Source organism: Nicotiana tomentosiformis, chromosome 1, assembly GCF_000390325.3.
Source record: "Nicotiana tomentosiformis chromosome 1, ASM39032v3, whole genome shotgun sequence".
NCBI lineage: Eukaryota > Viridiplantae > Streptophyta > Magnoliopsida > Solanales > Solanaceae > Nicotiana > Nicotiana tomentosiformis.
The window spans coordinates 133,428,412-133,500,500 of NC_090812.1; the positions used below are offsets into that span (position 1 = coordinate 133,428,412).

At 38.0% G+C, this 72,089-nt stretch overlaps 1 protein-coding gene and 1 long non-coding RNA gene across 8 annotated transcripts; one reads left to right on the forward strand and one right to left on the reverse strand.

Annotated features, from left to right (window-relative positions):
• Positions 1 to 5,995: 5,995 nt before the first annotated feature.
• On the reverse strand, positions 5,996 to 7,600 carry LOC138893304 (uncharacterized). Its single transcript, XR_011408490.1, has 2 exons — positions 6,980 to 7,600; positions 5,996 to 6,264 (listed from the first exon to the last, which is right to left on the reverse strand). It is a non-coding gene; the product is annotated as an uncharacterized lncRNA (long non-coding RNA).
• A 4,136-nt stretch (positions 7,601 to 11,736) lies between these two features.
• LOC104097170 (aladin) lies at positions 11,737 to 59,221 on the forward strand. Of its 7 annotated transcripts, none has more exons than XM_009603696.4 (15): positions 11,737 to 11,886; positions 12,026 to 12,081; positions 12,541 to 12,702; positions 35,120 to 35,234; positions 35,432 to 35,531; positions 35,654 to 35,827; positions 36,796 to 36,854; positions 38,670 to 38,757; positions 38,865 to 38,940; positions 39,486 to 39,585; positions 43,774 to 43,825; positions 57,901 to 58,038; positions 58,225 to 58,312; positions 58,564 to 58,631; positions 58,793 to 59,221. In XM_009603696.4, exons 1-14 carry the CDS (start codon positions 11,829 to 11,831, stop codon positions 58,624 to 58,626), a joined length of 1,329 nt encoding a protein of 442 aa, XP_009601991.1. In that variant the 5' UTR covers positions 11,737 to 11,828; the 3' UTR covers positions 58,627 to 58,631; positions 58,793 to 59,221. The 7 variants fall into 7 exon arrangements, 6 of the variants coding, with proteins under 6 accessions (XP_009601991.1, XP_070047747.1, XP_070047762.1 ...); XM_070191646.1 differs by having other exon boundaries at positions 35,435 to 35,531; XR_011412617.1 differs by lacking the exons at positions 58,564 to 58,631; positions 58,793 to 59,221 and adding an exon at positions 46,231 to 46,276.
• Positions 59,222 to 72,089: the final 12,868 nt, after the last annotated feature.

Below are 72,089 nucleotides of genomic sequence, written 5' to 3' on the forward strand. Positions count from 1 at the left end.
CGGTTCTCTTCTTTGAGACATTTTTCATATTTTGGTACACAGATTGTGCAGTTGTGGCCTAAGTTATATTGATGTGGCGTGTCTGTGGGATAGTTATGTTTAATAATATAAGGTCATTGGACCTAGAATGGGTACTATCATGCTTGATTATGGTATATTCGAGAGGATAATATTGAAAGCCGACTTAGGAGAGGATTATGGTCCTGGTTGGGATGAGAGAGCTCCATGGCTAGTTGATCTCATGAGTGGTTATGAGTTTTTGATTGTTTCTTTCATCATTGGCGGTGTACGAAGGTTTTGGAATGAGGTTCTATTGAATGCGGAGTTTTATACTAGTACTTGGTTGGTTTTGAGTAGTTACTGTGATCAGAAATGGTGCTACTAGTATGCGCGTTGTGTAGTATGTTATGTGATTATATTTGGGATTATGGTTATGGTTGGATACAGCTTGTTAAGACTCATACAGGTGTGTAGATGTGAGACTCGGGTCTTGTAAGAAATTCTGGATGTTGAAAATTGGGTTCTAAGTTTTATGGACTAAGATTAACGTAATGATCTTCAATTGTGTTGTATTGTCAGGTCAATGGAATGGGTTGGTGTGGGATCACCCCCGGGTATGTGCGTGGTAAGATGGAATAGTGATATGATGGCTTGGAAACAATACTTGGCACGTTCGAGGACGAACGTATGTTTAAGTGGGAGAGAATGTAACGACCCGACCGGTCGTTTTGAGTATTACAGCCTTGTTCCCCCATTTACTGCTCAATTTATGCTTTATAGTTATTTTATGACTTACTTGGTTAGTTATTTCGGGTCCGGAAGGAATTCGGAGTAAAACAAAACGCTTAGTCTCATAATTAAAATTTTAAGTTAGAAAAGTTGACCGGTGTGGACTTATATGTAAATGACCTCGGATCTGAATTTTGATGATTCCAATAGCTCTGTATAGTGTTTTTGGACTTAATGGAGCATGTCTGGAAAATAATTTGGAGGTCGGTAGAGGAATTAGGCTTGAAATGACGAAAGTTGAATTTTGGAGAAGTTTGACCGGGGAGTTGACTTTTTGATATCGGAGTCGAAATTCAGTTCTGAAAATTTTTATAGATCCGTTATATCATTTATGAATTGTGTGAAAAATTTGAGGTCAATCGGAATTGATTTGATACGTTTCGGCGCAAAATATAAAAGTTGGAAGATTTGGAAACTCAAAATTCGATTCGATGCGTGATTCGTAATTTCAGCGTTGTTTGGCATGGTTTGAAGCCTCAACTAAGTTCGTATTGTGTTTTGGGACATGTTGGTATATTTGGTTAAGGTCCCTAGGGCCTCGGGTAGATTTCGGAAGGTTAACGGAATGGATTTCGGACAAAAGGAGCTGCTGGAATTTTTCTGCTGCAGAAGTTGTTTTTGGACAGCAACTGGTACAATCGCACAGCTAACTTTGTAAGCTTATATCTCGAAATGTATAAGGAATCTGAAACTTTTCAAAACATGAAAGTTGTAGTACAGATTATAGTTTCCAGAATGATAAACCATTTATCATTCGGACATCTGTGCATAAAGTTATGATCGATTGACTGAAGCTAGTACTGCAGATTTTGGCTACAGCAGTGTGCATCGCCAGAAATTTCTGCTGCATATGGCTCATTTTGGGAGCTTATATCTTGCAATCTATAAGGAGTTGACCGATGAGCAAAACTTGAAAGTTGTAGTCCTTTGTATCTAGTTTGCAGAAATTTAAACCGTTTCGCAGTTGGAGTTGAGTACAAGAAGTTATGATTGACATACTACAGGCTGTCGGGGAAGAGTTTTGGAAGAGTTTGATGTTTTCAGCATAAGCGTGTAATGATCCAAAGATCTATTTTTAGTTCTAGAGATCGAAATTTGATTTCGAGACTTCCTAAATTTTGATACTGAATTATAGGAGTGATATGGAAAGTTTGGTCTAATTTCATCATGTCTTGGGTTTTTAGCGCGAAACATGAGTTAATTGTTTAACGAGCGAAATTTTTATCATATTGAGCAAATGAGCTTTGAATTGAGTTTCTATTGAACGAGTAGGTTCGTATTATTATTTGTGACTCAAAGGAACAAGAATCGTCGAATTTTAAGTTCGTATGATGGAGTTAGAGCTTTTTTAGTGAAAACAAAACTGCTGGTGTAAACAGTTCTGGTGCGCACCTTTAGCGACCAGATTTGACACTTTTAGCGATGGGATTGAACTTTTAGCGACCCGAATAGTGTTTTTTGGGTAGAAACTTACGGACAAAAAAAGGTCATTTCCTTCATTTCGTTTTGGATTTTTGGAGCACGTTTCTTGGACGATTTTGAGGATTTCTTCAAGACTTCAATTTGGGTAAGTGTCCTATATCCAAAAGTGATTATATTTCATAAATTCATGATTATATTCATCATTTAATTCGGATTTAAATGGAAGAAATTGAAATTTTTGCAAAATCTTTCAAAAATAAAAATTTTAGATTTGGAGGCCGAGTTTTATCGGAATTTGATAAAATTGGTATGGTTGAACTCGTAATTGAATGGGTTGTCGAATTTTGTAAGTTTCATTGGATTCCGAGATGTGGGCCCCACGGGTGATTTTTGAGTGCAATTTTGGATTTTGTTGGAAAATTAGTATTTTCTTATAGAATTAATTGCAATAAATTTTATTGACTGAATCGAATAATTTGTGGCTAGATTCGAGGCGTTTGGAGACAAATTCAAGAGGCAAGGGCATAGCGGAATAAAGAATTACACGGGTTGAGGTAAGTAACAGTTATAAATCTGGTCCTGAGGGAATGAAACCCCTGATTTTTGTGTCATGTGATTATTTTGGAGGTGACGCACATGCTAGGTGACGGGCGAGTGGGCGTGCACCGAGAGAATTGTGACTTGGTTTGTCCCGTGGAAACTGTAAAGTTAAATAACTTGTTATTAACTATATGCTCTCTATGTGTTGTAGAAATTTGACTGTAAATCATATTAGAAACCATGTTTAGGCTATATGTTGGTACTGTTGGGACCCACAGAGGCTGCGTTACTTGTTGAATTGCGTGCTAAATGCTATTTATACTTAGTCTCAGTTTTTACTCGCATATTTTATCTCAGTCTCTGTTATTATTATTGATACATCATATCATTATTGTTTGGGCTGATTTCATAATTATTGAGAGCCCAAGAGACTGAAGAGATTTATGACTGAGTGAGGCCGAGGGCCTGATTGTGAGATATTGATATTATAGCACGTGAGTTGTGCAGCACGTGAGTTGTACGTGCGGATCCATATATTTGTACTATAGCACGTGAGTTGTCCGTGCGGATCCTCATATTATACTATAACACGTGAGTTGTCCGTGCGGATCCAGATATTGATATTATAGCACGTGAGTTACCCGTGCAGCATGTGAGTTGTTTGTGCGGATCCAGATATTTGTACTATAGCACGTGAGTTGTCCGTGCAGCACGTGAGTTATCCGTGCAGCACGTGAATTGTCCGTGTAGATTATAGCGCTTGGGCTGTAGGAGCCCCTCCGGAGTCTGTACACCCCTCCCAGTGAGCGCGGGTACCCATTGAGTGTGAGTGCTGAGGGCTGAAAGTCGAGTGGTTGAGTTGTTAATAACGAGTTGAGTAACGGTTGCCCTGAGAGGCTGTACTTGCTTTTCATTTGTTGTTGCACTTAGTTGCTATCTGTCATTGTTGTGAAATTCTCTAAAAGATTTTTTTATCCGAATTACATGAACTTGAATTGTATAAAACTGAATTGACTTAAACTGCTGGAATTGGAAGCATGTCTACTCTCTGCTGGAATTACTGAAAATGAACTGTAACTGTGTAGATCGTCACTATCTTCAGTTCCTTATTTATTATTATTACTTGCCGAGTTGGTTGTACTCATACTACATCCTGCACTTCGTGTGTAGATCCAGGTGTTCCCGGACATAGCGGGTGTTGATTCTTTCGCACAGTTGATTTTTCGGAGATTCTGAGGTAACTGCCGTGTTTCGCAGACCTTGCCTCTCCTTCCCTATCTCCTTATTTACTGTATTTGGTCTTAGACTATTATAGACCGTATTTTCTAGACTTGTATTCATATTAGATGCTCATGTACTCAGTGACACCGGGTTTTGAGAGTAATTATATTTGTACTTGTGAGATTTCTTTCGCTAAATTAAATTATTATATTTTCAAATTTAAAAGACATATGGTTTATTGAGATTGTCGGCTTGCCTAGTATCTAGATAGGCGCCATCACGACGGGTGAGATGTTGGGTCCTGACAGCTGGTCACCCCTAGCTTATGAATTTTTAGCTTATAATCACTTTAAGTTTGACCAAGATTTTTATTATTTTATTCTTAAAATACTCTTTTTCAAAACAAAACTCCTACATCGATACTCACTGCCTCACGTATTTTTTCAACCTTAACCCCCCGCTTCTTCAAGTCTGCAAATCTCATTGACTATTTGAGGTAAGTAAATTCTCTATTCCTTTACATATTTATATCTATATGATCGTTTATTAATCTTTGAACTGTATGTAATAAACGAGGACATATCAAATTCTTGGTGTATTTGTTTTAAAGTGTTGTGGTGATGAATACAGTGTTTCTCTTCAAATATTCTATCCTATTTAGGTTTATTTTTTCACTCAAAAACTTTTATCAATTTATTAATTATTATAACTTATGATTATATGCTTATCATAAAATAAATTATATTTATCATAAAAATTATCTTATCTAATCACAATTTTATTTAAAATAAAATGACAAATAGAATATTTTGTATTTGAATCGATCTGCAATCTAAAATTTTGAAGAAATTATGCCATTATAAGTGTAAATAGTTATGGTTATTCAAGTTATTTTAACAGAAAAAGAGTTTATCGGCACTTTTTTATCAAATACTGCAGCAGTTTATTATCAATTTTAGCACTTGTATCCAAACGCGTAACTGCTTATTTGTTAAATCAGTTTCAGCACTTAAAAGTGCTTTTCAGCACCTAATGCTTATCGGCTACTTCAAATCAGCTGATCCAAACATGCTCATATACGCGTTTAGTAAACACCCAAAGTGCTTATAAGCTAAAAACAGCCATAAGTCATAAGTTGGTCACCCCCAACTTATGGTTTTTCAGCTTATAAGCACTTTTAGTTTGACCAAGGCTTTTATTAGTTTATCATTACTAATATTTTTTAATTCACAATTTTTTTTCCAAAATAAATTTACTAACTTTCTCTCCATTCCATATTCGTTGTTCATCCTTTTCATTACAAAGAAACTTTTTAATTCATGATCTTTTGTAAAGTTTTTAAGGACATTTTAGTTATTTTAATAAAAGAACAGCTTATTAGCTCGTTTCTACCAAACACATCAACTAAATGCGAACTCTGGGTTGCGAGACCTGAAGCACCTGTGCAAAACCAGCAGAACTTAAACTCTATCAAACACTCTGAAACGCGTGGGAAACTCACCCGAGCCCTCGGGGCTCCAAACCAAACATAGACTCAGGTCTAAAAATATAACACGAACTCGCCCGCACGATCAAATCATCAAAATAACATCTGAAATCATGAATAAGACCTCCAAAATATATGAAATCAACATGAAACTCAAGAACTTCTAAAAGCGCAACCGCGCGTCCGATTCCTATCAAATCAACTCGGAATGACGCCAAACTTTGCAAAAAAGTTTCAAATAACAAAATGGACATATTCTAAGTCCCGAAATAGAAATTCAACTACGATAGCTATGAAGTTAACCTATAGTCAAACTTCTAAACCTCAAGTTGTTAATTTTCGGCAAAACAACACAAATCAACCTACGGACCTCCGAATTTGATTCTGTCACGCCCCAAACCTGGGGAGGCGTGGCTGGAACCCGGTGCTAAACTGGCCTGAGCGAACCACTCTATAACTCATTTTTTTTCTTTTAACTATCATGGGCTAACATGGACATAACTCATAATGTATAACTATAAGTGGGAACACACTGTATCAATGAACCATCTTTCCTAAAACATAAATACATATGGGCCGTCAAGGCCTCTGACATACTGTACAAAACGAACCTCTGTCTACAAAGCCTATAAGATTATTTGCCATCAAATGGGACAGGGTACTGGCCTACCCATAAGTCTGTAGCAAAATTCTGACACGATGACTTATAGACTCGGCTGCACTCCGAATGAGGTAGAGTCTTACCGATCCTTCGCTGAATGCCAATCTTGTCTACTTTGAGGACTCGTCAAATTGATTATCTATACCTGCATGCATGAATGCAGCGTCCCCAACAAAAGGACGTCAGTACGAATAATGTACCAAGTATATAAGGCGGAACTGAAACATAACAATAAGTCAACATTAATTAAAGACATATTAGAATCCACTTGAATCTCTGAAGTGCCACCGTATATGCATACTTATTATACTCATATATATATATATATATATATAATGCTGCTCTTTGAGACTATTATCCATATCGTATGATGCATGACTGCCCAACTGATCAGTGGTAACTGCTCGACCGGCCGTAGCGCGGTGGTAAATGCATGACTGCCCGACCGGCCGTAGCTCAGTGGTAAATGTATAACTGCCCAACCGGCCGTAGCTCGGTGGTAAATGCATGACTGTCCGACCGGCCGTAGCTCGGTAGTAAATGTGTAACTGCCCAACCGGTGGTAAATAATGACACATAACTGCCCAACCGGTGATAACTGCGTGACCGACCGTAGCACGATGGTAAAGGCATGAAAATGCATGTACATATATCACTATATTATAAACATTAACATCTCTATCATATACCTCATTAGGGACTTAGGAACATATTTAGACATGCTTGAATATCATTTTACAGGAATAACTAACATAGACATCCTTAACTGCTAAGAGTAGAAACACTTATGAAATAGCATTATGTTTACGTATCGTTACTTGGATCATGCCAAAAGGAAATAAGAGATAGCCTTAACATACTTGAGCCGATTCTCTTAACAATCCCTCTAACACCCGTCTTTTGTGATAAAACACGTGACGGCGGATCGAAGTAGGAAAAAATTCGTATGATATTCTTGAGAAAGATTGTACTGTATTTCTTTAGAATCGCAAATCCCATATTGCTGCAATATTAAAAAATTTCATGTGAATTGTTGAAGCAAATCACGTTTCTATTGCAAAATTAAGCTCTTTATTGGTGATCTTTGAGACCTGTGTAAACTTTATGATGATAGTATCAAATACAACTGGATATAAAGCTTCCAAATAGAACTCTCACGGATCCTCCTTTGTAATATATCCTAAGAATCATGACTGGCTAATAGGCTTTTAGGAATCATTTTCTTTTGAAATAATCATGCAACATACCTCCTCCACTTTTCCAGTAAATTCTTAAAAGGTAAAACCACTAGAAATTATTGCATGCTCATATACCAGAAATAAACAGATCTTTATTTGCTCTACATAACTCAAATTTTCTTACATCAGAAAAGGAACAGATGTTTCTTTTCCCAATTAGAATTCAAGATGCTTCAGAGCAATACAACCTCTAATGCTAAATTATCTAGCCGTACATATATAAAGAAGCAATAGATAACAGATAAACTCCATCTCCATTTTTTTTTAAATAAAGAGATTTTCTTAATAACGTCTTTTAACAAAAAAGAGATAAGGTGTATATATCCTTAAAAGGGTGCCACCTCTCAATCATAACTTAAGAGTCACAATCTTGAAATGGGGGGAGCTGCCACGTTTGGGAAGTTTTAGGCTTATCCAAAGTCTTTATTTAATCACCCAACAATTCTTTAATTAATTAGTTAATCTCCTACTAATCAATAATTAGCTAATTATTTACATAATTAAGAATTACCTCAAATTACTTAAAATGCTACTCACTTTTAACACACTTTATACATCTTAATATCATGGTCATGCGGTACCATATAAAATCAATACATACACTATTATTTCATTAAAATATTCATGTAAAAATACATATATTTTCTCAACTTCTAATTTTCCTAATCTCATATAAAGAGTACAAATTTTCATACGTTTAATTCTTAAAATGGTAAAAAGATAACCTTATTTTCTTGTGAGAAAATAATTTCTATCTTTACAATAAAGAAAATCTCATAAACTTTCTCATATTATTTGTATAAGTTAAAGCATATTCGAAAGTAGTAATATTAATAACTATATAAAATCGTATTTTTCAAATTTTTTACAAAAATGTTCCACTCAAAATACCATATCAAATGTATATAACGGTATCAATGTTGTTAAACTTACGGGGTCTTATAATAACATAGTCACAAATCCTTTATAACCTCATGAATGGTCTTAATCCCCTTCAAGCTCATATGGATTACTACGATTTATCCTAATATTAAATTACAGGATGTAACAGATTCATGGCATACTCTCAAGTCCAAAATCATGATGCGAACCCATTGGAGCCATCAAAATACCGTTTCGGGGTTTGTCAACAAAGTCAAACCTCGGTCAACATTTTCAACTTAAACTTCTAAAGTGAGAACCACTCACCCGAATTCATCCCAAAACATCCGAAAATTAAATCCGACCATGCACGCATGTCATAATACACAAAATGATGCTACTCAAGCCCTCGAACCACTAAACGGAACCTTGAAGCTCAAACCGGTCGGGTCGTGCATGTTCTACTATTACATTTCAACTTCAGTCAAATATTGTTCAAACACTTAAGCTTGTCTCAATATTAAGGGTGTTTGGTATGAAGGAAAATATTTTCCTTGAAAATATTTTTTTTTTTTGAAAAATAGGTGTTCTCACTTATTTTTTAGTGTTTGGTTAAGTAGTAGATTTTTTTTTTTTGAAAAATATATAAGTTAGGCAAATACTATATGAGATATTGGTAAGGGGCAGGAAGGATGGAGGTCCGGGTCAAAGGATCGGAGTGGTGGTGGCGATGTTTTGTATAAGGGGTGGGGGCGTGGGGGTATGGGGTAGCGTGGTGGGGGTTGGGGTGGAGGTGGGGTGTTGGGATTGGGGTGGGTTGGGTGGAGTTAGGAGTGGGGTGGGTAGGGAGTGGGTAGCAAGTGAGGGTAAAGGATGGAGGTGAGGAATAGGGTGGAGAAGGTTGAGAAATATTTATGTAAAATATTTTTCTTCCTTTTGATAAGAAAGTCATTTTCCTCCAATTGAAAAAAATAAGTTTATGAGAAAAATATTTTTTAAAATATTTAAGTCAACCAAATGTGAAAAAATTTAAAAATATTTCCGAGGAAATATTTTCCTTCATATACCAATCACACCCTAAAACTCTCTTTTTTTAAAAATAAATGGTCCGTTTGGCCATAGATTTTGTCAAAATAAACTTGAATTTTATTTGGTAAACACATATTTGGCCAAATCTCAAATCCCAAATGGGCCAAAATATCACTATTATATTTTTTAAAAATTGCCCCAAACTTTTGTATTTTATAAAAGAGCTCACAATTTATTATTTTGTAATGATGTTGCTTCGTCTTCTCGCTCATCTGATTGTGTATCATGTACTTCGTTATAAAAATGATAATTTTGTATCAAATTTATTTATGTTCAGGACTATGATTTGCGATAATATAATGAATGTTATTGATAATGATACTGTTGGTTATTTGTGATAGTTTATAGAACTTATGGGTATAAGTCATATTTCATATTTTTCCAAACCAAATTTCGCCTAAAACAAATGTTCAAACATATTTTTATATCAAATAAAATTGTACCCAAATCATTTTTTTCAGAATAAATTTGGGAATGGTCACACGCACCAAAAAACCAATCACTTTTGCTTTCGAAAATCTTCGGCCAAAAGGCACTAATTAGAGGATGTTCCCACGCCCAAAACGTGCCCCACACCTAAGGCTGTCCAACGGGACGGGACGTTCCGTCCCGTCCCGATCCCGTCCCGCGTCCCATCCCGCTTAATTCTAAACGGGATGGGCCCATGTTAAACGGGACACGGGATGGGACAGGATGGCCATTTTGTCCCGTTTGTCCCGTCCCATTTTGTCCCGTCTCGTCCCGTCCCGTCCCGCCTGTCCCGTCCCATCTCGTCCCATCCTGTCCCGTCCCGTCCCGTCCCGCATCCTATTTTTTGTGCATTATATACAAAAAACTTATAATCCTGCTTTTGAGGGTTTTCCTAAGACCACTGTTAGAAATGATGTTTTTAAATTTCAAACCGAATATCTTCAGTATATTCGTTGTGTATTGTTTCACTTAGATTGTAAAGTGCCTATCACATCTGATATGTTTTTAAATTTCAAACCGAATATCTTCAGTATATTCGTTGTGTATTGTTTCACTTAGATTGTAAAGTGCCTATCACATCTGATATAGGTCATAGTCATAATGGTTGTGATTATTTAACTGTTACATGTCATTGGGTTGATCATCACTAGAACATACAAAAACGTATTATTGGTTATAAATTTATTGATTCAAGATACAATGGAGCATATATTGCAACTACTGTTCTATAAATTGTTTATTTTTATTGACTCATTGATAAAGTTTTAACTATCACCTTAGATAATGCTTCTGCTAAGTGCTAACACAACTACAACAACTAGCTTAATGAAATTATTGCAAAATTAATCCAACTTATGCACCGACCATTAATGAAATGATTGCAAAATTTAAAAAGTATTTTTTCCCTATTCCCCAAGTTTATTTAATTTCTACTATACTTAACCCATCTTTAAAATTAAGAGGTGCAAATGGACTTGTTCGTAAAATTTATGAGAATTTAACATTTCAACAAAATGAACAACCATCTCTCGAAGACTGTCAAGCTAACATATATTCTTATGTTAGATCAATGTTTGATAAATATAAATCTATGGAAACACCAAGTGGTGAAACTAGGGAAGAAGAAGAATACAATGAGATACTTAGCACCGGGAGCTATGACGGCATGGAACTCATGGAACATCAATCAACATTGCCAATTCAAGAACAATGTCCGAGAGAAATTATAGATAAGTTACAACTTACAACGAAGTTATATAGGAGCTTACAAATATTAGTATGATAATTTGTAATTGGCTACTAAGAGGCCTAGTTCAAATAGAACCCTTCCTAGAAGGTGGCTGCGTAGAGCCGTAGATTAGGTGCTTTTCAAAAGAATTATATTTGTATGTGAGATTTGAAAGTTCTATTAATAAAATAAAAGGCTCTAAGCGTTGAATTATTTTTATGAATTGTCTTACACTCTTACTTAGTTACTTAGTGGCTTGAAATTATATTAAATAAATTATAACTCTATTATAAATTTATAATTACTAGAATATTTCATTACAAGTCTTTTGTTTTAATATTTTATAATTCTCTACTAAGTTTCCTAATTTCTCACTTATTTTTTAAGTTTATTAAATAACTCAAAAAAATAGTTGTTGCAAACTTTAAAAACTTAGTAATTGTCAAAAGAATAACGATTTCCAAACTCAATGCTTAAATAATTTTTTTTTTAAAACAACACTTAAGGCCCGCGAACCCGTCCCGTCCCGTTCCTTCCCGTCTCGTCCCGTTTATTAGCGGGATGGGATGAGCTTACCGTCCGTCCCGTCTGTTAGCGGGATGGAATGGGACTACCGTTTCGTCCCGTTTGTCCCGTTCCATTTCGTCCCGTTCCGCCACCGTCCGGCTAAATGTCGTCCCGTCCCATCCGGTCCCTTTGGACAGCCATACGGCCACACCTGCGTCTTCCTCTTCCCAAAACCGCTTCCGCTTCGCATATAAAGTTGAAACGCTCGATAGGGAATATAAACCCTCTCTCTTTCTCTCTCTCTCCCTGGGAAAAATGCCGTCATTTCCTCGACCAGGCTCAGTCACCGTCTGCGAAATCAACCGAGACCTCAGTATGGAACCGCTTTCCGCTTCGGTTATTACCGTTTTTCCTTTTTATTTCAAAGAATACATGGTCCATTAGCTATGTTTTCTTTCTAAATTCAATGGTGTTCAGCTTGGCATTTGAGTTTTCTTTTGATAAAATTTCAGTTACTGCGGAAGAACTCTCTGATGATGGAGCTAAGGAAACCTACGGCAAGGTTCTGGTAAGTTCCTGAGCTTTTAAAAAAGGTCTGAAAGATGAATGGCTTACTGCAATCCAATCCCTAATTGGTTGAAGTGGAGGCGAGTTAGAATATTGTTAAAAATGCATCCAACTTATGGTGGTTCTTAGTTCATTTATTTATTTATTTATTTGGTTTCCGTAGAATTTGTATTGGATTGATTTCCTGCTACTGTGTGCCAGTGTATTGTACACAATGCTTATTTTCGCTATTTGTTGGTGCTCATATTACGAATATATTCCTATAGTGCGTACAAGAAATAGTTGTGAAAATTGTCTGCGGTATTCTCTAGGTTTGTTGTGTATGATTATTGACTGTTGGTATTAGAGGTTCTTACTTGAAATTACAGTGTTGTCTTTTAATTATAGCTTATAGGCTGACTGTAGAAATTTTTTGGTGGGCATGGTCCTATATTGACTGTGGTTCTGATAGTAATTGCAGGGAATTGTGTTCAGTCCGGTTCCTTTTCAATCAGAAAATTTGTCGAGTGCGCTGAGCCCTGAACAAGGTGCCATTGATGGTTTAAACCAGAGGAAGAGTGGTTTACTTTGGGCAGCATTGCAGACCGTCTCTACTGGTTCACACTTTTTTCGCCCAATTGATGTAAACATCCATTTCTTGATCCCTTGTCAAATAAAAAAAGAAATAATTCATTTCTTAATCACTATGAAGCAGTTTCCCGTTGCATTTACGACTCATTCATACAAAAGCTTTTCAATGTCGTGAACATCTTTTTCTCCATTACAACTTGGTAAAGAATTTACAGTTTTAATTTTCTTAGGAAACTTACAGGTAAATAAGATTAAGCTTGAGATGCTAGATGGAGGATGTGATGTCTAGAGTGTTATATTAAGAAGTCATTTTGACTGAGAGGCCTATGGTTGATGAATGATATCAACAAGATTGGATTAATTATGTGATCACGCCCAACTTTAGTCCTAAAAAGGATAAGCGGTCGCTGTAAATATAATCCGGTCTAAAAGTCCAGAGTTGAATCCCAATAGAACTAAAGTTTCACTATAACTGTTCAATATCACTAAAAAGACAAGTTCGAACAATTTCTAAGTTATAAATTTTAAGATTCTTATGTCTAACTAATTAACTAACAAATTAAAGTAGTATATTAATAACTAGGGATATTAAGGGTTGGAGACAAAATTAGAAAAACCTAGAGTTATGATTTCCCCAATTGTCGGAATCCTTCCCGCTACATCTCCTACAATTTCGCCTAAATTTCTCTTCTGATCATGAGCACTCGACTTATCGTAATTCTCTCTCGAGCAACTACAATAATGTACTAGTCATATTCTCCGAATTATGCTAGCTAGCACTTTTTTACCGCTCACTATGATCACTTCAAAACTTCGTTATCTCTAATCCCGCTTTTAAACTCGCCGTATTGATCTCTCATATACCTTAGGAGTGACATTGTTCGATAACAACCTAAATATGCACTCTTTCTCAAGCAATACATAATAAATAGGCACAATCAATTGATGACCATTCAACCAACAACAATAAACACGTAGTTGAACAAGTAGAGATATTCAAAGGCAAAATTATATTAAAACGTAACAAGAATTCATCGTCCAATAGGTTCCATCAAACCCTAGATGAGAAAGTTTATCTACTCATAACCATACTAACAATCATGATAATAATTGAAAGCATTAAAATACAAATTTAGGAAGAACGTAAGAGAAAGCTCTTGTGATTCGTTGCTTCCAAGTGTCTCGTAGCCTTCTTGCCTCTCAAATAGTGTCCTCTAATCTAAAAATTAGCTTTAAGAGGTATTTATAAGGTAGTGTTAACGTGTCCATGTACAAAACTAAGGAGGAAATAAAAGTGGCTCGGATACGCATCGTCGGCGCGGGGCATTGCCAGAGGCACCAACATTACTCCGCGAGGCACTGTCAGAGGCGCTAACATTTCCCCGCGAGGCACTATCAGAGGCGCTAATGACAGTGCCCTGGACAAAGCCTTGCACTGTCTATGGACATGACTTTTCATTGCCTTGCATGTCTTCTTTTATTGCTCCATTTTCTGGCTTTGAGGTACCATTTTGTGCAACTTTTCTCCACTTCATGTCCAAGCATTCCTACACGTAAAATAAACTCTATTAAGCTCAATTGTCGCACAAATTAGTATCCAAACAACAAGCAAGTAGGGTAAATAACGTCAAAATATATGGAATTATAGCACGACATCAACGCCCCACACTTAAATGTTGCTCGCCCTCGAGTCAACGAACTAAACTCTTCCTCTTCAAGTACCCAACAAGCCACTCATTCAAAACACATTGCACCCATGACTATGGTTGATAGTAACAATTAAGCTCTGGCATATGCGGTCAAAACACACTTCCCGTACTTATGGCCAGTGTCACAATATCCAACACTTGAACAACATGATTATAACAATTCTAGCCTCGAAAACTAACTCATGTCACAATGCACCCGGGGTTTGAATACTTAATCTAATAGAGAAGTCTAATAATGTTACTTATCCTTTTTGAAACTATGTGCCCTCACAATAAAACAAAAGAGCAAGCAGTCCGCACATCCAAATCACATGATCAGATATATTTTAAGGACTCACACATATGAAGAAAATCACTCACTCTCTCAAAGAAGTCACATGCACGCAAAAGGTATCATACGCTTGCCTATTATGTAAATCTCTACTAATGTAGGCCCACTCGGTCCGAAATCAACTAGGACTTTATTATGGTTGTAATGTAGGCTAAGGGACGGGGAGGATATATTTAGGATATAGTGGCTAACCCTTCTAAGTACTTTAACACATCGATGTATTCAACTTTAAGCGCAAAATTCCTTCAATCCACTTCAATCATCACGAGATAGTTCACCCCAGAATATTTTTCCTTCTTCTTTACGCACTGCTTCAGATCACATCCACTAGCAAAAATAAGAAACCTTTATTAATTCAATTATTCTTTTTTTTGCTATTTTTTTCTCTTTTTTTTTTCTTTTGTATTTTTGCCTTGTCGCTAGTGGAGTTTTATTAAAATACAAGTGCACATTTCTTCCTTCTATTGGTTCCACTCAAAAGCTATCTCAAGTTTCCTCATTACTTCTTTCTAGCACTCTCTTTACAATTCAAGTGATTTAAGAGGTATAAGGATTAAAATGATTCAATTAAGAACAAAATGGGATATGCTTGCAATGCGGGTACCAAAAGAAAAGCTTATAGGCTCAAAAGGGTAACTAAGGATGATTTTATTTGTGATAAGCAACAAAACTCAAAAAGATCAAATAAAGCCTAACATCACTTTTCAAACCGAGCAAGATTTCGCTTCAATTCACATTCCGGGCAAGTTTTAGACTCAAATGCAATAACATGGACTATACAAAGAATTCACTTCACACATGGCACATGACTCACTAAGGACGGTCCCATTCCGACTCTCAATCAAACAAGTATTCACAAAGCCCAGAGATATATTAAGCATGAAGCACAAAGTGAACACAAGTCAAGCAACCGAGACATAGGAGTAATACCACATGCTATTCATTTTTTATCAAGGCATCATCATATATTTAAAGCTAAGGGAAGATGAAACACATGCCAGAACCTAAGTATACAATCATCAAACAAGTCAAAAGGTGCGAATCACATCATTTCTTCTCCTTTATTTCCTAAGTACTACTCTACTCTAAGAGAAAAAAATACTATTACCTGGTTCAAAGTACATCTCATGGAAAAGAACTTAAGTATGAAGAAAAACCACGGGGATTATTACTACCTAAGAAAAATAAAAAGACATGTTTTTGTATTTTTCTATTTTTCAATTTTTTTGTACTTTTGTTTAGACTTTAATCCCTCAAGAAAATCGTCTAGGAGATCCATCGTTGGGAGAAGTTCAATTTTTATTTTTAAAAAAAAGCATCAATTAAACTAACACAATTAAAATAGCATAGAAAGTCACCTAGACAATCTCCTCACCCCACACTTAAAATTGTGCATTGTGCCCAATGCACAACATAAATAATAAAGGGGTACAAGAAACTCCCTGGTAGGCCAAATGCCGAAGCACTAGCAGCTCATGGGGTACTCAGACTTCTCCCCGGATATTTTTCTTTGTGCGGGCACCCCACACTTAGTTCTAACCATCTGGCTTGCTGTTGCATCCTTTGCATTCCATGCTCGTACAAAATAAAAACGACACTACAGAAATAGTACAGTAAAAAAAATAATTAAAAAAATTAAAAATAAAAGAAAGAAGTAAAGTTGGGTTGCCTCCCAGCAAACGCCTGATTTAACGTCGCGGCACGGCGTGAACCACTTTCTGCCTCCACCTCGAGCTTATGAATTGAACCCCAAGTTTTGATTCAAGCTTATGATTATGCTCCTGAGGCGGTACAAATTCTTGTGAGCAAAAAATTAAGTAAACTCTCATGCACCTTTTGGCTCTCGACCGAGGGGTGTCACCTTGCCTAGACGGCCTTGAAAATTTCAAAATATAAGGCTCATCTACCTTTTCCGTTGACTTATTTTTATGCTCATAAGGATCAATTCTCATTTTACTATCCGAACATAATGTAGAGAAGTATTTGGAATGAGGCTCGACATGCTCAAATACCTGAACTTCAAGATTTTCAGCCTCCCCGACACAAATTATACTAGAGTCAACTAAATTTGTATCCTCAATGTCCTTGCCTGACTCTAGTATCATTTCTTCAACATTGACATCATCAAATTCTAGCTGGTTAGAGTGTTGGTGTTCTACTCTGGACCCCTCATTTGGCACCTCCATTTCTGTCTCTAATGCACACTGCTCCTGGCTAGTATCCATAGTATTAACTTGTTGAACATTAAATGCTTCAACTAGTTGACTCACTTGAGCCTCCAAGTTGCGAATAGTTGCCTCTTATCTTTGTATTTGCAGTTGTGTCTCATAATTATTTCCCACAAGGTACCTTAGCATATCCTTGATCTCTTTCAGGTCATCATCCCCGGGTTCTTTGTTCCTATTAACTTCACAAGAAGAAGTAGAGCCATCATAGTAAGGGATTGGGGGAGGATAAGAAATATAAGCACAACCATGAAAGTGACCATTTTGACCACCACACACATCACACACATTCCACAAATAAGATTGAATTGGTGCACATAACTTGCTCTCGGGAATATTTTGATAATTTTGCCACTGGTGGTTTCCTTCACAATATATATGAGGATCAATAGTAGAATTATCGACACCTAACCTCCCATAATTCCAAGATGTCATGTTTCCCAAATTAACAGTTAGAATAATATAAAATTAAAAACAAAATAAAACAAAACAAAATAAAAGTTCAAACTTGAAACCTAGCAATATATACAGCTACAACTGCACTGTTAGTTACCCTGCAACGGGGCCATAATTTGATCACGCCCAACTATAGTCCTAAAAAGGATAAGCGGTTGCTGCAAATATAATCCGGTCTAAAGTCCGGAGTCTAATCCCACAGAAAACTAAGGTTTCACTGTAACTGTTCAATATCACTAAAAAGACAAGCTCGAACAATTTCTAATTTATAAATGTTAAGATTCTTATGTCTAACTAATTCACTAACAAATTAAAGTAATATATTAATAACTAGGGATATTAAGGGTTGGAGACAAGATTAGAAAAGCCTAGAGTTATGATTTCCCCAATTGTCGAAATCCTTCCCGCTACATCTCCTACAATTTCGCCTAAGTTTTCTCTACTGATCATGAGCACTCGACTTATCGTAATTCTCTCTCGAGAAACTACAATAATGTACTAGTCATATTCTCCGAATTACGCTAGTTCGCACTTTTTTACCGCTCACTATAATCACGTCAAAGCTTCGTTATCTCTAATCCCGATGTTAAACTCGCCGTATTGATCTCTCATATACCTTGGGAGTGACGTTGTTTGATAACAACCTAAATAAATAGGCACAGTCAATTGATAGCCATTCAATCAACAACAATAAACATGTAGTTGAACAAGTAGGGAGATTCAAAGGCAAAATTATATTAAAACGTAACAAGAATTCATCGTCCAGTAGGTTCCATCAAACCCTAGATGAGAAAGTTTAGCTATTCATAACCATACTAACAATCATGATAATAATTGAAAGCATTAAAATACAGATTAAGGAAGATCGGAAGAAAAAACTCTTTTGATTTGTCGCTTCCAAGTGTTCACGTAGCCTTCTTGCCTCTCCAATAGTGTCCTCCAATCTAAAAATTAACTTTAAGAAGTATTTATAAGGTAGGGTTAACGTGTCCACCTCCAAAACTAAGGAGGAAATAAAAGTGGCTCGGATATGCATCGTCGGCGCGGGGCATTGCCAGAGGCACCAACATTACTCCGCGAGGTACTGTCAGAGGCGCCAATATTTCCCCGCGAGGCACTATCAGAGGCGCCAATGACAGTGCATGGACAAAGCCTTGCACTGTCTATGGCCATGACTTTTCATTGCCTTGCACATCTTCTTTTATTGCTCCATTTTGTAGCTTTGAGGTACCATTTCGTGCAACTTTTCTCCACTTCATGTCCAAGCATTCCTACACGTAAAATAAACTCTATTAAGCTCAATTGTCGCACAAATTAGCATCCGAACAACAAGCAAGTAGGGTAAATAACGTCAAAATATATGGAATTATAGCACGACATCATTATGTTTCAGCTATCTTGCATCGGTCTACATAACAACCCAAGTGGAGCAAATTTTCTGAAAAGGTACACTAATCGGAAGCGGAAAAGAAGGGATAATTGTTAATGCAACGACTAGTTTGAGCTGCCTTTTGCATATGGCTTCATATGGTCCTTTTTAAAATGGAGGTTGCGTTACAAAGGTATTCGCATGGATATTAAAATGGGTATGCTTTGACTTTTTACACAAATAAATAGAAATTAGTTCAAGATGTTTAAAAACAAAAAAGAAAATTAATTCAAGAAGAGGGAAACAAAAGGTAAAATAATAACACCAGTCAATAGCCCCAGCCCCCCTCCCAAAAGGGAAAAAAGGAAAACAAATAGAAAATCAAGTTTTAAAGCAGGTGATGATGGAGAAATTAAAGGCAATTATACCACATATCAATCAATCAACCAACTATTATGCTTTATTGAATCCTCTATATTCATAATTTAAATATTTTGTCTTTAAAGTAAATTAGGGCAACCCGGTGCACAAAACATCTCGCATTAACGCAGGGTTCAAGGAAGGACCGTACCCCAAGGGGTATGGTGTAGACATCCTACCCTAAGGCAAGCATTAGTGACTGCTTCCACGGCTCGAACTCATGACCTATAGGTCAAACGAAAACAATTTTACCGTTGCTCCAAAGTTCTCCTTCTTAAAAGTAATAAGTGGTTCTCTAAAATGGAGTTTCTCTAAATCTTTCACTTATCCTTACATTTACATATAAGTTTATAATTACTCTCTTTTCAAACACCAGACATCATGTAAGTCTAATAATTAAGTAGTAATCTCAAGTAATTGGTATTTAAACAAATCTAACTGAGAAGTGTTGCAGCCTCTTGAAATAGTGCATGTACATCATACTTCTTACGGTTGTTGCCAAAGCTCCGACCTTTCTTTGATATATATTCTCTATTCCTAATTGCTGTTTTTTCGAAAATACTAGAAATAGTGGACAAGGAATTAAAATATTCTTGCCGATGTATTTTGACATACCACAACTTCGGATCCTATAATAGGGAACATTCATTCCAAGTAGAAGTCCTCGAGCAACTTGTGGTGATGGAATCTAGGACAAAGGACTTGTAGTATCTCTCTAAGATAAAGCTACCCGCCTTATGACCTGGTACTATCCAGGTGCGAGAAAGACCGAGTCCAGGCATCCCAATTCTCATATTCCTTTCCCTCAGTTGATCGATCATTAATTCACTTCTTTAGGAAGGAGCTGAAAGGGTTCGGACCGGGGTGATTTCGCAACTGGCATATACTTGTGTCTAATGCATGCATCATTAGAAGTGGCACACAAAATATTCTCATCACTGAGGTCATACAAATTGAACATTCCAGAAGCTTCTAGAGACCGGCGCCTGTGAACAGTCTTTGATTGAGCGAATCTTGCTCGATTTGGATTTCCGTCCCCGCGGGAGACATCATAAATAGTTAAATGTTTCACCTACAACCCTTTCCTCTGCCGGGGACTTCCACGAAATGAAAACAAGCAGCATCGTCTTATGCTCCACTTTTGTTGCCCTGGTTTATATCCCGTTTAGGCCCGTGAGTGAGATTTCTGTTCATTGCAGTCACTTCCGGGGTTCTTCGCACCTGGATAGTACCAAGACTCTTGTGCCCCACTCTGATCCATTCCCTTAATATAATACGTTGTCTACGTCAATTTCTCTGTAGCAAGAAGCCATGTGAACCCCTCCCCCTTTCTCGCATAAAAGCGATCAAAATTCGAACACGCTGCGTTTTACTATGAAGGATCAAACCATGGTGTGACCTCTAGGGAGAATCGATGACTGCATCAAAGATGCAGTGCTAGTACATCTGAGACTTCTTAATTGGCTAGTTGTAAATAGCCCTTTTTTTTGTTGAGATTTATCTTTCTGGACCAGATCCACTTTTATACCGTCTTCTGAAACACCTGCTTATCCTGCATGGGGCTTTCTCCTTTACTCTGGCGAGAAGAAAAAGTCTCTCTTATAGAGGCTTCTAAAAGGGCCATTTTCTTTGTTTGGTCTTCCTCTTTCCTTTGGCCCATGTTTCAAAGCTAGCATAAAGTTCGAGCCTTCGGGATCTCTCTTGAACGGTGATCGGTCAGTCCTTTTCTTCTAGACATGTGCATGTTTTTCATAGTGGATCCTTTGCTTGGGGAGAAAGAGATGTTAGGTGGGTAGCTATTGTTTGCCCGGTTAAGAGTTGCATGTGGTTGGTCGTCAAATGCCACCGCTTCGAAGCAGGAGCTAGCCTTCAAATGCGGGCAAAACTTCACTCTTTTTTAGGAGAGTTGCCAATTGTTTTCTAGTTTTAGTGCATTAGTTTTGACAGATTGTAGGTCATTTGAGACAATATACTCTCATGTGATTAAGTCTACCTTATTCCTTTTTATCACCTTTTTTTTTGAAATGGTAACAGATTTCATTAAAAATTGAACTTAGCACAACGATAGTGCTAATACAAACAGACTCGAGTTACAAGACTCCAACAACAACTACAACAACAACAACCTAGTATAATCCCACTAGTGGGGTCTGGGGAGGGTAGTTTGTACGCAGACCTTATCCCTACCCTAGGGTAGAGAGGCTGTTTCCGATAGATCCTCGGCTCCCTTCCCTCCAAGAACTCCCCACCTTATTCTTGGGGTGATTCGAACTCACAACCTCTTGGTTGGAAGTGGAGGGTGCTCACCACTAGAGCAACTCACTTTCGTCCGAGTTACAAGACTCCAAAAAGACAAAATAACAAAAGGCAAGTCTTGTGTCAGTTACAAGGACCCAATGATATCAATTAGAGACTTTACCTATATCTTGTACTAAAGCTTCTTTACACCCAAAGTGAAACAAAAATATGCAGTTCGTTTTGATCTTCTGTTCAGAGTTGGCTGAATCTTCAAAACATATGGAGTTCCTTTCCAACCAAACTGTCCACCAAATATATGTCGGAATGATGCTCCACCACTTCTTCGACTTGTTTCGGCTACTAAGTTGTGCCAACAAACAAAAGCTCCATGGTATCTCTTGGCATTGCCCAACTTTCACCTTTCATACTCATGAACAACTGCCATAATCTACTGGGGACCTGACAATGAAGGAAGAGATGACTGGTTGTTTCATTGGCCTTACCACATAGGAAACATTTGGAACACATGGGCATTCCTCTCTTCATTAAACTCTCATGAGTCAAGACAACATGTTTGACCACTAGCCAACAAAATACTGCAACTTTAAAGGAACCTTCAATCTCCAGATACGCTTCCATAGCCAAGGCCCTTGCTGCTGGACTGATCTGTTTAGGCTCTTATATGCAGATTTAAACCGTGCAAACTCCTCTGCAATTGCTATCCCATGCCAGTCTATCCATTTGCTCAACTCGTCCCTTGAAAGTTTCTAGGACCTTAAGGAACTCAATCACTCTGGTTACCTCCCAATCATTGAGAAATTTTCTAAAACTGAAATTCCAGCTTTGCTGGCTCCAGATTTCAGCGATAGTAGCATCAAGTTGTTGTGCTAAGCTATATTGTTCGGACTCTCTTATGTCGCCGGGTGTGTGTCTTATCCTCCCAAAGTTTTGCATTTTTGAAGGATTAGACATGGGTGCGACAACATTTTGGAGAGTCCAAGCAACCTAGGTGCTAAGTAGTACAAATCAGGGAAACTATCTTTAAATGGACAATTTCCTATCCAAACATCCTTCCAGAAGGAAGTCATTGCTCCATTCCCCACCTTTATGCTGGTGTTGCTCATAAAAGTTGGCCATAGAGCTCTAATAGATCTCCAGTCTCCACACACTCGCTCCATATGGACTGGCCACTGCACCTGAGCTCCACTGACCTTCAATCCCATATTTTGTACATATCACCTTCCTCCGTAAAGCTTGTTCCTCTAGTGGAAATCTCCAAAGCCATTTCATGAGTAAGCTTTTATTGTGTTGCCTCAAATTTCTGATCCCCAACCACCTTCTCTTCTGCTAGTTGTAAGAGTTTTCCATTTAACTGAATGATAACCCCGTTTCTCTCCATTGCCTTGCCATATGAAATTCCTTCTCAGAGCATCAATAATCTTTTGAAAGCTTGCTCGTAATGGGACAGTGACATTATGTAGGTGGGAAGAGAGTCTAACACACTGTTGACCAGTACAACCCTCCCTCCCATAGACAAATAATTGTTTTGGAGAGTGAGAAGAGGAAAAAAGCGAGGAGGCCTCGCTTCACCGAAGCGAGAAGCGTGAAGCTAAGCGCGCGCTTTTTTCATGTGAAGCGCAATATAACACATAAATAAAAAAAATTAAATAGGCATAGATAAATGACCAAGAACTCAATACAAATAACATATTAAGCAAATGTTTCAATTCTTAAATTAAGAAGTAAATAATAGATACTAAAACTAGATAGTTAATAATCCTCAAAAGTCATAACATATTAAGCAAATGCAAAACCAAATCACAAAAGGAATTGTTAAAACATGGCATAAGAGTGAACATCAGAAAACAGAGAAGTGAACAGTGAACACCAGATTTTTTTTTAAAAAAAAACAGAGCACAAGCATAAATTAGAAAACAGGGGTGAACAGAGAAATAAGAACTGAAAAAAATAGAAAAGAAGAAAAGAACAAAGGAGAGAAGTCGAACAATGAACAGTGAAGTGAGTGAACAACAGAAATAAAAAAAAAACAGAAGCACAAGCATAAAACAGCGCAGAACAGATAAATAAGAACTGAAAAAATAGAAAAGAAGAATAGAAAGAGAAGAAGAGAAGAGGAGAGGAGAGGTGTCGAACAGTAGCAGAGAAAATCAGAAGAGGAGGAGAAGAGAAGAAAGAACTGAAGGAGAAGAGGAGAAGAAGAGCAGAAGAGACAAAGATAATCTTACCTGAAGAGCAGAAGAGAAAAAGTTGAAGGTTGCAATCGTCGCTTGTAGCAGAGAAAGCAGATGTTTGGAAGAAGTGTGCGCAAGTGTATTTGCAAATATTTTTAAGAAAACCATAGGCAACCGCTGGACCTCGCTTAAGCGAGCTTTTCTGCGCTTTTTTTATCGCCTCGCTTCTAGGGTGAAGCGTGCGCTTATTTACCAATGCCGCACTTTTGGGCAGAAAGGCGCAGACCCCTCGCCTCGCCTCGCTTCTGCGCTTTAAGCGAGAAGCGTGCGCTTTTAATAACACTGCCTCCCCCCATAGACATGTAATTATTCTTCCATCTAGACAACTTTTTTCACACCTTTCTAGGACACCAATTCCATATTTGTTGGGACTTGCTCTTTGCACCCAGTGGTAACCCCAAATAATAGCAGGTAGGCAAGGATCTTTGAGTATCTAAGACATCATTGACAGTGTAGATCGGGGAATTCCTCCTGTTTACATGAAGGCTAGAGATCTCCTCATAAACCGTCAGAATCAACCTCAGATGTGCCACTTGCTCCACTTTAGCATCACAAAAAATTAATGAATCATCAGCATACAAGAGATGGGGTAATTTCCATGCTGCTACTAGCATTGTTTGGCACCTTGAAACCCTTTATCCATCCCTCCATATTAGCTTTCTTGATCATGCAATTCAGACTTTCCATAGCAATAATAAAAAGGAAGGGTGAGAGAGGATCACCCTGCCTTAAGCCTATCTCATATAGGAAAAAACCTTCAGAGGATCCATTAAGAAGGATGGGAATCTGACATTTGTAATACAGAATTGGATCCACCTAATCCACTTGATTCCAAAGCCCAAATCTTTGAGCAACTTAAGAAGAAAACTCCAATTGATGTGATCAAAAGTCTTTTCAATGTGTAGTTTGCACAGTATGCCTGGGATCTTCTCTTTGATTTTGGGGGTCCACACATTCATAAGCTATTAGAGATGCATCCATGATTTGTCTACCTTTAATAAAAAGCCATTTGCTGTCCACCAGCTTATGGGTCACCTTCTTCAATCTCTCTGCCACGACGTTAGAATAATTTTATAGACACTCCCTATTAAGCTTATTGGCATGTAATCCTTCAAGTCTCCTGCCCCCACTTTTTTGGGGATTAAAGCTAAATAAGTAGCATTGAAGCTCTTTTCAAAATAGTCCTGAGTGAAAATTATGAAACTTGTTCAAGAGATCCACCTTGATCACCTCCAAACAATAGAGGAAGAAAAGAGTCCTGAGTGAAAATTATGAAACTTGTTCAAGAGATCCACCTTGATCACCTCCAAACAATGGAGGAAGAACTCCATAGTGTATCCATCTGAACCAGGGGCCTTATCTACTGCACATGCTCTAAGGCCCTCCAAAATTTCCTATCCATCGAACTCTCTTTGTAACCACTGCACAGAGTCATTGATCTTGGAACCATGTGGATAGTTGAAATCTGGCCTCCATTCCTCTGGCTCGTTGTATAGCTGTTGATAAAAGGATAAGATCTCAGCCTTGATTGTTTCAAGTCCTCCACCCGTGTAGCATTGATGTTGTGTCTGTCAACGGTATTAAACCTCATACTTGCATTGGCCACCCTATGGAAAAATTTGGTGTTTCTGTCCCTTTGTTTTAGCCACTGTATTCTAGATTTCTGTCTCCATGAAATCTCTTCATTCTTTGCAATCTCTTCCAGATCCATGGCCAAATTTGCCTTTTGTATAAGTTCATCTTCAGTGAGGTCCCTAGTCTCATGTGCAACATCAAGATCAAGTAGTTTATTTAGACAATTTATTTTCCTGGCTTCCAGATTCCCACCTTGTGATGATCCCCATTTTCTAAGTTTGCCTTTTAAGAGTTTTAATTTCTATGCCAAGATAAAATTGGGTCTGCCTTGAATGGTGAAAGAGGACCACTACTGAGCCACCTTGTCTCTAAACCCTTCAACACCCAGCCGTCAATTTTCAAATTTAAAATGTGACTTAGCATTCTCCCAATCCCCACTCAGATGAGACTTTAGGAAGTACTGATTATCTCATGCTTCTGAGCTTTCATCCTATTCTGGAGAGAACAAAATTATATGAGAGTTAGCGCCCTTTGTCCGAGTATAAATCCCTCCAAGTAGTGGATGATCGATGAGTTCCATATCTTCAATAAAGGTAGTAAAATAAGGTATGGCTCTGGTGATGGAATTGCCATTTCTCCTTTCATCCATGAATCTTGTTATGTTGAAATTGCCACGAACAACCCAAGGGCCTGCACATAGTCCTCTAGAAGCAGCACCTTCTCACTAAACATTCCTTCGTTCCAATCTTTTGTGTGGCCCATATATTCTGGTCAAGTGCTATGAGAAGTTATTCGTTTGTGATCAAATATGCAAGTGATATTATAACTCCTTATATTAATCACCTCTCCTTTCCAAGTCCTGCTGTCCCATAATACAAGGATCCCACTCCTACTTCCATTGGCTTCTAAACACCCAAACTTGACCCACCTATTTCCCCAAATTTGTTTCACGTACCACTTTATATCCCCCTCCAATTTGGTTCCCTGTAAACAATAAATGTCCGCCTTCCATTTCTCTATTAACATTTTGATTACATATCTCTTGTCGCTTCGATTCAATCCCCTAACATTCCAGGATAGGATTTTTACCTTCATTGATAACCATTACTGATGGATTTCCCCTGTTCCTTGAGCTTGATTCTGGAAAGTTCATGTTAAAAACTAGATTTTGGACTTCCACACCCTCTTTCTTCCTAATTGGAGTAGATACTGTTTTCAGTGCAGTCTCCAATCTTTTCTCTTGCCTTCGCCTATCAATTTCGTGAAGAGTGATAGTGCTTCTTCTTCACACCCCTTAAATTTACCCCATAAGACTTGCTCATCTTTAAAATATTTTTACTAACCCATAGTGAAGCATTTGCCTCTGCCTCGAGAAAGTGAGTGGCCAAAGGATCAACTTCGTCCACTAACCAATTTTCCTTATCATTAAAATCAAATATCTGCAGAGAATTCATGGCACTAGGAGAGAAAGGAGTGAAATCCCCCATCATAATTGTTTCCCTATCATCTTTTCTTGCAACTCGCATGCATAATCCCTCGGTATTGGAAACTCATGAGCGTCTTGGTCACATTCAGAAATAAGAAGAGAGAGTTGAGTTCAGAATCCCTTAGCAGTTGGTTTGAAGTAATCTCATCCATTAATGGATCTCCACTTATGTCTATATCGAGACTCAAATTTGTTTGAAAGCTGGACCTTGTTCTCCATGTTTAGGCTTTTCAAAAGACCCAGATTAAACCTTGTAAGTTGAACTCCTTGGCCCACTTCAGCAGGCCCGTTAGTAGGCCCCCCTTTAGTTACATTCCCCCTAATAACATCTTCCCCTATTTTCAAATTTGAGTTTGAACCAGCTGTCCTTTGAGCCTTGTGCACCAACCGCTCATCTGTAGACCCAACTATAAGTCTACTCTCCCTGAACCCTCCTTCTAGTTCTTTATCTTCGCTAGTAAAATTCCAGCTCGCCGGAGCCTCGCACCACACTGGAATAGTGTAGACTACACTTTTTTCAAGCTCGATGGATTTATGGTTCTGCTCAAAAGGACCATTGACTTTGATGCAGACCTACTTCAGATGATTTCTCAAGGTGGTTTCTTCTTTCGTTTCGATCCGACCCCAACATTTGTCCCTAATTTGTTTGAAGATGTCTTGATACCAGAGATGGAGAGGAACTCCAGAAGTCTCACCCATACCCAATCGAGAGTAGCTCCGGTAGGGAGATATCCATTTGTTGGCGTTCCCCATCAAAGTTCATCAGTATATTTCTCCATTTCCATTCTCCTACTCTAATGTGTTTCGCCAATTTCCTTCAGGGAAATTCGAAAAGAAATTTGGAGCCATGCATTTCATACATTTGTACCCTTGGGATTGAGCTCCCTTTACTGGGCCCATCGTCGAATATCAGATAGAGTTGGAAGTTCTTTAGAAGCTTTAAAGCTTTCAACCGGGAATTCGTAGAGCACGTCGTGATCCGAGATTTCAGGCCCTTCTACCGCGATACGATTAGTGCTGGGAGCACTAGCAGACGTTGAGGGTCCTTTCGCTTTCCATTTGTCAGTTCTGAAAGCCTCCAAATAAGCATGATTTTCGTCTGACTTGGGAGGAATTTGCTTCACTGGGATGAGCATTCTTTGAATATCTGGGACCTTCCTATTTATGAACCTTTCAATCTTTTAAAGCAAAATCTCTCCACACTCAATTAAATGCTATTTCTGGCAAAATGATTACTGCCCTGCGCTCCCTCTGAACTGCTACAACACTAATGAATTTGCCATAATCGTTGTACTTTTCAGCGCAGAAAAAGGTGTACATGTGGTCTATGATCTTCCATCTCCTAAGGTCATTTCCTCTTCCTTTAGATGCGATGTGCAGTAATCTACAAATCTACAACATGACTTTCCTGCATAAAGTCATTTTCCTCATGTAGTTTGACTTACGCTCTACCTACTCGAACCAAACCTCATCTAGACCTTTGATTTCTATGATATCAAAGGATTTCCCATCACTATTCAAATAAATTTTGTTAACCATGATTGAAATATGATTCAAAGACGAACGAAGTTTCTAAAGCAATCACTGATGAATGATTGATGAAAAAACTAAGCTGAAAATAAGAAAAGCCATCGGAAAAAGGAAATTCGCCGGAAAGAGCTTTTAGGCTCTTTCCTTGAAATTCGTGCCTGGGAGCATGTTAGCTGTAATACATTGTTTGCACATAAGGATATGTACGATGGTGCTAAGACTCGGGTGAAGACTGTGGGAGGGGACTCAGAGCACTTTCCAGTTGTGATGGGGCTGCACCAGGGATCGGCTCTTAGCCCGGTTTTATTTGCCTTGATGATGGACGTGCTGACGCGACACATACAAGGGGAAGTGCCATGGTGCATGCTATTGCCGATGATATAGTGTTGATCGATGAGACGCGAAGCGGGGTCAACGCAAGGTTAGAGGTTTGGAGGCAGACCTTGGAGTCTAAAGGTTTCAAGTTGGGCAGGACTAAAACAAAATACTTAGAGTGCAAATTTAGTGACAGGGCTCATGAGTCACACGTGGATGTGAAGCTTGATACTCAAGTTATTCCCAAGAAAGGTAGTTTCAAGTTTCTCGGGTCTATTATCCACGGTAACAAGGAGATTGACGAGGATGTCGCACATCGTTTGGAGCGGGATGGATGAAATGGAGGCTTGCGTCCGACGTCTTATGTGATAGGAATGTGCCGCCAAGACTTAAAAGATAATTTTTTACAAAGTGGTGGTCCGACCAACTATGATATATGGGGCGGAGTGTTGGCCAATTAAGAACTCACATGACATAAGATAAAAGTAGCAGAAATGAGGATGTTGAGATGGATGATTGACCAGGAGAGATAAGATTAGGAATGAAGCTATTCGGTACAAAGTGGGAGTGGCCTCCGCGGAGGACAAGATGCGGGAGTCGAGACTGAGATGGTTCGGGGACGTAAAGAGGAGACGCATTGATGCTCATGTCAGGAGATGTGAGAAGGCCATGGCGGGTTTAAGAAGAGGTCGAGGTAGGCCAAGGAAGTATTGGGGAGAGGTGATTAGACATGATATGGCGCGACTTCAGCTTACTGAGGACATGACCTTTGATAGGAAGGTATGAAGGTCGAAGATTAGGTAGAAGGTTAGTAGATAGTTGTAAGTTTCTACTTTTCTTATCAGTTTCTTTAGTAGCACTAAGGTTCCTGCATATTCTTAAGTAGATCGTTACTTCGTCATGCGATTTAGTTCGCTTATGTTATCGTATTTCCTATTCTTAGTGTTTAGTACTACTAATTCCCCTCCCCCCTTTTTCCCTTTCTCTTTCTTCTTCTTCTTCTTCTTCCCCCTTCGTCTTCTTCCTCTTCCTCCCCTTCTTCTTTTCTCACTCTTTCTAAGCCGATGGTCTATTGGAAACAGCCTCTCTACCTTTACTGGATAGGTGTAAGGTCTGCACTACCCTCCCCATACCCCACTTGTGGGAATATAGTGGGTTTGTTGTTGTTGTTGTACATTTTGCACATAAATAAAGCCATTCCTTTTTATCACCTTCAATTATCATAATAGTGCATTCGTTGACTGGAATTGTCTGTTACCTAGACATCACAAATCATCTCAGGCAACCTTGTCCCATTTTATCCTTTCTATGCTACTTGCACTCGATCATTTATAATTTTGGCTTATATTTTATGACCATGCATCCATCTTAATGTCTATATTTTTACGACATCCATTATGTGGAGCTATTGGGCTTTAGAGTCTCACCACTCACTCCCACATAATAATAATGTTCTCACAACCATATTATAGAACTCACCTTTTACTTTATTGTGTATCTTTCTTGGACATCATTCCTTAGCAATTCAACCATACGAAAACTACACCTCAATCCCAAACTCAAGTTGGGATCTACATTATGAATTCTCATTTAGCTTAATGTTCTATTTAAAACACATCCCTAACTAATTGGTGTCACCTGTGTAGATCGTTTTCTTCCATCTGTACCCTAAGAGATTCTGGGTCTGCCTCCTCCCGTTTTAACACCTTCACTCACCATGATTTCACACATACAGACTAGTGCATTTGGAGGTCGATGCAGGATATGACCAAACCATTTTAAGTGACCTCTCATTTTATGTTCGATGTGTGCTATTTGCACCTTCTGTTGAGTGTGGTCAATTTTAATCTTGTCTACTCTTGTATGACTGCACATTCACCTTGTCATTTGCATATGCATGACATTTATCTTGTGGATGTGCTGGAATTTAGTAGCGTTCACTCCATATAACATTATAGGTCTTATCCATCTCAAAACATTATAGGTCTTATAACTATTTTATAGAACTTCCTTTTCACTTCAGTAGACATTCTTCTATCACACATCACCCCGATAGTACTATGGTTCTAAATGTAACATGTTCATACATCATACCATTCTCCTAAAACATTGAGTGTGGATATTTGAATTGTTTGCATATAGGCACCGCAATCCCGTCTACTCTCCTCAGTTTCACTCTCTTATGCTAACTAATCTTACCCTAAAACTCTTACTTTGTACAGTGCTTCTCCACAGTTCAAGCTTTTGTTTGACACCTTTGCTGCTTTCTTCAATTAGCACGATATTGTTAGCAAATAACATGTACCATGAGACCTAACCTTGTATTTTGTTAGTTAGCTCATGCATGATTAAGGTAAAGAAGTACTAGCTTAGTACCGATCTTTAATGTAAACACACGATCATGTGAAACTCCTTTTTTATCTCCTAGGACTATTCTTACACTTGTGATGGATCCCTCGTACATATCCTTTATGACATATATATATTTAATATGATATCCTTCTTTTCAAACACCTAACAAACTACCTTTCTTGATACTTTATCATGTGCTTTGTCTAGGTAAATAAGCACTGTGTGCTCTTTCTTCCTCTTGGAAGAAAATTTCATTAGTAGTTTAGCAAGATTATAGTCTCCTCTTAGATCTACCAGGCATAGATCCTGATGGGTTCTTGTCACTTTTAGGATGCCCCTAAGTTTACACTCTTATCACTTTTTTTCTTAAATTTTATCTATTATTCATAAGTTCACACTTTCTGTTCCTTGAACCGATGGTCTATCGGAAACATCCTCTCTACCTCCACATAAGGTAGGGGTAAGGTCTGCGTACGCACTACCCTCCCCAGACCCCACGTGTGGGATTAAACTAGGTTTGTGTTGTTGTTGTACTCATAAATTCACACTTTGAATCTAAGTTGCTCGGGCACGGGTGCGGATCTAGAGGTCGAATCCTTCGAGATGTAAATTCTAAGATTCAGGGATACGGATCCTAGTACGGATACGGGTATGGGGATCTGGCTAAAAATAATTCAAAAAAATAAAAATATCTCTAAATATGAGAAATTTTGTGGAATACTTACATATAGCTTGTGAAGTGTGGATTTCTTTTTTATTTTAAGTTGTAGATAAGTAAAATGATTGATTTGCTAGATAAGGTAGGTATGCTATTTTCTTCAATTTAACCTAATTTTGATTATGATTTCGGAAATCAAATTGTATCTCGTCTCGAATTTTTCCGTCTGTCGTGGTCAAAGTACCCAAAATTGTTTGATCACTGCCGATACGGATCCCATACCCACACCCATACTAGTGTCGTGTCGACACGGGTGCGGCACCTAAACTGCCATGTCGGAGCAACTTAGCTTTGAATACCCTTTGTACTTATATATCGGAATTAAGGTAATTTCTCCACGCGTTGGGCATCCTACCACTTAATAGTATATCATTAAATAGCTTAGTAAGCCATCCTACTCCAATTTCTCTAGGATACTTCCAGATTTCTATGAGGATACTATCAAACCACATGCTTTCCTTATCTTCATATTTTTCATGTCATCCTTTATCTCTGCCAACCCAACGTTTCTACCCTCCCCAGACCCCACGTGTGGGATTAAACTAGGTCTGTGTTGTTGTTGTATTCATAAGTTCACACTTTGAATCTAAGTTGCTCGGGCACGAGTGCGGATCTAGAGGTCGGATCCTTCGAGATGTAAATTCTAAGATTCAGGGATACGGATCCTAGTACGGATACAGGTGTGGGGATCCGACTAAAAATAATTCAAAAAAATAAAAATATCTCTAAATATGAGAAATTTTGTGGAATACTTACATATAGCTTGTGAAGTGTGAATTTCTTTTTTATTTTAAGTTGTAGCTAAGTAAAATGATTGATTTGCTAGATAAGGTAGGTATGCTATTTTCTTCAATTTAACCTAATTTTGGTTATGATTTCGGAAATCAAATTGTATCTCGTCTCGAATTTTTCCGTCTGTCGTGCTCAAAGTACCCAAAATTGTTTGATCATAGCCGATACGGATCCCATACCCACACCCATACTAGTGTCGTGTCGACACGGGTGCGGCACCTAAACTGCCATGTCGGAGCAACTTAGCTTTGAATACCCTTTGTACTTATATATCGGAATTAAGGTAATTTCTCCATGCGTTGGGCATCCTACCACTTATTAGTATATCATTAAATAGCTTAGTAAGCCATCCTACTCCAATTTCTCTAGGATACTTCCAGATTTCTATGAGGATACTATCAAACCACATGCTTTCCTTATCTTCATATTTTTCATGGCATCCTTTATCTCTGTCAACCCAACGTTTCTATCGCATAGATATATGGAGACCTAAAATGTTATTCTCGTGGTTCGTGTTAGCTTCTCCATTTCTCCTTGATCTCATCATCTCGTGTCGACACTTGTTAAGAATCATCTTTAATATATTTCACCTGGTTTAAATTCTTACTCCTCTTCTCTCTCGGGCATGCTAGTTTTAAGCATTCTTTTTCCCCTTCTTGTGTCTCTAGCTTTCGGTACAAGCCATTTAGGGCTTCTCCTCGAGCATGGCTAATAGTCTTGTTTAGCTTCGCCCTTAGCTCTCTTGTAGTCCTCAAAATCTTCTCCATCTTTTGTTTTTGATAATATCCTACAACGCTCTCTTTTTGCTTTAATAACTCATTCCACCGCCAAGATTCTTATTGTCAAGGTCCTTAACCTTTAGATACATCTAATGCTCACTTGCTAGTTTCTTAATGCTACTTGGCATTTCCTTCTATGGAATGTCTTCATTTCGTTCTTAAGTCGATGCTCCCTCCTCCCATAGTTTTTCTTGAAATGCTAACTGCTTTTGGTCCCTTTAATGTGCACCACCGAATTCTCAGTAACTTACAAGTCGTCTGCTTTCTCACTCTACTCCTAGACTAGACATCCAAGACTACCAATTTATGTTGTGTGGTCATTTTTCTCTTAGTATAATCTTTCAATTCCTTAGTTCTGTCACATCTTCTGGTAAGGGTAAACTCTAATTGACTGTGGTTACCTCACTCTTAAATGTTATCACGTGAGGTTCTATCTTTTTAATGTGTTAGCTACAACTATAAGCTAAAGAAAATTTTAGAGTAGCTTTTTCTTTATCATTCCTAGTACCATAACCATATCCCTGATGTACTTGGTCAAAATCGTCGCTATCTTTACACACATGATCATTTAGATCTCCCCCCATTAAAGATCTGTTAGTTATCCCTTGGACCAAGCTCTAACTTCCGTATCTAATCCTACTTGTGAAGCATTAGTGACATTGATTGTCTCAATCTCCCTTACAAGACTTAACAAGAGAACCCTCCCCCCGACTCCTCCCCCCTCCCCCAATTCTTATTTTATCTTTTCCCATAATACATAATTTATAATCATGTTGCCTATTTCTCTAGCCTTTTGCCCTACCCATTTAGTTTCCTGTAGGCAAGCATATCACATCTCGTTTTCTTAAAGGTATCCCCTACTTCAATCGACTATCCCGTTAAAGAGCCTAAATTCCTCCCAAATCCGACTCACTTGGACTAGATTTTTCCCCAATCATCTATGATGCAGGAATACTTTCTTATTTTGCACCACATTCAGGCGTTGATGTGGCAGAACTGACTTCTTTACTCACAATCGTCCATTATGTGAGAACCCTTTCTTATTTTTCACCACATGCGGGCACTGATGTAACAGGACTAACTTCTATACCCACACCCACCAATGATGTAGGAACCCTAGCACATACTCCCTCACATCCAGATGAGGATATGATGGAAGCCCTAGCCTATTTTTAATCACATCCGGGTGCTGATGTGACATGTGCCTAGGTGGGCATGTTCCAACGATTTAAGTATCGGGAGGATCATCATAAATTGGCTAGTTTTACGCTGATTACTTCCCCACCGCAATCCTTCTCCTTATCCAGATTTAGGACCAACCATTCTTGTTCATAGTGGTTGAGAGAGTCCTCTTCATTCTTGTTCATAGTGGTTTAGAGAGTCCTCTTCATGCCACTAGGTCAAGAGTTTGAGGCTGGTAGGCTGCAAAACAAAAAAAATGACCGGGAATGTGAGCATGTTTACACATACGGACGGAGTTAGCAAATTCAACCATACTGTTTAGAATTTCCATGATGTTTCTTCCCGTTCCTTTCCAATGCTCCTCGATTATAGGAGTATGCCTGCTGTTGATGAAGTTTTCTTGATTAAAAGAACATTTATAGGAAACAAAAGAAGTTAATTAATTTAACCTGTTAGACTATTTTAAATCATGAACTTGTACTCCGTGAAGATTTCTCTACATTGCACTAAACCTACTTGCCTAGTGATTAAGATGGTCTCTAATTTTATCTTGTGCAAAGCTTTATGCTTATGACTAAAGGTGTCCGTCTTAAAGTATCCCATGGGGTAAATGACAATAGTAATTTTTACCTTCTCAAATAGATATGTTCATGCATTTACCTACACTGGCTGTTAATTCAAAAATATAAAGGAAGTAAATTGCCTATGCTGTTTCATTTTTCTTAAAATGTGTTTTGCAGGTAAAATTGTTACAAGATGTTGGTTTCCATGGCCTTGGTTGGCACCAGCACAAGCATATTTTAGCCTTTATTTCAGGGCTGCATCAGGTGACAATTCGTGACTATGAAGATTCTGGTTAGTACTTGTTATGGTCCTTCATACTTGTATTTGTTTGGTTTTACTTTTAGTTCAAGCCAAGATATCCTACATCATATTGGTTATTGGACTCTATTTGCTTTAGTCTGGCGGTGTTAATCTTTTCATCTATATATGCTGTTTGCAAGTGACGTTTGAAAATTTTCGTGTTTGAAAAATCTCTTTCTCCGTGCCAGAAGGAAAGAACCCCTGCGCTTTGATCAATGAATCCCAAAAAGATGTTAGAAGTCTAGCATGGCGGCCAAATGGTGGGAGGACACTTTCTGTGGCCTGCAAGTTAGTATCTTTAGTTTGTCATATCTTAGATATCCTAAATCTGTCAAATCTCTCATATTTGTTTATACATACTTCATATGTTCATTTATCTGATGGTTGTTTCCAACTGCTTCACTGTATAGGCGTGGCATATGCATTTGGGCTGCTTCATATCAAGGCAACGCACCTTCAGTGAGATCAGGAGTCACATTGGGCACTCTCTCTAGAGGCTCAGGAACTAAATGGACTCTTGTGGATTTTCTTCGAAGTCCTGAACATGAACAAATTACTGCACTTTCCTGGAGCCCAAATGGAAGATATCCTAAATTATTGCCTAACATATCTTTGTTGTTCTTGCAAACTTTACCTCATTCATGGACTTAAGTGGGACATTATGTTTTATTTGATGAGTAGATTTTATGGTAACCACTACCTGAAAAATAGTTGCACCATAAAGATGCACGGATAAAATTTCATTCGGTTGATAAATAAGGCGATATTAGGATGAACTTTGCTGAACTAAATTAGGACTCCTTTATCAAAGTAATTTAAAATCTACACATATCATGGTTTGTAGGATGCATTTGCATCTACTAAAAGTATATCCTTACTGCCAGATCATTCTGGGTATTTTTCCGTTTTAATTCAAAGCAACTAATGCAGAATTTTGCTATCCCCTCAACCTCTCAAATTTTCCCTTCTCTTGCATTAATTTTGTCATATGCATATTATCTTGTGATTGACATCAGAATAGGTTTCCTGGTGATGCTGATCTATGGTCATGACAAAATTCATGTCCTCACCATTTCACATGTTAAAATTTTTCAATATGGTGAAATAGTGTACATGGTCATAGCAAAGGCATTGTCCAATCCGCTCTCTTGTTGAATGAAGCTTCTTTGCGCACATTCTTATAATACTTTGTTCCCAAATCTAACCAAATTAGTTGCTTCCCTTGAGGTGCTTCCATATTCTTTTATTATGAGCTCAGATCTTCTGGATTATAACTCTAAAGTGATTAAAATTTCTTTCATAAACCATTTAATTTCAGTTTCATTTAGTTTTTTTCCCTCTCCTGTGCCATGTTACTCGTGTAATACACAGGCTCTATCTCATTGTTATTGTGAGAAAGTGATATGATAGTAGTGTAGTCAGGTAGATGTAAAATGGTAGAACATTACTTTTGGAAAATAAGTTTACTTCAGATGATTAATAAAGGGCCTGACAATTATTGGTTTAAGAATGGAACTTCTGATGATTGAAAGCTTTCCTTGACCTTGTTTACATATTTGGCATCAGCTTCATTTGAGAGCTCTTCATTCATCATATGGGATGTTGCTCAAGGTATGCAACTTTTTCTACTTGTTTAAGTACCAGGCTCTGTTTCCTCTGTGCCTGTAACAGGTTGGCAAATTATTCTCAGTTCTTAGCTTGCTCAGAGCACATCACGATTTTTTTCTTCACCATTAAAATTTTCTTCCTGCCTTTTCTCTCTGTTCCTTTTTTCTCAACCTCTTCATTTGTGGGCACGACAAGAGTGAGTTGCTCTAGTGGTGAGCACCCTCCACTTCCAAGAGGTTGTTAGTTCGAGTCATCCTAAGAGCAAGGTGGGGAGTTCTTGGAGGGAGGGAGCCGAGGGTCTATCGGAAACAGTCTCTCTACCCCAGGGTAGGGGTAAGGTCTGCGTACACACTACCCTCCCCAGACCTCACTAGTGGGATTATACTGGGTTGTTGTTGTTGTTCATTTGTGGGCATAACTTTATCTATTTGATGCCTGGAGTGATGGTGATTAATGATAGCATTTACAGCTTTTGTTAGGTGAAATGTACGCAAGCCTTTTTCTTTCGATTTCTTTTAGTTTTCTTTGCTCCAGCTTCAAAAGGCTTGGTCTCTCTGAAATTCATGAGGCTCGGAATGATCTTATCTTTGATGATCAACATGACAACATCAAGGCATACTATGACTTTAAAAGAAAATCTTTTTGACAATGGAATTCAGCCCATGACGAATTGAAGATTCCTGAATATTATAAAAGTTAGACAAGTGGTCCAGAAGATATGCAAAGGGGAGAAGGTTTCTAGGGAGTAGTCTGCTAGGAAACCAAAAACTGATACCTCTGAGAACGCTGATTCTATGTACCTGAGGACATCACAATTTGCTTTTTCAATATGAGTTCTGGATGATCCTGTTGCTCAATTTGAAAATGTTTTTTTCTTTCTAGAAATTGAGCACTGTGTAAGAGATGGTCTTTCAAGTTTGAATCTCTTTTTTACTTCAATATCATTGTATTGCCAAATCAAGGGGAGGTCAATGGTATTTCATCCTCCCAGTAATGCTGACATTGACAGTATGTAGAAATGTTCTTCCTGAAGTGTAAAGTAAAATTAAGCAAGTTATCCACCTTTACTTTGTGGCATATCTGGAAATAAAGAAAAGAAACTGCATAAAAAAGAAGAAATGAAAGGAGGGGGAAGGAGAATAGTATTGATTTTTCCGTGTTGGTCTGGTATCGAAAGAAGAGAAGGAACGATATCTTTTAACATTGTTACATTCTAATAAATCTTCATTGTGCACAGCGTTAAATCTCTCTTGGGACTATGAGAAGTTTTATCAAGAGGGATTTGTTCTCTTGGAATTCTTCCCACTTTTATGCTGGAAAGATAAGCCTCTTGTTCTTATTTCCTGTATCTCCATAAAACTTTTGCAAGTGCAGGAACAATCTCTTGGAACACTTTTCTTTCCCACCTCCCCGCTTTCAGTGAAAATATGCTTTTAATGTCCTTAATTAGATAAACCAGAACGGGAGCTATTTCATAGTGACTGCGTCTTGGGGCTGTTAAAGTGCAAAAATGAAAGAGCTTATAGGTTAACTGGTCTATATATGTTTGCCGTATAAGGGGGATTAGCTTAGATGTTTGCTTATGCATATTTATTGAACTTTCTGTATCCTTTTTTTTTTTGAGATGTACTGTTTATATGTATACAAAATATTACAGTTTTATATATGCGCATGTATGTGTGCATTTATGTATATTTATTACAGTTTTAGGGTTTAAGGTTTTAACTGATCTATATATATGTGTGTGCGTGTGTATGTGTATATTATGTTACAAATTTGTAGTTCTAATTTAGTTATAAGCTTTAATGCATTTTACAGGAGTGGGAACACCTATTCGACGTGGCTTAGGGGGCATATCTTTGTTGAGATGGTCCCCGTCAGGAGACTATTTCTTCTCTGCAAAATTGTAATGTGACTTAACTAAATTTCTGAATCTTGTCTGTACATGAATGATGCTTAAGTTTTGTTTACTCTTTTGCTGATTATTCTCCCCGGTCTCCTCTCTTTTCACAGTGATGGGACATTCTATCTCTGGGAGATTAACACATGGACATCAGAACCATGGTCCTCAACAAATGGCTTTGTCACGGTTAGCTGAAGCAGATATTATCTTTTCATCTCATTTTGTACTATATTGTTAATTGAGATAGCTCTTTGATTTTTTTGTTTTCTGCTCCTTTTGGGTCTTAGGATCTTTCATTAACATAACTATGAAATTTAGTAAAGTCATTTTGTTTTTGTGCATGGATGTTCCTTTTGGATTATGCTTATTCAGAAGGCAAAATAAGATGGTTAGAGAGTGAACGCATGGTCTTTTTATGAATTTCGGTTTAATCTTCAAAATTAGAGATGCACTTTTCCCCCTCTCCATTATGTTTCTTCAGTAATGGTCTGTGGATGGATAATATGATTGGTGCAATTCTGGATAAGATAAAAAAATTCTGGATAACATAAAAAAAAATACTTATCTGATGCTCTTATTGCAATTTATGCCCTGTTATTAGGCTTTAGAGGCCCTGGTTTGGTGCGTTGTATGTTGATTTGCTATACTGTTTTGTGGACTATTTTAAATTGTATTGCTGGTCCATTGACACGTTTACACAATCTAACTTTAATCATGTTGCTCATTATCAGGGAGCAGCTTGGGATCTTGATGGTAGTAGAATACTTATTGCTTTCTCTGAATCTTCAACCTTGGGTTCCATTCACTTTGCAACCAGGCCACCATCTCTAGGTGTGTGGGATGTTTTCCAGCTTCCTTTCTGTTAATATATGTTTTCCTTTTATATCAAAGCTATAGTAGAAAGAAATTTTTGAATAGGCCAAATACATAGACCCCTGAACTTGTCTGGATATTTCATTTAGCTGCCTAAACAAAACCTAGGACCATTTGAATACTTGGCCTCTATGCCAAGTCTCAAATTGTGCCACTTAGACACATCTCGCTCAAACAATCAGCCAAGTAAAATGCATGTAGTTCACACGCGGTGACGTGGCAAAAATGCCAATTAACCAATGCCTCATGGCTTTTGATCCCAAATAAATTTTAAAAAATCTTTTGTACCCAAAAAAATTACAATTTTCATTACCAAAAAGAACTATAATTTCATCTCCTTCCCTCGTCAACTCATCATCTTCCCTATTTAAAAAGAAAAGATCATTCGTATCATCCAACTTCTGCACACCCATAACCCATACACCACCTTCTCTGCCTCTTTGTTGCGATAACTCTACAAAGCTCCCCTTTTTTCATCTCCATCTTCACCAAAATATTCCTTACACTTTCACAAACTTCAGATCCAAAACAGAGCACTCTGCACTCTCTGGCAAAGGCCCATCTGAAAAGCAACTTCACGGGAAACAGACCCTAGAAGCTCGACCACTTCATCTCATGGTTGAACTCCAAGATTTCCACAGTTTCCACCATCATCCCACCTCCATATCACTTTGATTGGAGCTTCCAACTGAAAGTTCTGTGTTCTTCTCTGGAATTCCATAGAGATGGATGAACATGGCTGGAGTAGCAGAGGCAATCTGATGTATAGTGGAAAAGGACAGCGGCTTGGTGGTATTTTTATGGACGAATGCTGGCTGGTTTTAGATGAATATGGGCGGAGATGGTGGTGATTTGGTGGAGGTGGTGCAGTGTTGGTGATGGAGCTGCTGTAGGTGGAGGACATGGTGATGGATATGTTGAAGGCGCAGGAGTAGGCGGGAGGAGCTATGGTGGTGGAGGTAGTGGCTATGATGGATGGTGGTGGCGCCAGAGAAGATGAACTTGAGTGGACTATGATCAAGAGGCATGGATTGTTGTTTTCTTGAGTGGACTTGGCCGTGAACATGTAATTGAGTGCCAGTTGTGGAGACTCAATGATAGAGCTAATGAAAGATATTCTTGGAAGAAACTCCTTATGCATAAGTAAGCCTATCCAAAAAGGAAATTTCAGAGATGTACCTTCGGAAACTTGATTATCTGGCCAATGACAATTTTAGTGTTTTTTTCCTGCTTCCAGTTTGATTACTGGATGTTTCTTTTGGTTTGGAGTAGTGAGAGTAAATGGGATTTAACAAGCTTCCTTAAATGTAACTAGATATCCTTTGTGGTTTTGGAATGATTATTATTCAATGTTTTAAAAGGCATTTCCACGACACATTGCACCCTGAGGAGTTTGTAAGATAGCCTTGGGCATCCATCGATAGGTGAAACTTCACCAAGGCTGATGCTTTTCATGCACATGTATAAGCCTTAGGATTTCACGCTTGTCTTTGAGTTGTTTTTGCCCTAGTCTTGCACTTTGCTTGTAGTAAAGATGCATACCTCCTCTAGAGACTCTTTATGAAATATCTCAATGTAGTATGATCGTCTGCTGACCAGGTTTACTAATCCCTATAGGTTATGAAGTCATCGAGTAGAACATGGATAATGAAGATTTTGGTTGACGATTAGTTGGAAATCTTTGGGAAATATTAGAGAGAAGGAAGGAAATATCCAAAAAATCGAGAGGAAGGGAGAAAGAGTTTCTAGGAAGATAAATATGTGACAATCGAAGGAGAGGTTATTCTGAAGAAAGAACACAAGAAAAGGAGGGTGCTGCTAGAGACCTAAGGTTGAAGCTAATACAATTTTTTCCTTTGTATTGTGCATTGGCAAGTCATCTTGGTCCAATAAGCATATACTTAATTATTTGCTAAAACACCCTAATTTTGGGTTGTCCAACATAAAAATCCACACTAGCTTTAAATTTCTTCAACATCTCTGTTACATGGACCTGGGTATGGCCATGCATCTCTTATTGGGACAGATAAGCTTGCGGTATCGGTACATTCATTTTCTTTTTGATAAGGTGAGAATGGGTACATTAAAATTTTAGTAAGTTCTAGTGTATTTTAAAGGATAGGCAACAATTATTTCATAGCTGTTTGAAATTTTCTGTTGAAAAATATAAATGATGCTTTTGGAAAATTAATGAAATAAATGTTCGACACATAGGGTCAACAATTTTGCCCGTAATCACCTCGACTTCATGTTTCTCCTCTTATTGAGAAATCCCCAAGGGCGTAAGGCGCATGGTTTGAAACTCGGTGGATTATGGGGTCCACCCCTCTACTCTTCTGACTTCTCCACCATGTTTTTTCTCCTTTAGAGACGTCTTTTTCAATTTATCTGCTTTACAAAAGAAAAAACTAACAGAAAAGAAGGAAAAATGAGGTTTGAGGAAAATAAAAATAAGAGTTCATTTATCCTTTTAAATGAACTCTTATTTTTATTTTCCTCAAACCTCATAGGCCTGCGTACATACTATCCTCTCCAGACCCCCACTTGTGCGATTACACTGGGTCTGTTGTTATCCTTTTAAATGCTTACCCATTTTATATTCTGATGAATGTAGATGGCTAACATATTACATTGTTACTATGCTGGAAATGGAAGACTGGGAAATTTCCCCCCCCCCCCCCTTTCCCGGGAACATCCCACCAAAATAAGGAAGAATCTTATTATGCTGTGTGTAAATTGAAAGAAGGTTACTAATGTCCTCGTGTATTACCTCACAGACATAAAATCTGGTACATACTGATAAGCGGCTCTCTTTTGCCTTTCCTTTTAGTAATAACGGTGCATCACCAACATCGTAATTCTTAGGTTGAGAAGAGATATTTTTGATTTGTAGGTGATGAAGTTGTCCATTTTACATAATATTCTAGATGTCTGTACCTCACTAGTGTTGTATCTAGTTTTAAAAAGAATCTAGTTGTGTTTTAGGGTCTTAGAGTAAACAATAATACTGGCGATGTAGCGTACTGAAACAAGGTAGTTATCACACTGGCTATACTAGAAAGTACCACCAAAATGAGGTCATTCTCTGTTTTGTGGTTAGGGCGTGAAGTAGAGCCTAGATTATGCTGAGAGTTTCCTGCATTTTATATACTTTGGCTGATTCAGTTCCTTTCGTTGAGTCTATTATACTGAACATATTAACTTTGGCCTCAACTGCTAAAGGTTAGTTTCTCGCCGTCTCTTCCGCTGAAATTACACATCTTCTTCATACTTAAGCTTTGTTGATTCCCTTTATTGCTGAATTTCCTACTGTGTTTCTCGTTTGATGTATACTTTGCTGTAAGTTTCTTTTAAATCTGGAGGATTTCTGTTCCAAAGTCAAAGCAACTTGGGATGTCCAACATTACTTTTAAGATGAGAAAAGATGTAGTATCTCATTTTAAGAAGCATTTGTACAGTTAGCGGCTTAAGCTGAAAAAGAATTTAAATATCGGTGTTAAAAATTCGTTTAGTAATATACTGTTCATTGAGGCTGAGGTTGGAAGCTGGAAAAAAAAAGGCAGTCCGGTGCACTAAGCTCCCGCTATGCGCGGGGTCCGGGGAAAATATTCTAGGAAGACTAGAATAAAGATGCTAATCAGAAATAGATGTGCCAAGTTCTGGAGGATCATAATTAGGGTAGCTAACTGCAAAGAGGCTGGATATTGCTGGACTGTTAGTACTTCGTTTTGTGTGTCAATGCATCAATAATTATGTTTAAATAGGGTGGTTCTGGTATAAAGAATGTGTGCGGTATCACTTTTTTTCCTTACCTTTTATTTCTTACGTAGTCTCTGACGATTTTCAGGACTTTAGGTCCTATTCCTATTTCAGTCTTTCAGATTATTCCTAACATCTTTCTGTGATCAACTTCTCTTTTGGCGTCCAATATACAGGCTCACTAAGGGTTTTGGTTCTTAGTAGTAGTGTATAAAGCAATCATCAATTAAACAAGGTCCCTGCCTGTTAGATGTTCAGGATTTAGCTGTTTCTCCCTTGTTTGACAGTTAGTGTAATAGTAATTTGAGGAATTTACCTAATCTGTTAGGTTGCTTATTAGTTTTTCACAAGCTTGATTTTTGTTGTCTCTTCTACTATTCTGTGCAGATGCTCATCTTATACCTGTTGAGTTGCCGGAGATACAGTCCTTGACTGGCAGGTACTGAAACTAAGCTTCAAGTAAGGTGCAAATTTCTTCTAATAATTACTCAATTTTGTCACAGGTGTTTCAGGGTGTTGTATAACATTTAGCTTAGACTCTCATCTTGGACGTCAAATTCTATGTTTGGTTTTTTATTTTGTTTATCTTTCTCCATTTAAGAAATTTGTAATGGTTGTCCTCCAAAATTTGTTTTCAACTTGTTTTCTCATTAGAGCGAAACCTTATTTCTTTTGATAAATCAAATGTATTCCATTGATGATGCACCAAACATCGTGTACTATACAAAAGTGTCATGTTTCGAATGAGCTTTCGGCATCTCAAAAATCTAACTAGTTATGCGAATTGGTATATGTCCTCTTCACACCAAAAACACAAAAGAAATAAGAAATAACTTTGAATCTTCACATTGGATTTTCAACACCGTCAAAAATTTTGCTATTCCTTTCTCTATATTACACAATAGTTACATTAGGCTGCTGTCTTCCATATCCTTTTCTTTTGAGCATCCAATTCCCTTGAATATACATAGTTATGTAATTAATATGTAATTAGTCCTAGTCCCACTTGGAATAGGAGTAGGATATATATTATATATAGTTATGAATAGGGCTCATTGTATTATAATTAAGATATCAATAATATATATTTCTCCCGTGCTTTCTCACATGGTATTAGGGCGGAAGTGAGAAAATTGTTGTTGTGCGTCATTCCAGCGATATTGGGAAGAAAAAAACCCATCGCCGTGCCATTTTTCCGGCGACTTAAGGCTGTCCGAATAAAAAAAAATTATTATCCGTCACTGTTGTGCAAAAATCAACACCACCACGAGGTAGATCAGCCTCCAGCGACCTACCCATAAAAAATCTCCTGTAGAAAACCTCCCACACGTGCTGGTCCATTGTTTGGCGATGACTCTTCAGGACAGTGTGTTTCCTTCGCAATTCCGAGCCTACCCATCATATTTCCTTTTTATGCTAATCACTTTCAATTTTTTCCGGTTGCTACAGTGATTTTTCAAGCAGAAACAATACTTTTTCGGCAAAAACAGTGGTTTCTTCCCTGTTTCAGTGAGATATTATTGGTTATTTTTATTATTTGTTTCTAGACCTCTCTCCAATCTAGCAATATCTTTGGGATTTGATATATTTGGTTCTAAAACACGGGTTTTGGAAATCCAAGCTTCATGATTACTTCAGATCCCTTAATGGGAAGTTCAAACTATTTAGCTTGGGCTTCCTTTGTTGAATTGTGGTGCAAGGTCAATGTGTTCAAGGCCACTTAACCAAAAAGGCCAGTGAAGGAGATGAAAAGGCCAAGGCACTTTGATAAAAGATCGATGCTCAATCATGTAGTATCTTGTGGCGATCTATTGATCCCAAGCTGATGCCTTGTTTCGTCCATTCTAGAAATGTCCTTTAGTTTGGGAAAAGGCTCGCACTTTATATACTAATGACATATCTCGTTTCTATGATGTGATATTGCGAATAACAAACTTGAAGAAACATTAATTGGATATGCCTACTTATTTGGAACAAGTACAGGTAGTCATGGAGGAATTTGAGAAGTTGATTCCAGTTTCTGTTAGTATTGAAAAGCAACAAGAGCAACGATAGAAGATGTTTCTAGTTCTTACACTCGCTGGATTTCCTAATGACCTTGATTCAGTATGTGACCAGATTTTGGCTAGTCTGACTGTCTCTACAATTGATGAATTATTCTCTCGATTACTTCGCCTTGCTGCAGCACCTAGTCACCGAACGATCTCATCACAGACAATTGACTCCTTTTCGCATCCCAGACGGTGGAAAATCGGGCATCTTAAACTATGGACAATAGACGTGGAGGAAGTCGATTTGGAAGATCTCGACCCAAGTGTTCTTGTTGGAATAAACTTGGACACATTCGTGAAGTGCTATTCTCATGGTCGACCACCAAAAAATACTTATGTTGCTCAGACTGAGACTACATGTAATCGGGGGTTTTCTTTATCTGAAGGGGAATATAATAAGTTCCTTCGGTAACGAGCACGTAAGCAGGCATTTCCACAACTAGCCTCGGTTGCTCAGAGTGATACTTTTGTTGCTGGTAATTCTTTTGCTTGTGTTTCCTTGTCAAGTACTCTCGAACCGTGGGTCATGGACTCCGGTGCTTCTGATCATGTCTCTGGTAATAAATCACTTTTGTCGAATATTGTGTATTTACAGTCTCTTCCCGTTGTTACATTAGCCAATGGGTTCCAAACTAAAGCAAAAAATGTTGGACAAGTTAATCCCCTATCTTCTGTCACTCTAGATTTCGTTCTTTATGTCCCTGGTTGTCCTTTTAGTCTTGCATCTGTTAGTCATTTGACTCGTGCCCTCCACTGTGGTATATATTTTATTGAAGATTCTTTTATTATGCAGGATCGCAGTACGGGACAGACGACTGGCACATGGCGTGAATCACAAGGTCTTTACTATCTTAACTCAGTCCATCTACAACATGTCCAGTTACAGATTCTCCAGACCTAATTCATAAGCGTTTAGAACATCCGAGTTTATCCAAGCTTCAGAAGATGGTGCCTAGTTTGTCTAATTTGTCTACATTAGATTGTGAGTCGTGTCATCTTGGGAAACATACTCGAACCACCTTTCTGCGTAGTATTGAGAGTCATGCAGGGTTTGCTTTCTCTTTAGTTTATTATTATATATGTGGTCCTAGCGGAGTCAGTTCAACCTTGGGATTTCGTTATTTTGTTAGTTTTATCGATGATTATTAAAGATGTTCTTGGCCTTACTTAATGAAATGTCGTTCTGAGCTGTTTTTTATATTCCAGAGTTTTTGTCTTGAAATAAAAAAAGTCAATTTAGTATTTCTTTTCGCACTTTTCGCAGTGATAATGCCTTAAACTATTTATCCTCTCAGTTTCAGCAGTTTATGACTTCTCAAGGAATTGTTCATCAGGCATCTTGTCCTTATACCCCTTAGCAGAATGGGGTTGCAGAGACCAAGCATGGACATCTCATTGAGTCGGCTCACACACTTCTCATTGAGTCTCATGTTCCGATGCGTTTTTAGGACGATGCAGTTCTCGCGACTTGTTCTTCGATTAATCAGATGCCTTCTTCTCCCTTCCAGAATCAGATTTCGCATTCAGTATTGATTCCTTAGTCACCCTTATACTTTCTTTCCCCTCGTGTTTTTGGGAGCACATGTTTCCTTCATAATTTAGTCCCTGAGAAAGATAAATTAGCTCCTCGTGTTCTCAAGTGTGACTTCCTTGGTTGTTCTAATGTTCAAAAGGGATATCGTTGCTACTTACCTGATCTTCGTAGGTACCTTATGTCAGCTGATGTAACATTTTTAAGTTTAGACCTTGCTTTATCTCTTCTGACCACCTTAATATATTTAAGGTCTTACCTATGCAGACTTTGAGGAGTTTACTATAGCTCCGCTTACACCCTCAGCCATAAAAGTCTTACCCATACCAACCGTTAAGGAATCTAGTGCTGCTCCTCTTAGATCCCCAGCCACTTGAATACCACTCTTGACTTATCGTCATTCTCCGCGTCCAGCATTAGGCCCAGCTGATTCGCGTCCTGCACCTGACCATGCTCCTACTATGGACTTCTTTCCTCCTAGTCCATCGATTGCACTTCGGAAAGGGATACAGACCACACTTAATCCTAATCCCTATTATGTCGGTTTAAGTTATCATCGTCTGTCATCACTCCATTATGCGTATGTATCATCTTTGTCCTCTGTTTCCTTCTTTAAGTCTACAGGTGAAACACTGTCTCATCCAGGATGGCTGATGGCGACATGCTATGATTGATGAGATATCTCCTTTACATACGAGTGCTACTTGGGAGCTTGTTCCTTTTCCTTCAGGTAAATCTACTGTTGGTTATCATTGGGTGTATGCAGTCAAAGTTGGTCCAGATGGCCAGGCTGATCAACTTAAGGCTTCTCTTGTTGCCAAAGGGTATACTCAGATATTTGGGCTCGATTACAGTGATACTTTCTGTCCCGTGACTAAAATAGCATCAATTCGCCTTGACCTCTCTATCAATTGGACATTAAGAATGCTTTTCTTCACGGTGACCTTGATGATGAAGTTTATATGGAGCAACCACCTGGTTTTTGTTGCTCAGGGAGGGGGGGGGTTCAAATAGCATTGTATGTCGGTTGTGTAGGTCACTTTGATCTAAGGCAGTTTCCTCGAGCCTGGTTTGGTAAGTTCAACACAATTATTCAAGAGTTTGGCACGACTCCTAGTGAAGCTGATTATTTTGTGTTTTATTGGCATTCTGCTTCAAATTTTTATTTTTATCTGGTGGTTTATGTTGACGATATTATCATTACAGGCAATGATCAAGATGGTATTACTAAGTTGAAGCAACATTTCTTTCATCACTTTCAGACTAAGGATCTGGGCAAATTAAAGTATTTTCTGGGTATTGAGGTCGCTCAGTCTAGCTCAGGTACTGTGATCTCACAACGGAAGTATGTTGCTGTAGACCTGTTGACACTCCTATGGATCCGAATTCTAAACTTCTGCAAGTACAGGGGAAGTCGCTTAGCTATCTTACAATAGATAGACGACTGGTTGGTAAATTAAATTACCTCACAAAGACTAGACCTGACATTTCCTTTCCTACAAGTGTCGTGAGTCAGTTTATGGATTTTCCCTCTGATAGTCATTGGGATGTAGTTGTTCGCATTCTTCGGTATATAAAATTAGCTCTGGGTAAAAGATTATTGTTTGAGGATCGAGGCGATAAGTAGATTGTTGGATACTCAGATGCTTATTGGGCAAGATCGCCTTCTGGTAGACGTCCTACATCTGGATATTGTGTTCTACTAGGAGGTAATTTGGTATCTTGGAAGAGCAAGAAACAGAATATGGTACAAAAGCAGAATATCAAGCAATGACCGGCAACATGTGAGCTAGTTTGGATCAAACAGTTGCTCAGGGAGTTGACATTTGGTGAGATTAGCCAGATGAAACTCGTGTGTGATAATAAAGCTGCCCTTCATATTGCATCAAATCCGGCGTTCCATGAGAGAACTAAACGCCAGTGTTATTAAAAGCGCACGCTTCCCGCTTAAAGCGCAAAAGCGAGGCGAGGCGAGGCGAGGGGTCTGTGCCTTTCTGCCCTAAAGTGCGGCATTGGTAAATAAGCGCACGCTACACCCTAAAAAGCGAGAAGCGAGGCGATGAAAAAAGTGCAGAAAAGCTCGTTTAAGCGAGGTCCAGCGGCTGCCTAGGGTTTTCTTAAAAAAATATTGCAAATACACTTGCGCACACTTCTTCCAAACATCTGCTTCTCTGCAACAAGCGACGATTGCAACGTTCGACTCTTTCTCTTCCGCTCTTCAGGTAAGATTCTCTTCGTCTCTTCTGCTTTTCTTCTCCTCTTCTCCTTCAGTTCTTTCTTCTCTTCTCTTCCTCTTCTGATTTTCTCTGCTTCACTGTTCACTGTTCGACTCCTCTCCTCTTTTCTCTTCTTCTCTTTCTATTCTTCTTTTCTATTTTTTTCAGTTCTTATTTGTCTGTTCTGTCCTGTTTTATGCTTGTGCTTTCTGCTGTTCACTCACTTCACTGTTCATTGTTCGACTTCTCTCCTCTGTTCTTTTCTTCTTTTCTATTTTTTTCCGTTCTTATTTCTCTGTTCACCCCTGTTTTGTAATTTATGCTTGTGCTCTTTTTTTTTAAAAAAATTTCTGTTGTTCACTGTTCACTGCTCTGTTTTCTGCTGTTCACTGTCATGCCATGTTTTAACAATTCCTTTTGTGATTTGGTTTTGCATTTACTTAATATGTTATGACTTTTGAGGATTATTGACTATCTAGTTTTAGTATCTATTATTTACTTCTTAATTTAAGAATTGAAACATTTGCTTAATATGTTATTTGTTTTTGAGTTCTTGGTCATTTATCTATGCTTATTTAATTTTTATTTATTTATTTGTTATATTGCGCTTCACATGAAAAAAGCGCGCGCTTAGCTTCACGCTTCTCGCTTCGGTGAAGCGAGGCCTCCTCGCTTTTTTCCGCTTCTCGCTCTCCAAAACACTGCTAAACGCATTGAGATTGTCTCTCACTTCGTCAGAGAAAAAAATGCTCCCAGGAGATATTACTATAAAATTTGTGAAGTCGAATGATCAACTTGCAGATATTTTCACCAAATCCCTCACTGGTCCTCGTATTAGTTACATATGTAACAAGCTCGGTACCTATGATTTGTATGCACCGGTTTGAGGGGAGTGTTAGATAGTTATGTAGTTAATATATAATTAGTCTTAGTCCCACGTGGAATAAGAGTAAGATATGTATTGTATATAGCTATAAATATGGCTCATTGTATTTGATAAATGGATATTGGGCCTAACTCAACCCCAAAAGCTAGCTCAAGAGGTGAGGATTGCCCAAGACCATATAAAGAGACCAAGGACCTCAAATCCCTGCGATGTGGGACAATTCAACACCGCCCCTCACGCCTAGGCCTGCAAACTGGAGCGTTGACCACATAAATGGGGGCCAGCATCGGTAACAATAATTGGGATGAGCCTGGCTCTGATACCATGATAAATGGATCTTGGGCCTAACTCAACCCCAAAGTTGCCCTTCGATGTGGGACAATTCAACCCCCTCCCCCTCCCCTCGAGCCTGCAAACTCTAGCGTGGACAACATAAATGGGGGCCCGGCATCGGTAACTATAATTGGGATGGGCATGGCTCTGATATCATGATAAATGGACCTTGGGCCTAACTCAACCCCAAGGTCCAAGGTCCATTTATCATGGTATCAGAGCCAGGCCCATCCCAATTATTGTTCCCGATGTTGGGCCCTCATTTATATTGTTCCCGATGTTGGGCCCTCATTTATGTTGTCCACGCTTCAGTTTGCATGCCTGGCGGGGGGGGGGGGATGTTGTCGGAGGGATTTGAGGTCCTTGGTCTCCTTATATGGTCTTGGGCAATCCTCACCTCTTGAGCTAGCTTTTGGGGTTGAGCTAGGCCCAATGTCTATTTACCATGGTATCAGAGTCAGGCCCATCCCAATTATTGTTACCGATGTTGAGCCCATTTATGTTGTCCACGCTCCAGTTTGCAGGCCTGGGCATGGGGGGTGGGGTGGGGGGTTTGAGTTGTCCCACATCGGTGGGATTTGAGGTCCTTGGTCTTCTTATATGGTATTGGGCAATCCTCTCCTTATAAGCTAGCCACTACCACCTTGTCCCTAATAATTTCGTTCCTAATCTTTTCTTTCCTTGTATGCCCATACATCTATCTCAACATCCTAATTTCAACACCTTCATCTTCTGGATGTGAGGCTTCTTGACAGGCCAACACTCAGCCCCATACAACATTTTCGGTCTAACCACCACTCTGTTAAACTTTCCAAGTTTTGGTGGCATAATCTTATCACATAGAACCCTATAAGTGAGCCTCCATTTTATTCACCCCGCTCCAATTCAATGAGTAACATCCTCTTCAGTCTCTCCGTTGCCTTGGATTACAGACCCAAGATACTTAAAACTATTCCTTTGGGGGATGGCATGAGTATCGATCTTCACTTCTACTTTTGCTTCATGCATCTCATCACTGAACTTGCACTCCAAGTACTCTGTTTTCGACCTGCTCAACTTAAAACCTTTAGACTCTAGTGTCTATTTCCAAACCTCCAACCTAGCGTTAACCCTGCCTCGCGTCTCGTCAATCAAGACTAGCAAATAACATGCACCATGACACCTCCCATCCCCTTGTACGTGTCACGTCAGCACATCCAATGCCAGGGCAAACAAAAACGCCCCATGTCCATTGGGAAATGTTCTGAGTCACTATTCGCAATCCTCATCCGAGTCTTAGTTCCCTCATACATGTCCTTAATTACCTTAGTGTACGCTACCGGAACACCACTAACCTCCAAACATCTCCGTAGACCCTCCCTCGTGACTTTGTCGTAGGCTTTCTCTAGGTCAATGAACACCATATGTAAGTCCTTTTTTTCCTCCCGATATCGCTCCGCCAATCTTCTCACAAGGTGAATGGACACACTTCCTCTCCACCACCCTCTCACAAACTTTCATAGTGTAACATCGACTCGATACCCCTATAGTTGTTGCAATTTTGGATATCACCTTTGTTTTTGTACAACAGAATCATCAAACTCCACCGCCAATATTCGGGCATCTTCTTCGTCCTGAAAATGACATTAAACAAACCAGTAAGCCACTCCAAGCCTACTCGACTCGCGCCCTTCCAAAATTTCACCAAGATCTCGTCAGGCCTAATCACCTTACCCCTGCTCATCTTTCGCATTGCCCCTTAAACCTCCTCAACCTTAATACGCCTACAAAACCCAAAATTAGTCTGGCTCTCTGAGTTCTCCAACTCACAGAGCACGATGTTCCTGTCCCCTTTCTTGTTCAAGAGTTTATGGAAGTACGTGTGCCATCTACGCCTAATATACGCCTCTTCCACCAATACCTTGCTATCCTCTTCTTTGATGCACTTCACTTCGTCCAGGTCCCGAGCCTTCCTCTCTCTAATCTTGTCTAACCTGTACAGCTTCCTATCACCTCCTTTGCCCCTAAAATCCTCCTACAATCGTTCAAATGCTGCAGTCTTCGCCGCCGCGACTGCTAATTTTGCCTCTTTTCTAGCCTTCTTATAACACTCCCTATATGTCCTCTTCTCCTCCTCGTCCGTGTTCTCCACTAGCTTCAGATATGCCGCTTTCTTGGCTTCCACTTTACCTTGGACTTCCCCATTCCACCACCACTTCCCTTTGTAGTCTCCCGCGTATCCCTTCGTGACCCCTGGCCCCACTCTAGCAGCTTCCCTAATGCAGTTCGCTATCTTGATCCACATACTACTCGCATCCCCATTACTCCAATCCCCCATAGCTAACAACTTCTCCCCCAACTCCTGAGCTTTGTCCTTAGTCAAGGCTCCCCATTTGATCTTAGGCTGACCGTACACCGCTCTCTTCTTCCTTGCTTTCCTGATCTCCAACTCCATTTCCAAGAGCCTATGCTGCGTCGATAGACACTCACTCGGGATAACCTTGCAATCAGTGCAAAGATCCCTATCACACCTCCTGAAGAGAAGGTAATCAATTTGAGTCTTGGCTACCTTACTCTGGAAGGAAGTGTTAACTACCACCAAGTCAAAAGCTCTAGCAAAATCTAATAGCGAGGTTCCTCCCTCGTTTCCATCTCTAAAACCGAACCCGGCATGCACCCCGTCATAACCCCTAGCAGTCTCCCCAATATGGCCATTAAAATCACCTCCTATAAAAGCTTCTCGGTGTGCGGAATACCACGCACAACCTCGTCCAAATCTTTCCAGAAGCTCCTTTTCACCTCCTCGTCCAGGCCCACTTGAGGTGCGCAAGCACTAATCATGTTTAAAGTGAACCCGCCAACCGCTAGCTTAATAGTCATCAACTTATTGTTCACTCTCCTAACATCCAGCACTAGTTCCCTGAGATCCCTATCAACTAAAATACCTACATTGTTCTTGCCCTTAGCACCACCTGAATTTTAAACCCGTTAACATCCCGAGCTTTTGTACCCACCCATCTAGTCTCCCTCTTCTGTAGAATCTTTCCTAACTCTATAGACTTACCCGTCAATGTTCCTATGTTCCAGTACCCCACTCTCAGCCTAGTGGATCCCCTACCCCCTTACCACCCATTCCCCCGACCCTCCGTCCCACCCGAGGACATAACCTTACTCTACCATCGTTCAGTGCATCCATTACACAAGCAAAGAACTAGGCTAAGGAATATAGACTAAACTACAACTACTAGAAATGTAGACAAGCAATCAAAGTTTAAGTATAGACTAAAACAATTTTAAGCACGCAGAGATACAAATGACTCAATTAATGGCAGAGAAAATGTAAGCTAGTTGAAGTAAATACAATAGTCAAGGATAAAAGGCAGACAGACAAATACCAAAAAGCGAAATAACAAATTTTAAAGCCAGAACAATAGAACTTGGAGTTAAACTGGGGTGCCGAGAAAGATGTTGCCATTCCTTGGGGAGCGAATATGGGGCTGGATGGGTCTGGACTCTAGTCGAGGACGCCTACACAACGCAACAGGACCAACAGAAAGGAAAATCTGGAAGTTCCCACGCGCCCCGTGCCGCCTCTTGCTGCCCGCGCGTGTGCTTCATGCGCCTCCCAAGGGTTCTGCTGCCGCTTCTAGGGCTAGAAATCCGACGAGCAACATGAGAGAGAAAGGGGTGGAAGAGAAGATAAAGAGGGTGCCGCCCTCTTTTGCCGCTGCTGTTAGGGCAGCATGACTCGACGAAAGAAAAAAGGGGGAAGAAAAGAGACGGGGGCATAGAAGAGAAGCGGGGTAGAGGAGGAGAAAGAAAGAGGAAGAAGAAGAAGGGAGAAGATAGAGAGACGGGAAGGAGGGGGGGTTTTGGGGGGGGGTCGCCGATTGGGAGCCGACGCTAGTAGCGAAAGGGGGGCGTTTGTGTAGCAGAGAGAGAGAGAGAGAGACGTTAGAGAGGCGTTCTAAATCTGATAAAATAGAAATACTTCTGATAGCACAATAGTAGGAAATAATTTACCTACAAACATTAGATAAGTAGGGAAGAAAAGCCAAATGCTGTTTTTAATATGATAGTTAACCTATCCGTGAGGAAATCTTCCACGCTAAATAGAGTAGTAGATAAACGAGGGAGAAGTTACACAATGAAGGCAAAGATAATGAAAAACGAAAAATAAATTACAGAAAGGAGAGAGTGGTATGCTGCAAGTGTTGTTTAACTGAAGCTCCATAATTTGGTGCACGAATATTGGTTACTTAATATTTGATGTTCAAGCCGTTAGAGAGCTTATCTGAGGCAATTTGTTATGTTGGTTCGCTTTGAAAATTTTGAAATTTTGGAGGCCCAATTCTTTCTCAAATAGTGGCATTTAGAGGGGAAAATGGATGAAAAGTTGTCGGCCATAATTCTTTTCAAGTTCTGATTCAGTTTTATTTGTTTGATTGTTTTTGCAAAAACATGTCAAAACTGAGAAATGATTTTTCAATTTTTTGGATAACTTGAAAAACAACTTTTTCATCCTTGAATTTTTTCAAATTTTCAAGTTATCCAAAACCCTGAATTTCTTTTCAAGGTTCTGAAAAAATGGGTAAATATTTTTTTTTTTGCGCAAAGACTATCAAAAGAACAGATTCAAGCCCCCACGCCATGCAAAGCAAAGCCTGGTATTAAAGTGGAGAAGGGTAGAGGGGCGGGCCCATTATCCACCGAGTTTCGAAGGCTGCGGTTGGTCCAAAGGATCGGCCCCAGACGGATTTCTCGGTCATCAAAAAAAAAAAAAAGACTATCAAAAGATTAGATGTTAAAGTAAATTGATCAATATGCACCTGATTTTAATTTGTTTACCTTGCTGTTTCTTCCGGTGCCTCGATAAGCTAATCCTAAATGTAAAGCATCAAGAAGGTATTCATTCTTCTATATTGGCGTAATACATCGACATCCCCTTAAAGTTATCCCCACTTTTCACTTACACACTTTATCTTAAGTCTGTTCCATTTAAACACTTTAAATAGGTCTTTACTGTGTCATTTAGACACAATGCGGTGACATGGCAAGGCAAGTATTTCTCACATTTTTCAAGCGCGTGAAATCATCCCAAAAAACAAACTCTACATATTTTTTGCCGGAAAATAAATAGCTTCTGCCGGAAAATTTTCTAGTGAACTTGTCTTTTAATTTTTCAGTATTGTTCACACGATTATTACCGTATACTCCTTCAGATTTGGGTATACTACTACCAACAACTTTAAATCCGGCCACCACCATAAACTTCTCATTTTTCTTCTCGTTTTTAGATTCGATTGCTGCAATTCTAGCCAGAAGATTCAACATCGGCAGGTGCTTCTCAGCGGCCACCTTGTTTTGTTGAGAAAAACAGAAAAACAATTTTTTATTGCTAAAGAAAGGAAGAGCGGTTATAATTTATTAGGCAGGAAGCTTAGAAGCTTCGAGATCTGCAGCTTGTTTAATCAAATTCTAGTCACTTTCATCAAGAGCCATTTGAATCTGCGACGATTCAAGTCATCAACGATGGCCAGCATAATTTTCCTCATTCCCAAATTCCTTTCGTCAATTGTGCCGTTGGGGTCACAATCGAAGGTCTCGAAGATGGAATCGTAGAGGTGGGTGAGTTCCTCCGGCGAGGCTGCAACGTCGACGCCGAAATGAGCCTCTATGTGGCGGAGAGACTCGAATACTTTGTGAAGCTCGGATTGGGATAAAACGTCGTCGTTGTTGAGGTCCAAATAGGTGAATCCTTTATCGATTGCCTTTGCAAAAGCTGCTTCGTCGTTCACGAATTGTTGATCCGTCTTATGGTCACCACTCCCATTTTGTGTGTGTTCAGCTTCACGTATTTCTTTTCCTTTTTTCAAAAGTTTTTCTTAATTCCGCGTGTCCCTATTTTGTTCGTCAAGCTGGCGTGTGAATTACCCGCAACTGTTGGGTTTGGCTGCCTGTTAATTTTGTGTCTAAATGACACAGTAAAGACCTACTTAAAGTGTTTAAATGGAATAGACTTAAAATAAAGTGTGTAAGTGAAATGTCTGGACAACTTTAAGGGGCTGTGGATGTATTATGCCTTCTATATTTTAGTTGAAATATTTGCATGTCCAACTTGGCAGAAAAGAATTGCAGCCAGTTGTATACTCTAATTTTGAGCTTCAACTCCTAAAGCATAAAGGACTTAACCACAAGGATTTCTATCCCCTATGGATGATTCTATTCTGCATGTCTCAACTTTTATCTACTCTTGCTTGCTTTGCTTTTGTATTCTACATATACTCCATCAGTTTACGCTTTTCTCCGAGCACTTTTTTTCATTCTGTTTTCATTTCAGTTGAAGTGCAAGGCTAAGAAAATGATTAAACTCTATATAAATCCAGTAGGCCCAGTGTTATTAAAAGCGCACGCTTCTCGCTTTAAGTGCAGAAGCGAGGCGAGGCGAGGGGTCTGCGCCTTTCTGCCCTAAAGCGCGGCATTGGTAAATAAGCGCACGCTTCACCCTAAAAAGCGAGAAGCGAGGCGATGAAAAAAGCGTAGAAAAGCTCGCTTAAGCGAGGTCCAGCGGCTGCCTAGGGTTTTCTTAAAAAAATATTGCAAATACACTTGCGCACACTTCTTCCAAACATCCGCTTCTCTGCTACAAGCGACGATTGCAACCTTCGACTTTTTCTCTTCTGCTCTTCAGGTAAGATTCTCTTCGTCTCTTCTGCTTTTCTTCTCCTCTTCTCCTTCAGTTCTTTCTTCTCTTCTCTTCCTCTTCTGATTTTCTCTGCTTCACTGTTCACTGTTCGACTCCTCTCCTCTTTTCTCTTCTTCTCTTTCTATTCTTCTTTTCTATTTTTTTCAGTTCTTATTTGTCTGTTCTGTCCTGTTTTATGCTTGTGCTTTCTGCTGTTCACTCACTTCACTGTTCATTGTTCGACTTCTCTCCTCTGTTCTTTTCTTCTTTTCTATTTTTTTCCGTTCTTATTTCTCTGTTCACCCCTGTTTTGTAATTTATGCTTGTGCTCTTTTTTTTTAAAAAAATTTCTGTTGTTCACTGTTCACTGCTCTGTTTTCTGCTGTTCACTGTCATGCCATGTTTTAACAATTCCTTTTGTGATTTGGTTTTGCATTTGCTTAATATGTTATGACTTTTGAGGATTATTGACTATCTAGTTTTAGTATCTATTATTTACTTCTTAATTTAAGAATTGAAACATTTGCTTAATATGTTATTTGTATTGAGTTCTTGGTCATTTATCTATGCCTACTTAATTTTTTATTTATTTATGTGTTATATTCACATGAAAAAAGCGCGCGCTTAGCTTCACGCTTCTCGCTTCGGTGAAGCGAGGCCTCGCTTTTTTCCGCTTCTCGCTCTCCATAACACTGAGTAGGCCTAATTTACATGAGTCAGTGTATATTGGCTCTCTGGACTACTTGGAGGAACTGGCTGTGTATGTAAGGAGGAGGATGCCCATTTTTATATGTAATGTATGATTTGTCGCTGAAGTTTTCTCCTTTATGCAGTCGAGGAATTGATAAGATGGCATGGGATGCTTCAGGAGAGCGTCTAGCCTTATCTTATCGAGATGGGGATGACTTGTACAGGGGTCTTATAGCAATATATGATGTTAGAAGAAGTCCACTGATTTCAGCATCTTTGGTGTAAGTTGGGATTTCTTTGTTTATCTATGCTTGTCTATTATTATTGTTTGTAGTATTAATTGGTTATAGGTTTCATATATGTGGTGGTTCTGATGGAGATAAATCTGTTCACATTTTACTGGATTGTATATGAACTTAATTTTATCCTTGGTGTTCTAACAACTTCTATTTCTTTTATTTATCCAGTGGGTTCATTAGGGGTCCTGGAGATGACCCCAAACCAATAGCTTTTTCATTTCATGACAAGTTTAAGCAGGGGCCATTGCTTTCTGTGGTTAGTTCCGATACACTCTGGAGTTCTTCGTTATAGTACTGCTCTTTGTTTAATATTCAATAGTTCATTCCACCACTGTAATTGCTATAGATCTCCTCGACACCATAAACAGATGATTCTAAAGGGCAGGATATGCACGAATCTGCCTATGCTATCATATTGTGAATTTTGTAGTTACGACTCTTCAGTTCAGTTTGCTTCATTAGCTTTACATAAGTTTTGGTTCTAGACTAAATAAGACTTTTGTGCAGTGTTGGAGTAGTGGATTTTGCTGCACCTATCCCCTCATATTCCGCTCACATGTTCTTCCATAGTCAAGGTATATAACATCGGAACTGAACTTGTCATCTGGATGCATAATTTTTGAAAAGGGAGTGCTGTCTGTAATGGGAAAATCAAGGGGTAAAATGAAAGAGTTGTAAGTTTGAACCACTGATTATTTCAGCCATGTAATTCTTTTACTTGAATTATGCAATACAGCAAAACTTTTACAATCAACTGTGACATGAGGAAAACAATTTCATCGAAGATTATTATAATACGGAGCTTGAAATGCTAAATTGAAGGATCCGATTTCAAAATTCAAGATGGATTATCGTCAATTCCTTAGGAGATTGCAGGGCAGGTTATTTGGCAATTAAATCTTTACCTTAAACAAATGGAAGCACTTTATGACTTTATGTTTCTGCAGAGAAGTTCCTACTTTATATACCTATGTTTGGAGGGTTTAATATAGCAGTGGAATTGGATGTGCTAAGAGCTATAGTTTCCTTTTCCATAGAGCCTCAGCTTCCTTATGCTCTATGTCGCTTCCATCAGTCTCGTCTTCAGTTCAATTTGTATTCCGTTTGATGGATATATACTCCAAACGGAAGCTCTTTAATTATAAGAATTGTATCTTTTAATCTTTGTACTTGGTGCTCACTGATATTTTTGTTTTCCTTTGTGTTTCTTGTGTTTAGATTTTATCCCCTGAAGTTCTTAACTTGATGCTTAAATCTCTCTAGTTTCTAAAATATGTTCAGACCCCTCTTAATTTTTTGGACTAAAGTGACTATGCTCGAGGCCTTTCTTTTACCTTTTAAGATTAAGAGAAATTCAAGCAAATATCACATTAAAAAAATATTATTACCAAAATACCTTTGCTTTCTTTTGTTTTCACTTTCTTTCTTTTATTTTTTATTTTTTCTTTCTTTTATTTTGTCCTATTTTCTCATTGCTTTTTCACTTAGGTTTTTTTTTCTAGTAAAGTCTTCTACTCTTTTCAGTTTTTTATTTGTTTTTTTATTGTTTTCTGTAGCTGTTCTTTTTATTTCTTTCTAGTGAAAATCTATCATTCTTTTTCAGTTTATTTTTTTCTTGTCCTTATTTTTTTTGTTATTTTCCACTTGATTCTTTTTTTTTTTTTTGAAATTTTATTCTCTCCAGTAAAAATTGTTCTAAAATATTTTTTACTTTTTTTATTTTTCATTATTTTTTGTTGTTTGTAGTAAAATTCTTCACTCAAAAACTTGTCACTCTATTTCATGTTTTTTATTTTGTTTTTATTCTTTATTGTTAAATAGGCGAGTCCTAAAATTTGTATTAGACATCTCCCTTTATGTTTTTTGTTTATTCACCTTTTTCACTTTCTTTTATTTTTTTCGTTTTATTGTTGTTTTATCACTTTCTTAAAAAAATAAAATTCTGCATTCTTTTTTTTATTTTATTTTCTTTATTTTTTTCTTTTTATTATTTTTTCTAGTAATAATCCTCAATTTTTTTTCACTTTATTTTTTCTTGTCTTTATTTTGTTAATTGTATTTTACTATATTCCGTAATTTTCTTAATTTTGGTATTCCCACTAGAATATTTTCGGTCCAAAATATTTGTTACGTTTTTTCATTTTTTTCAATTGAGTTTTTTCAGTAAAATTTCCCTGTCCATAATTTTGTTCATTTTTTTGTTATTTCTAGTTAAATGGGCAAGTCCTAAGAGTAATTATAATATATCTTGCTTCAACAGGTATCACGGTAACTTTAGTATACCATGGCTCAATAGTTATCACAATATATTATGACTCAACAGTAATCACATATAATTATGGTATATTGCGCGATATTCCGAGAATACTGTAAATATCATTTAACATCCTACTAATCACAGTTTACTGTAATTTAATAGGAATCACTGCAATCATTTATACTGTATAGTATACCAAGAATATTTTGAATACCATTTAACATTCTAGTGATAGTATATTATGATTCAACTGTAATTATAATATAGTATACAATATATCATAATTCAACAGTGATTATGATACACTATATGGTATTAGGGGTGGCAAGTGGGCCGGGCCCGGTCATAAGTGGGCTTCGCGGACCCGGTCCTAAGTGGGCCGGTCCTAAACGGTCCTGGGCTTCGCGGGCTTACTGTTGGAACCGGCTCGGGACCGGGACCACGAACTAACGGGCCCGGTTTAGTGGGCCGGTTTCGGGCCGAGCCCGGGCCTAAACGGGCCCAACAGAAACTTTCTCATTTTAATTTTTTTTATTATAGAAGTTAGAGAAAAAAATAGTAATAAAGATATATAAGCTATATTCGATTTATATACTATATATACATCTTAAAATATACTATATATACATATATATCTACTATATATATCTAGTATATCTGGTATACTATGTATATATAGTATATCTTAAGATGTATATATAGTATAGTATATATAGTATATCTTAAGATGTATATATAGTATAGTATATATAGTATATCTTAAGATATATATATAGTATATCGAATATAGTTTATATATCTTATGAGATGTATATATAGTATAGACTATAGTATAGTATAAATATAAGCTTATATGTATACTATACTATACTATAATATATATACATCTTACTATATATAAGCTATATTCGATTTATATACTATATATACATCTTAAGATATACTATATATACATGTATATCTACTATATATATCTAGTATACTATGTATATATAGTATATCTTAAGATGTATATGCAGTATATCTTAAGATGTATATATAGTATAGTATATATAGTATATCTTAAGATGTATGTATAGTATATCGAATATAGTTTATATATCTTATGAGATGTATATATAGTATAGACTATATTATAGTATAAATATAAGCTTATATGTATATTATACTATACTATAATATATATACATCTTACTATATATAAGCTATATTCGATTTATATACTATATATACATCTTAAGATATACTATATATATATGTATATCTACTATATATATCTAGTATACTATGTATATATAGTATATCTTAAGATGTATATGTAGTATATCTTAAGATGTATATATAGTATAGTATATATAGTATATCTTAAGATGTATATATAGTATAGTATATATAGTATATCTTAAGATGTATGTATAGTATATCGAATATAGTTTATATATCTTATGAGATGTATATATAGTATAGACTATATTATAGTATAAATATAAGCTTATATGTATATTATACTATACTATAATATATATACATCTTATATATATATATATATATATATATATATATATATATATATTATACTATACTATAATATATATACATCTTACTATATATAAGCTATATTCGATTTATATACTATATATACATCTTAAGATATACTATATATATATGTATATCTACTATATATATCTAGTATACTATGTATATATAGTATATCTTAAGATGTATATGTAGTATATCTTAAGATGTATATATAGTATAGTATATATAGTATATCTTAAGATGTATATATAGTATAGTATATATAGTATATCTTAAGATGTATATATAGTATATCGAATATAGTTTATATATCTTATGAGATGTATATATAGTATAGACTATAGTATAGTATAAATATAAGCTTATATGTATACTATACTATACTATAATATATATGCATCTTACTATATATAAGCTATATTCGATTTATATACTATATATACATCTTAAGATATACTATATATACATGTATATCTACTATATATATCTAGTATACTATGTATATATAGTATATCTTAAGATGTATATGTAGTATATCTTAAGATGTATATATAGTATAGTATATATAGTATATCTTAAGATGTATATATAGTATAGTATATATAGTATATCTTAAGATGTATATATAGTATATCGAATATAGTTTATATTACTAAATACAGGACTTAGTATCGTGGTAAGCAAGGCTACAACATTTGTGTTACTAGTAGCATTATCCATTGAAACTGATATTATTTTATCACTAATGCAAAAATATCTACAAATATCCGCAATCGTGCTAGAAATAAACTGCCCTGTGTGACGTGAATTAATTATTCTATAAGCAATAATGCGCTTTTGCATTATCCAATGCTCATCAATCCAATGACTGGTAACAGTAAGGTAATCACAGTCATTACCACTCCTACCAATATCAGTTGTAATAGCAAGCCGACAATTTATATGAGTAAATAAATAGCGCAAAATATTGTTCATATTCATGTTTATATTTATAAATATCACTCTTTACGGTTGTGCGAGGAAAACCTTTATAAGTAGGATTAAAATTTTTTCTAATATAATGCACAAAGTGGGGGTTAGAAGGAAAACTATAGGGTAAGCACATAACAGTGACCATTTTTGCCAATTCTTCCCGATCTTTTTTTGGATCATAATATAAAATACACCGGTAACAGTGTTAATTCCCGGTTGAAATTGATTTGACCCGGTACTAAGGTCAGCCTGACTAGGTGCACTTGTCCCTCAGCCAAAGTTTTCATACAAAAATATCTAGTTTTATCTTGAGGGTGTAGCAATATGTGTCTAGCCAAACTTCCCGTACCCCCCCGACTTCCAACATATTGAAAAACTAACTCTTTGCCACAAGTTTTACACTTAGCCTTATTTTTTTCTCTTAGTTGAGTAAAAAATTGCCAAACAAGAGATGTTTCTGCCCGTTTAGGAGGTTGTCTAGAAAAAGTAGGGGCACTAATAGGAGGGTCAGATGGGGGATCATCTAGATTATTATTAGTTGGGTTAACTTCAGGAGCAGGACTAGTGGGTGTATCATCATCCGGTTGCGTTTCATCAAAATCTATTTCTTCATCATCATTTTCATCAATAGTTGGATTACCATAAAGAGCATTCATATATTCATGGTTTAATTGTTCACCGGGTGCTATATTATGAAAAAATTGACTCTCGATAAATTGTAATAAACTATTATCGCTATCAAGAATAGGAGGTGTAGGACGGGTAACATGTTTGGGTCGTGGAGCCGGGGGAAGTGGAGGAGGAACATATTGGCCACTAGATTCACCACTCTTCGATTTTTCCTTATTTTTACTAAACATATTTTTAAAGGAATAAGCCATCTTAACTAATCAAGCAAAGTAAATAAAACAAACAAAATTATAATATTAAAACTTAAGAGTTGGAACGAGTTTACCGAATTGATGAACAAGTTGTTGGAAATTGATTATCGTTGAAGACTTCAATTCACCAACTTCACAATTGTTTCACAAATTGTAACAATAAAGTAAGCAATAGTAGAAGTAAATTAGATAGAGATTGTGATAGATTGATGATTTTATAAGAAAAAATAAAATAATGATGGGGTATTTATAGTTGAAAATAGGAAAAAAGTGTAATTATAAAAAGTTTGGGATTAAAACAAAGTTGAGGGGTTAAATGGCTATTTCATAAATAGCCAACGGCTATTTTTGACAGCCCAACGGCTATTTTTTACAGTCCAACGTTTTAAAAAAAAAAAAAAAGCCGTTGGGCCCGCTAGGCCCGCTAAGGGGACCGAGCCGGTCCCGGGCCCTGACAGGCCAAACGGTCCCGGGCTTGGCGGGCCCAATCATAGGACCGGCCCACGAGACCGGACCAGGCCCGCTAAAACCGGACCAAACGATCCTGGCCCGTTTAGCCGTTTGGCCCGTCTGGCCCGCGGTCCTGGGCCGGTCCCGGACCTGGACCGGCCCACTTGCCAGGCCTATATGGTATACCAAAAATATTCTGAATACCATTTAACATACTTCTAATCATAGGATACGATGATTCAACTATAATCACGATATACTTTATAGTATACCAAGAATATTGTGAATACTTGTCACGATTCGGAATTCCCAACCCCGAGACCGTGATGGCGCCTAACATCCACTTGCTAGGCAAGCCGACGTTAATAAAGAAATTAACCAATTTTTAGCGTTTAACTCAAGTAATGACAATAAACGAGAAATAAACTCGAAATCTTACACAATGCGGATATAAACAACGTGATACTAACTACTCCCAAAGATCCGGAGTCACAAGTACATGAGCAACTAGAAGTCTACGAACATAGTCTGAAATAAATACAACTGTTCGAAAGAGATAAACAATAAAGGTAGGAAATGGAAGGGGACTTCAAGGTCTGCGAACGCCAGCAGATCTACCTTGAGTCTCCGTGTGAAAGTGATCTGAGCCGACACACTTTTAAGTACCGCTGGGATCGATACCAGTATCTGCACAAGAAGTACAGAAGTGTAGTATGAGTACAATCGATCCAATGCCCTCAGTAAGTATCGAGCCTAACCTCGACAAGGTAGTGACGAGACTATGACAAGACACCTTTGTATAAATATATATAAAGCAGCAAAATAACAAGAAGAATGATAAAATATTAACTGGGAGGGGACATGCGAAATGGGAGGATATCATAAAAACGGCAAGTACGATATCCCGAAATAACATCTTCCAAATTAAGCAACAATATAACCAAGTAAATCACCAAAATCGAAAATCAAATAAAGCAATGATATGAAAATGAATGGCACGGCATCACCCTTCGTACTTTTACTCTCGTACACACTATGTAATATCATGAATATAATGGCACGACATCACCCTTCGTACTTTTACTCTTAAATCTCTCAATATATGATAATGAATTCAAATAAGGCACGACAACACCCTTCGTGCTTCTCTCTCTTCCTTATCAAGCAACAATACAAATTCGAATAATAAAAATCAAGGCGGAAAACAATTTCACTTCAAATACAGCGCCATGATATCAAACTCAACTTTCTAAATATATATCTGTAAAATAAACAATAAATACAAAACGAATAATTTAAAGAAGTAATAATCTAACCTAAGCATGTATAACATGATTAACAAAATAATTTAATACAAAGAAACAATTTCCACTTGCATGCTTTAACCCAATGACAACACATAGATACTCGTCACCTCACATATACGTTGTTCCCACGCATAAAACACGTAGCAAATAGACCAACAATCCCTCAAGTCAAGGTTAACCACAATACTTACCTCACTTCGCGAATCAAAGCAACCAACCAACCACGGTCTTGCCTTTCGAACAAGCCTCCAAACCAACCAAATCTAGCAAATTATCGATCAAATGATTCAAAACAAGTTTTAGAAACTACCCATTAATGAAAGAGGTTCAATTTTGATCATTTTTGAAAAAGTCAACAAAAGCTAACCCCGAGCCCGCTTGGTCAAAACCGAGGTTCAGACCAAAACCAATTAGCCATTAATGCGCTACAGAAAAGGCCAAGCACGACTAAGGTTCAATAAGAAGATCAACATCTCAAGAACCATCTTGCTCAAATATCGTCACAAGGCCTAAACAGTACTCCAACATACGTGTGAATAACCAATTAGTCTCACACCCCATCATAGAATAAGGAAGTAAAACATGGAACATATGAAAGAGGGAATAACATCCATTCCGCCTGATGACACACCATAGAAAATGCTTCTCTGATTGAGCGAATCAATCTAGTATAGAATACACATTCTCCTTAGACAAATCAATGGGCCTCCAAACCGATTCGGGCCATCCAACATAGATCAATAGCCTTCCAAAAGTTTGTAGTGGCCCCATCCACGATACATACAATCAGCTATCAGATCCTGAATACAATTCCATAGTCCGCAACCAAAGGTATAGTCCGCCTCTCAGAGATATATCTCATAACCGCGAGAGTACTAAAATCTCCATACCTGATCTCTAAATCCTTCTCTCAAATGAGTAACACGTCATGCATACACAATCACCCCGTGGGAGATACTCCCATAACCTTCTACACCAAGTAGTAACATGAACACTAGTGGCTACCAATCATGCGATTTGTATAGTACTAGTCAAGCATCTGCAATACATGCACAATGGGTCTTCCACAAAATGCACCCTCCTCAAGCAATACAAAAATAGTGTTTGCATCCTTTAAAACATCATATATTTCCTATCCTGTCTTGAACTCATCACATTGATTTTGAAGCTGAACCACAACTTTGTTCATGCAATCCTAATTTCACACAACTCACTGCACCCATCATGCTAACATGCGAAAACACGAGAATCCCATTACCTACTCTGAAACACGGATAGGATACACAATCCATCGACCAAAAACTTTCCACTTATCTCAATTTAGGAGAAATTCGCAACACTCAAATTGCTGGTAGGAGATACCAAGCGCAAGCCATGGTCAAAACCATCACAAACTCCTCGGAATACAGATTCACATAACCAAGCCAGCAAAACTGCATCCCTCTAAGTCACCCAAATCACACAGACTACCAAACCCAACAGCATTACCAAAAAAACACATGTAAAGCCTTATAATACGAAAGGAATCGCTTGTCTCTGTTACCATGCTGACCCAAGCCACAGCTAAACGGACCTAACTCCTTTAGATTACTCATGACCCGCCTTCACGAAAACACTACTCCTCCCCAGTGTACTATGGATCTTATTCGAAACTCCTCCCAATTGATCTCAACATGAAATCTCGTCGTCCTAAGACTCGTGAGCCATTTTATTCCCTCTTATACATCAAATAGTGCCTCAAAACGAAATACCTACTCTAAAGAGATCTTTTATGAATCTGAAGTTGTTTCTTCTATCTCTCAAACACTACCTCATAGAACCAATAATAATATAGAAATGCTCCAAGTATCTCCAAGTCTCTTTCACAAACCAACACAAATCTCGAATCTTTAGTCACACACAAATCCGAAAATCCTTAGATACTACATATTGAATCTTGAATCCATTAGTAACCTTCTTGAGAGTCACCCACTCAGTCTTAGTCGCGAATATATATAGTCAATCATGCCGAATGATTAGTACTACATTAGCAAAAGAATACTCCAAAACAAATAATTGAGTGAATCTTTCCCTTGTACACTACCTCTACAGAAGGATATTAAACATGAGTCATTCCATGATCTCCACATATCACTAAGGTGAAATACAACACATACCCAATAATTCTTTGCTCAAATCATCATCCTAAGATCATATCTAAATCCCCAAGCATCCCTGAGTCCGGAATCTATCATCACACATGACTAGGTGGCCCGATCTCCACTGGTCGACTCCCCCACTTGGCTACCATGATCTCATAATAATTGATCCTTCTTAACTGCCATGATCCCCTACTGTAACTCAGCTTAATTTCTCATAAGCTCATGTTTCACCAACCATAACACATCCCAAATTATCAACTCGATGCACTCTCAACATTGAAAGTTATGCCATCTTTTCAAGTGATACAAACCTATATCGTAACACATACACTCCACTAGATAGAAGGTAGAACTATTCATAGAAACCTCATAAGAATTCATGCAACCCGTAACTTCCTCACATGAAATAGCCCAACTATGTGACCTCATATCAACATCTTTCTATGACCTACCACGAGTACAACTGCCATGTAATCAGTGACCCCTCCTGATTCCACATTCGTCCACAAGTTGCAAAAATCTATTTCATTCCATCAATGAACAACTAGAAGACCCTTCATCACATCTCAATTGGAGACGGTATGCACACCAAGATGATAACCAAGCAATCACAATCTCTTAGTAGCTCAAGCAACCCTTCTCGTCAAATTCAAACTCTCAAAAAGTAAGAATCCGCCACCAATACGAAATGCCCTCAATAGTCCATAATTCCGCAAATAACATCAAACATCCTTGAAATTCGTGGAAATCCTAGCACAAAATCCATAATGATACGCTCTTGCGTCATAACCATCTATTGAAGTAACCACTTGGTCTGTGATGCTTATTCTCGACCTGCTGACAATCAAAAACTGTGAAACTTGCCCAATAATGTACTTATTCATCCTTCGCCTCTAAAATGCTGCCTCAAATCAAGATACATCTTTGTATCACCTGTACAAATAGAATATCCCAACTACGAGCCTCCTCAAGGATCATCTCCCTCAATCCATCAGTAATGGAAATGCAAATCTGACCACGAAGTCACAACACACCATCCCCAGTAAGGACCACCTCCTTAGTATGTGGCAACACCATGTTCTTGCGGACCAGCAAATAGAAATCATTATACTGCCGATCCTTAATTCTCTCAAGCAAAGATGACCATGCAATAACACAAGTGAGAACTCTACTAATCTCGAAAATGCCTAATCTCGCAACTCTGTCAACTAAATCCTGAACATCCATAGCCCAATACTCTGCCTCTGCAGGAAACAAATGCCAAACTCCAAATCATGAACATGATAATCTTGCTCATGGGACTGTTACTCCCACAAGCATAACCAATCACCCTATCATTCTGTACTATACCGCATCAAGACCAACGCGTGAATCATCACAATAAACTATATAAGGTCCCGAACCCAGGAAATACCAACACTGGGGCTACAATAGATGGAAACTCATCCGCAAAGTGACAATAGTCACATGGCCTCATAACATGGGGAAAATGATCCCGCATCACATATGTATCTTCATCACAACTCATCGGTGACCAAATGACATTGAGTACTCAACATCACATACAAATGAATGGGACAAAACTGAAGATGTATGATTCAAGACGAGATGAAGTCACACTATAAGGAATCAAGAAAAGGAAAGTTTTCTAAAGACCTATAGCCTCTCGAAGATAAGTACATACGTCTCTCTACCGACCCGCAATAATCTTCTATTAAGCCTGATCATGACCCGTGAGACCTATGTGAAGCTAGTACTTTAATACCAACTTGTCATAATCCAAAAATCCCACTAAAGTCATGACGGTACCTAACATTGCTAGCTAGGCCAGCCAACAACAAATATGCAGATATAAACTTCAATAATGATAAAAAATATCTCAAAAGCAGAATTGTATAAATAATTGAAGTTAAAATGTCAATACAAATGAATTCACCCCAAAATTTATTTTCACCGAGTGCATGTGCTCTATAAAATACTAAATACAAAATATGAACAAAATACAATATTTCCTGAAAGACTAAATAGTAAGAACATAAGATAAAAGAGGGGACTTCAAGTCATGCGAACGGAATAACAGTGCTACCTTGAAATCTCCCAGCTAATCCGGATCTAGCTCATAGGAAACTACTACGATCATCAACATATGGATCTGCACACGAAATGTAGAGTGTAGTATGATTACAAACAACCACATTTACTCAATAAGTAGCAAGCATAACCTCAGGCTAACAGGAATGACGAGTTTGGCAAAGTCCAATGCTCACTTTCACAACGAATAATAGCAATAACATCAGATTAATAGAATATAAAGAAAAGTAGCTCAAATAATGACAAGCTCAACTTAACACAATAGGAGGAGAAATAGGCATGCTTTTTACATATAACAATCAAGGTATCATCTACCACATAGTTCACTTAGACAAGTATTAAACAAGACAAAGTTGTAATATCGAGCTCGAAATATCAAGTAGAGACATCAAATACAAAATTAGCATGAGGGATAATACATCTCTATGCCTGCATGTCATTTATACATGCCAAAATCAACAAAGAATCATAGTTTAAATATCAAATATACATAATCTCATCACATTCATAGTGTATGGTACAAATTACCCCTCAATCATACTCTCATCAAGCTCACATTGCCTGGCGTAAAGCTCATGGACCCTCTCTCTTACACACACACACACACATACATACACTCAATATTGTACAGGTGCCTGACACAAGTCCCTCACCAAGCACATATAAGACCCATGTTCTTGCACCCATAATTATTACCTGACTCCGGAAGGGCGGGTACTTGCCCAAGTGGTGATCAGATCTAAGTTGACGATCAATATCACTTAGTCCAACATGGGCCCCGGTGCACGCGTCACCTCATAATAATACCACTCAGCCCAACATAGGGCCTCGCACACGCATCACCTTACTATCAATACCAACATGGCTCTACGACCCAAGATCAATCATCAATCTACTCAAGTCTCCATATGCCAACATCTCACAGAAACATAATCCAATATACCACACAGAATATACTAACGTACTATAATTCAGCTTAAACTCATGTTGCGTACAAGGAGACCAACAACATGTAACATATCAAAATTGCATAGAGATAAAGATATAACACGCAGATATAATATCATGACTGAAAAGTATGACCATGACTAAGGCAAATAGCTCAATAGCAAAAATGGTCCTATAATGCGTCAACAAGTAAGCAAATAGCCTAAACATAATTTCAAGCATGAATGATAACTCACGTAGTCATACAAATGGAGAAAACAAGATATCAAAGAAGCATAATAGCAAAATAAGGCAAATAATGGCCCAAGAACTACCTGAATCATGAATAACCACGGTGCGCACATATACGCTAATCACCTAGCATATACGTCACCTCCAACACATAAATAATACCATAGACCACGGGGAAGTTACCCTCAAACAAGCTTAAGCAAGATAGTTACCTCATCAGGGCTAGTCTTCAATATCAAATTATGTCAAAACCTTTATCTAGGCCTCCAATCGCACAAATCCAAGCCAAAAATCATTCAAGGAAGTCAAAAATGCCATAGGAAGCAATCAATCCATAAATCATCGATCTTTGAAGGAATTCCAAAAAGCTGACAAAAGTCAACCCAGACTCACGTCCCCAAAATTCGAAACCAATACAAAACTCTGATGACCCATAACCGACGAGTTCACATATGTAATTAGCTTCCAAAACTGGGTCCAAATCGGTACTCAAATACCCAAAATAGCTCTCTTAATGTGTAGGCAAAAACCCCAAATTTTCTTTCAAAATTCCAAGTTTTAGGTATAGAAATCCATAGATAATCAAGATATAAAACCAAATCCAAGTGAAACTTTCTTATCTCCAATGTAGTAGTGAAATTGTTCTTAAAACTCTCCTCTTCTTTAAGTCTAGGGCTAAAACTATGAAATAATAGGCTAAGTCCCGAAATTGGCAACTTAAATGCACTGCATAATAGTACTCATCGTGATCGCGGTAGTACCATTGAGATTGCGAAGGTCAAACTGCCTCAAGCTCCAGCTATGTTTCGAGAACGCGAAGCCTCCTACGCGAACACAAAGGTCCACACGGCTCAGGCCTATGCGAGCGACACTGCCCATGCGAACACGATGGCCAAAACTCGGCCTGAAAACAAAGCTCTAGGAATGCGACCACTTCATCACGAAAGCGATGAAAATATCCCTAGTCACCCAAAACCTTCTGCACGAACACGACACATCTCGAATGCGAAGAACATCAGAACACCAGAAGATCAGCTATGCAAAACTCAATCGAAATGGTCTGAAACCACCCCGAAACTCACCCAAGCCCCACGGGACCCCATCCAATAATACCAAAAAGTCCCAATGCATCTCCCAAACCTATCCAAAGGCTCCAAACCCCGTAATTAACATCAAAACCAAGAATTGTCGATCAAGATCAATCTCTTAAGTCCGT

Coding starts and splice junctions, on each gene's coding strand:
- LOC104097170 (XM_009603696.4), top strand. CDS start 11,829: ATGCCGTCATTTCCTCGACCAGGCTCAGTCACCGTCTGCGAAATCAAC. Junction 35,235..35,431: donor TCGTGACTATGAAGATTCTG/GTTAGTACTTGT, acceptor TCTCCGTGCCAG/AAGGAAAGAACCCCTGCGCT. Junction 58,313..58,563: donor AGGGGCCATTGCTTTCTGTG/GTTAGTTCCGAT, acceptor ACTTTTGTGCAG/TGTTGGAGTAGTGGATTTTG.